We start from the raw sequence: 72,089 nt of genomic DNA, 5'->3' as shown, positions 1-72,089 counted from the left end.
TTACAACACAGATGAGCCATGAAGTATGAGACCAAATAAGACACGAAGGACAAATAATGTACAATCACAATGATATGAGATAACCCAGAGAATAGGCAAATTCATAGTGACAGAAAATAGAGTGGTGGTTACCAGGGGCTGGGGGCAGAGGAAATGAGGAGTTAGTGTTTAATGGACAGAGTTTCTGTTTGGGATGAGGATAAATTCTGGCAATGGATAGTGGTGATGGTTGAACAACAATGTGAATTTACTCAATACCACTGACCTATACTCTTAAAAACAGCTAAGATGGCAAATTCTGTGTTATATATGTTTTCCTCAACAAAATACAATGATAATTCTAAAAAGACATGAAGGAGTTTCGGAGGCAGTGACATCTGCCCAGCCTAACCAAGGATGGGTTTCTTAGAGGTGGTATCATTTCAGCCTGCTCTCCACTTAATGCCTACAGATCAGAGTCATCACTTACTGGTAAGAACCAAGCATTCGAAAAAATTTAAAAATAAAATAAAATTTAATTTAATTTAATTTTAAAACAACAACAACAACAACAACAGAAACATTACATTTCCCAGAATTATTTTTTTTAATTTTTTATTTGAGTATAGTTGACATACAATGTTCCATTAGTTTCAGGTACACCACATAGTGATTCAACTTCTCTATATGTTATGCTATGCTTACCACAAGTGTAGTAACCATCTGTCACTATACGATGCTATTAAAACACCACTGACTATTAAAAAAAAAAAAAAAAAAGAACCAAGCGTTCGTTTTCACAAGGTTCATGAGTTTTATAGGACTCCTTCCTGTACAAAAAACTGGTCAGAGTGGTTGCTTCTCAGCAGAGACACTGGAAGTCTGGAGAGTTAAGGATGTAATGGCCTGGGGTGAAATTATTTCCTTTTCACTATACATTTGTTCCTTTCTAAAAATTTTTGGAGGGGAGGGGAAAAGGGAGGGAGAAAGAGGAGAGAAAGAATCTCAAGCAGACTCCATGCCCAGCATGAAGCCTGATGCAGGGCTCAATCCCAGAACCCTGAGATTATGACCTGAGCCAAAACCAAAAGTTGGCCACTCAAATGACTGAGCCACCCAGGCACCCCTATGCTCTGGGTTTTAATCTTGGATCCTCTTCTGATATATTGCAATTTATTCATAGAGATATTTGTGGTGGCAATGCCCTGGATTAAAAGACAAGCTTCCTTAGACTCCTTTGTAATAGGTATGGCTAAGTGATTAAATTCAAGCCCATGAGAAGTATTATGTTATTTTCTAGAAGATTCCTTTTTCCCTCACTCTGCTTCCTTCCAGGAAGTGATTTTGAGGATAGAAGGCACGTGCTGAGGATGATGGAAGAGACTGGACACTTGGTTGCTGGTGGGATCCTGAAGCTTCCATCCAACACGTGGTTCCCTCCTGTGGATTTCTTTTATGTGACGAAATAAACCACTGTGTGGTTAAGACATGGTTATTAGGACTTTCTATTATATGCTGTTTACATAAGCTTTCTTTCCTTTTCCCCCACATATTCTTTCTTCTTTGGGCTCATTTTCTGGTCTATTTGTTTGTAATTCCTATACTTTCATATTTTGTAACTCACTCTCTGTTTCTGGAAGTTTTCACTTTTCTGCTTCCACTACGTTTGCAATCCACTCTGCCTTTTGCATAGGGCTGCTACTAGGTATTCTCCTCCACCTATGACTGCTGTGGCTACTTTATCAGTCCCATCATTCTGGCCTCTACACAAAATGCTGCACATTCTGCAGTTCTGCTATTTTGCAGTTGGTTCCCACTAGGAAGATCAGCTCCAAGAAGGCAGAGCTGTCCTTTCTACTTCCAGCTATACTCCTTGAACTTAGAGCAGCACTTGACTTTTAGTAACCACTCCATAAATATTTCATTGTGTTTATTTAGCAAATATTTATTGAGCACCTTTCTTTTTTTTTTTTTAAAGATTTTATTTATTTATTTGTCAGAGAGAGAGAGAGAGTGAGCACAGGCAGACAGAGTGGCAGAGGGAGAAGCAGGCTCCCTGCGGAGCAAGGAGCCCGATGTGGGACTCGATCCCAGGACACCGGGATCATGACCTGAGCCGAAGGCAGCCGCTTAACCAACTGAGCCACCCAGGCGTCCCTATTGAGCACCTTTCTAAGCAAATTTCTTCACTATGTTCTGGTATGGGAGAAAGAAAAATAAACATTCAATCAATCAATCAATGAAAAAACAAATGAAAAGCTAACCTAGTATTTTACCAGGGAAGAAGTGCTATGGAAAACCAGAGCAGGCAAAGGGGATTGGAGAACTCATGGTAGAAAAGGCAGGAGGGAAAGGAGATCACAGTTTCAAATAAAGAAAGGACTAAATTGGCCCTTAGAGAAGGCAACATTTAAGCAAAGACTTGAAGGAGGTGAGGAAGTGAGCCATTCAAATATTCCAGGGAAGAGCATTCCAGGCAACTAGTACAATGAGGGAATAGCTAGTACAAAGGCCCTGTGGCTTCAAGAAATAGTGTGGAGGACACTGAGCCTAGAAGAAAGTGAGCAGGAGGGAGAGATTTAAGAAGAGATCAAAGCGATCTCAAATTTTATAGGTCAATCTCAGTTTTTTGGCTGTTGCTCTGGGTGACACAGGGAACCACTGCAGGGCTTGGAGCAGAAGAGAGACATGATATAATTTTAATTTTAGAACACTCTGGCTACTGTGTTGAGAACAGACAATAAAGGAATAAGAATGGAAGTAAGAAGAACAGTAAGGAGACCTACAATAATTCAGATGACAGTTAAAAGCTTGGGCCAAGATTCCCCCCAAGAAGTAAGGGGGAAATGATCAGATTCTAGATATATTCTGAAGGTAGAGACAAAGGGATTTGTCAGTCAATTGGACTGAAAAAAGAAAATAATTGACAATATTTTTCTAAAAAAAGAAAAAAATTGACAATATTTTTCTAAAAAAAGAAAATACTCCCTTGAATGATTCCAAGTCTTTCGGCTTGGACAGCTGGAATAACAGTGTTGTCATTAACCACAACTGGGAAAACTACAAGCGGACCAAGCTTGGAGGAAGGATTTTAGTGTGGCTATGTGAAGTGGGAGAAGTCTATTAGACATTCTGGTGTTCCACCAGATAGCTGGATATACACACCTAGAGTTAAAAGAAAAGTTCTGCCATGGTCTGCAGATCCCAAATCAGAATAAAACCGTTTGTAACAAACATTCTTAGTGATTCTCACACATACTCAAATCCAAAAGCCACCTGCTCTGTGTGTATAACTCTGTGGCAGAGAGTGTCATCTGGAAGTTTCCACTTTCATATCCATAATGGCAACTAAGTGTGGGTTACACGTGATGGACAGAACCTAAAGACAGAGTCACTAGGAATCCCTGATAACCAATTCATTTTATAATAGCCATAGACTGGGGATGCCTGGGTGGCTCAGTTGGTTAAGCAGCTGCCTTCGGCTCAGGTCATGATCCTAGCGTCCTTGGATCGAGTCCCGCATCGGGCTCCTTGCTCGGCAGGGAGCCTGCTTCTCCCTCTGCCTTTGCCTGTGCTCACTCGCTCTCTCTCCCCCTCTCTCTCTGACAAATAAATAAATAATATTTTAAAAAAAATAGCCATAGACTGACACATGTTGCTGGGATTTATCAATATTCAAGGAAATATATTTCTGGGTAACACTCTGAATTAATTCCTGCATCATCTCCATAGCAACCTTGACCACTTGCCTTTAAGACAGATTTCTCTTGCTCTGAGTTATAATAACTTTGGTTCAGATGAGCATGTTTCAAGAAAGATGCTGCTGTTTCTCAGCCAAATCTGATTTTCTGGTGTCAACATTTAGAAAATTATATTCTCATGAGTTTTTCAATCCTCGTCATCTTTATTTTTTTTCTTTTACTAGTTTTTTGCTTGCTGATAAAGCTTAAGAGCACATGAGACTAAACTATAGACTCATAAATTGTAAAGTCCTTTCAAAGTAATTGGTTACTCAAAGAAACAAGCACAGCAGACACTTGGAAGCCCTATCCTTTAGGAGAAATGCTAATTCCAAGAGACTGTGCAAACACATTTAACAGGTTTCTTGGGTAATCATTTTCAGGCCCAGATTAACCTTTAATAGCTAAGTAATATTTTCAAATTTTCTGGACCAGGAAAGCCATAAACCAAAGATCTCTTCAAATAGTTTGTCAGGATGTGTGGCAGCTACAGGTTGCACTCAGGTACATTTCCTGCCTTGCCCTTTTGGGTACTAGAGTTATCATTCCTAACCGACATCAATTGTTCTCATGGGTTCAAGAACCTGGAGCTATATTTTCAATCCCCTATATCAAAAAGAAAACAACAACAACACTTGGCTCAGTATGTTATTGAGAATCTGATATTAGAGAAACTTTAGAAAGTACTTAAGTCATTTTTAAATTATAAAACCCAAATTTGTGATAGCTCTAGGTTTTATTTTCCAAAATTCTGTGTATCTCTGACTTCAGTTCTGCTGGACAAATAGTTTACATGTTAAATTACAGCTGTCACTTTCATTTATCTCAATTCTAAAGTAAAATCATTTTAAATTTTATAATTTCATTGTATAAAACATTAATAAGTTTGATAGTTTGCATATAAGTTCAGCAAGAGTATAGAAGGACTAAAAGTCTAGAACAGAAATTAGAAATCCTAAGGATCCATGATCATGTAGTACAAGAGTCCCAGGCTGCAGGTCCATAGCATCTCTCAAATAGGCTCTGACCTCACCTCTGTACCCAAAGTGAACAGGACCTAGGAGGGGAGAAGGCTAATGTTACAGAGTCAGAAAGTGCTGTCTTTGATGACTCCCTGGCACCATCTTAAGCACCTGATCCTACCTGGGATCTGGTGCTGGCGAGAGGAGAACAGAGTGGAGGCCCCAGGCCAAAGAGAGTAGTAGAAGACAGGGTTCCCTGGGGAAGTCACTCCTCTTCTCTGAACATAAACCCGAAGGGGCAGCAGCATCAAATAAGAAAATATTGACTTTTCCTAATTAAACTTATGAGCTTATGACTCTTGGCAGACAGTAAGTTTCTAAGTTATATCATTTTTTTACTTCCTACTGGCTACTACTAAACAGATCTGAAAGGGCTTCATAAATATTAAGATAACTAACCTTTCAAACTTTTATCGTCCACTTTTTTTTAGATGGTACTTCATTCAGATCTTGTTTCTTCCTGGAAGGCACTGGATCTTATTCCCAAAATATTGAGGTACATGACTTCCCTTTCCACACATGGTAAGTAGTAAGTACCTGGCCATGAAGGACACTGGGACCAGTAAGAGGGTGTGAAAGGGAGGGAGCAAATACATGTACATTACAATATCTGGGAAGTACTGCCCCTTTGTATATGCCTTCCATAATAGCATTTTGTCTTTCCCAGTTGGATTAACAATCCCTGCAATACAGGCATCTTGTCTTTCTGTTGCACTTGGTAATCTGTTGCAATGGACATTCACTAAGAATTTGTTGATTCACAAGTGATGCAAACTAGAACGTGTAAAAAATAAAGCTATCCTACCTACGATGTGTCCATTTTTAAGGCTGCAAATAACATAAGACGCTGTCATGAATGCTTAATAGAAAAGCTGCAGTGTGCAGCTTATATATACAGCTAATCTGGGAGCTATAAACTGGGAGAAAAATATAATGTAACAGAATGTTCTCAACACTTGCCTGCTTACAAGAAATTGAGAAATTACAATTTGGAAGGTATCAATAGTGTCTGCTAAATCATCTGTTATTAAATATATTATCAAGGGAATAAATCTTTTTGTTGCATATTATAAGAAAACAGATTTATCAAAATGTCAAAGAAAAGAAAGAGAGGGGAAAGGATATGTTGTAAAATATCCTTTGTTAAAATAGCAGTCGCCATTTCCCCTTTATTTTTATAGCTGTTAAATGACAACAGAGACAACAAAAACTAGTAGTCATTAAAAATTTCCAACTATATACATTTATACATTCAATTATACAATATTGCCTTACTTAGCAATTCTTTTTTACAACAACCACATAAGATAATTCACAGAATTACCTCAAAGGGATCTCTAGCTGCTCTAGTAAAAACTTAGGAAATATCACAGACCTGTACCCCTGGGGATAAAAATACATTATATGTTTATTAAAATAAAAAAAAAAAAAATTTCCAAAAAAAAAAAAAAAAAAAAAAAAAAAAAAAAAAAAACTTAGGAAATAATTTAGTTTCTCCGCAGGACCATTTTCAGTAAGTCAATTATGACAAACTAGTTGACGGTGAACTCTAACCTAGCTAACAACATCCAGTGTTTACTGATACAATGCTTCAAGCAATGGGCGGGGGCATTTGTCTCTTTGGAGACAAAGAGAGTCCATAAGAAGCAGAAACAAGAGCTGAGGTGCAGCAACATCACCACTATCTTCAGACAAGGCAAGGAAGGATAGAGACTACTAGCATGCTAGAGGCTAGGCTAGCATGCTAGGCTAGAGACTACTGGCATGCCTCCCTCTCTGGGTCCTGCCCCCTTGACCTTCTCCCTACCCCATGCATATCCCCCTATTACATCTGCTCTGACAACTGCCATCACCCTCCATAGTCCATGCATGTATGATTTCTCTCTTGAACTAAGACAGTGGTCGCTTACCTTCCTGGACTCTGTTTCCAGTCTCTTTTCCCTTGACTGCCACTTGAGTGAAATTTCCATCAACGGACAGGCTTAAATCACTTCATTCCACCAACTCCCTAAGGCCTATAGCTCCTGGAGAACAGAAACACTGTCTTTCTCACTCTCATATCCCCAGTGCTAGCATGGCTCCTGGCACACAGTAAGTTTTCAGTAAATGTTGGTTGAATAAATATAGAATGAAGTGTGACATGCAAACCCCTTTACAATCTGGCCACATCTGACTTTCATAGCCTCACTTTCAGCTATCCCTTCAAATGTTTCAGCAGTTCAGAATTGCTCTATTTTCCCAAACACACAATGCATTTTCAAATTTCTGATCTCTAATGGAGCAACTCTGTTTAAAATATTTCTTGCCCATTTCAATTGTTACCTCCTAATTCATGTGGTGAAGTTCTGACTGACACACATTAAATGAATGAATGAGCTAACAACTCACGGAATACCCTTGCCTCTATTTCTACATCTCACTGGCAGGACTACTCTGTCAACACTGCTTCCCCAATTTCCTTCCTGTCCTGATTCATATTCTACCACTTAATAATATTAACTAAAACTAGCTATGTCAGTCTGAACCAGACTCAGTTTCCTTATTTGTTTTTTAAAATGTGGTTGGGAAACATTCTGGGATGATGTCAGCCTGGGTCTTTGTTTCTACTCTCATTCTTATTTCTCCCACTTTTTTTTTTTTTTAAGATTTTATTTATTTATTTGACAGAGAGAGAGAGAGACTACAAGTAGGCAGAGAGACAAGCAGAGAGAGACTGGGGGAAGCAGGCTCCCCGCCAAGCAGAGAGCCCAACATGGGGCTCGACCCCAGGACCCTGAGATCATGACCTGAGCCAAAGGCAGAGAGGCTCAACCCACTGAGCCACCCAGGCATCCCTCTCCCACTTTTTGATAAAAGATCTGGAAATAAAATATTTTACCATGTGCTCAGGAAACAGAAGGGTAAGTAAGCACTTATGAACCACTTGGTGTATGGAGGGGGAACAGAAAAAGAGATCAGAAAAGTAGGTTTGGGGTGGATTTGAATATATTCATTGAATATCATTTAACGAGCAAAATAAATAGCTAATGGGGGAAAAGTTGTGTGTGTGTGTGTGTGTGTGTGTGTTTGGGGTGGCTCACTGTTAATGACAGAGGCAATCCCACCCTCATTTGACATTTAGTTCCCAAGGAAATTCAGCAGGGCAGCCAGTGGAGGACACATTTTGTTTGTAACTCCAGGAGGACCAAGCTACTGCAGAGGAAACTGGCTTCTCTGAACAACCATGGGACAATGCTAAGATTGCCTAAGGGAGAACCAGAGCTGGAGACCACTGATCCTCCCCAGTATTGAGAACCACACTGCTTAAAGAGACCTCAAATTCTGCTCATATGGAATTCAACCCCATCCCCCTATAGCTGATAAGAGCAGTAAAGAGTTTGTGGACCATACCTGAATAGGTGGCTCCTATTAAGGCAAATTTAATGGCAGAAGAAACCTAAAGAGAACTTTAATTAAAACATAATGATAACTCTTCCACACTGTTTTTCCAGAGTGGCTGCACCAGTTTGCATTCCCACCAATGATGTAAGGAGGGTTCCCCTTTCTCCTCATCCCTGCCATCATATGTTCTTTCTTGTGTTGTTAATTTTAGCCCTTCTAACTGGTTTGAGGCAGTATCTCACTGTAGTTTTGATCTTTAGTTCCCTGATGATAAGTGATATGGAGCATCTTTTCATGTGTCTGTTGGCCATCTGGATGTCTTCTTTGGTAGAACATATGCCCATTTTTAAACAGGATTATTTGGTTTTGGTATGGAGTTTTATAAGTTCTTTATATATTTTGGATACTAATCCTTTATTGGATATGTCATTTACAAATATCTTCTCCCATTCCATAGGTTGCATTTTAGTTTTGGTGATTGTTTCCTTCACTGTGGAGAAGGTTTTTATTTTTTATTCTTTTTATTTATTTTTTTTTTGAGAAGGTTTTTATTTTGATGAAGACAACTCCTGGGTAGATTTTCTTTTTTCAGATTACATTTCTTTATTCACTTTTTTAAAGACTGGTTTTATGGATAGATTTATTTGAAAGAAAGAAATATGTCTGGCACCTTAAAAAATAAACATTACTTCAGAATTTAAAACCTACAAAAAGAATCCAAAAAATACTACTGCTGAAATACCAAGTAGTCATCAGGATTAGTAAGATTAAAAATATGACAGAGGCTGGCTGCCGCATAGCACGGCCCGCTGTGGTGGCGAAGTCGGTTCCCGGCCTGGAGAGGGTCTGGATGCCAAATCTGTGGCCCCAGGGTGGTGGCTGCAGGAAAGATGAAGAAAGAAATTGCTGCTGTTGTCTTCTTTTTCACAAGGCTAGTTCGAAAACATGACAAGTTGGAAAAAAAGGCAGTTGAGAGGTTTGCTGAGAAATTGACACTTATACATCAAGAAAAATATAAACATCACTGGTATCCAGAAAAAAACATCAAAAGGAGAGCCTTACAGATGCATTTGTGTCAATAAGTTTCAGAGAGTTGATCCTGATGTCCTGAAAGCCTGTGAGAAGCTGCATCTTGTACAGTGATCTAGCCTTACCAAAGGAACTCACTCTTTGGGTGGATCCATGTGAGGTATGCTGTTGGCGTGGAGAGAAAAACAATGCATTCATTGTTGCCAGCTTTGAAAATGAGGATGAGAACAAGCATGAAATCTCCAGGAAAGTTACCAGGGCCCTTGATAAGTTACTTCTGATTATCATTCAGGATCCTCTTCTTCAGATGAAGAAACAAGTAAGGAAGTAGAAGTGAAACCCACTTCCGTGAGTGCGACCCCAAGCCCTGTGTACCAGATTTCAGAATTGATGTTCCCACCTCTTCCAATGTGGCACCCTTTGCCCAGAAAAAAGCCAGGAATGTACCAAGGGAATGGTCATCAGAATCACTATCCTCCTTCTATTCCATTTGGTTATCCAAATCAGGGAAGAAAGAATAAACCATTTTGCCTAATTCCAGTACCATGGGTACCCTCTCCTGGAATGCATTGTGACTGGAATCACTGGATTAATCCTCACATGTTAGCACCTCACTAGCTGCTTTTGATTCTGTTGGTGTCAATGCTGAGAGAAGATAGAATAAGCCTGACCACATTAAAAGTTAAAAGTTCATACTCATAGTAGTAAAGTTAGATGGGCCAAACTATCAAACTTACTTTTATAGAAAAGTTATTGATAATAATCTTTCTTTAAAAATGTATATGTACTTTAGATATATTGATATAGTTTGAGAAACTTTATTAAAGTTAGTCAAGTGCCTGAGTTTTTAATATTGGACTTGAGTATTTACATATTATACATCAACTCTGTTGGATACAAGAATACTGTAGCAGCAGACGATCTGTTCTAGCACCTTTGAGCATTTACTTTATGGAGAGTATGTAAGTTATTTATACACAGGAAATCTATTTTATGTCATTGTTTAAAAGGACTGCATGAAATCATATAGTTGCAAAAAAAAAAAGTAGTTTGAGGCATGACAAAAAAAAAAATATGACAGAGAGAAAAATACAAATAAATGGAAATCATTCATGAAAAGAAACATGGAAGACAGTTTCAAGAAGTCAGATATGCAAATGAAAATAAAGGCATTCCAGAAGGAAGAAAAGAAATAGAAGACAAGCCACAATCAAATAAAAGGAAAAATGAAAAAAGTTTTCCTGAGCTGAAAAAAACCTGACATTTCAAACAGCAGGGGCAACCAAGTGCCACGCAGGATTAACGGAAAATGATATACATTTAGGCATATTCTCGTGTCACTTCTGACCTCCAAAGATTAAGAAAAATTCACATACACTTCCAAAGAGAAATCATATTACTTAAAAAGAAAAGAGAGTCAGAATAACTATCACATTCCTCCCTGATAGTACTAGAGTCCAGGAGAAAAAAAAGAAAAGGAATACTGTTTAGAGACATTTGAAAGAAGTGAATATAATCCAAGAATTCTACTCCTGGCCAGAATATCATTTATATGGAAGTTGGAGAACCTTCTCATTGGTGGGACCCCTCCATCTGGGGCCTCCCTCAACTTGCCTATGCCTGAGTGAGTAATAAACCTTTGAATTACTTGGGGTCATGTCTCTGGTGTGTTATGTCTTGACATGAATACCTTTAAAGGAGGGAAGAGAGAGCCCTGCAATAGGCAGGGCTAAATCATAAGCGGTAGAAGAAGGGCATTTTCAAACATAAAAGAACTCAGAATTTATACCACATATGTAAATTTTTTGAGGAAATCAAGAGAGAATACCTCAATTGAAAGAAAATTAAAACTAAATAATAAATTCATTGTAGGGGTCTACAGTATAAGAAACAACTGTGATCCATGAATCTAGCAAAATATATAGTTATGTCAAAATACATGGTGGTATTATGTTTATATAAGAAAAACAGCACACTTCTCAAGAGCAGGAATGGAAACCAAAAGATGAAGTGAATAATATCTTTGAAGTGCTGAGAGAAAGTAACTCTATTGAGACCTACATCCTCAAATAAACTATCTTTTATTAACTGGAGTAAAGACATTTTCTGATAAAAAATCCAAGAGTTTGCCATAAGGAAACTTAATGAAAGAATTTTATAAGAATGTACTTCAGGAAGAAAGAAAATGAACTCAAAGTTTTAAGAGATAAAAAGAAAAAATGAGCAAAGATATTGATATATATACAAATTGATAAATTTAAACATATCACCTATAACTATAAAGATGTCTAATTTGAGATTAAAAAAATAAAACTAACCTGTACCCCTGGGGCTAATAATACATTATATGTTATTAAAAAATTTAAAAATACATATTTTTTTAAAAAACTGATATTGGCCAGCAATAGTAAATAATCTGATAGAGGATGATCAAAGTTTAGTACCTTCTACTATTTAGTCAGGAGTGTTAAGACATTAACTTCACAACTCATTAAGTTAAATATAAATAATTATTAAGAGAAGAAATACGTGTCCATCAAAAGCTGTCATGTGTTAGGTGTCCAAACAGAAACCCCATTTTTTAAATCTATTTCACTCTCCTATTTTTATATACATGGTTTGCTTTAATATATTTTGATTCTGAATTCCAAAGGACCAATGTCATCCTCAAAGTGAACAAATTATATCTAATCTGTTCTACTTTTTCATAGAAGTTTTTAAAAAAAGGATGTATATGGAAAAAGTCCAAATCCAAAGTATATATATGGAAAAAATCCTTTTCCTGGAAAAGGAAAGCAGTGCCTAACTTCCAAATAATTAGAGAAAAAATGGAAGATTAAGAACAAATATGGTATCACTCAAAATAGAGAGGGATAAAAAAGGAAAATAGGACAAATTTTTTAAAGACAGGTTAAAACAAACCCAAATATATATCCTAAATTCCACTGAAAGTTAATGGATTTAACTTCCCAGTTAAAAGATGGAGACTGTCAGGTGGATTTTAAAATTCTAGCTATATGCTACACACCAGAAACATACCTAAATCAAAAAGATGTAGAAAAGGTGAATATAAAAGGAAGAAAAAATATATTCTGGAAAAATACAGAGAACTAAGTGAAATTCAAAGTATCATAAATCAAAATGTTGTAGGAAGCAGTAAAAGCATCACTTGAAGGGAAAGATATAGCTTTAAATACTTACATCTTAAGAAATAAAGTGTGAAAACTAATGAACTTAAGTCAAACTATAGAAGTTTAAAAAAGGAATAACAAAATAAAATCTAAGTTGAAGATTAATAAAAGTTGAAATTACCATGTTAAAGATATAATGGAGAGTATCAATTAAACTGAAAAATGGATCTTTGTAAAATAGAAAATCTCTAGTAAGACTGATCAAGAAAAAATGAGAAGAGACAAAATAATATTAAGAGTTATATGATGGATATAACCCTAGATAAAGAGGAGAATTTTTTAAAGAGACTATTATAAAAATTTTATGCCAGGAAATTTGAGCTGTTAGAATAGACAAATTTCAGTGAGAACTGTAGAACTCCAGAGCTAGGGGAAAACAACACATAGAATTCATGGCTTTGTTTCTGCATGATCCGTTAGTCTTTCAAAGTTAAATTTTTTAATTTTATTTTTTTCTTATTCTATTTTTTAACTTTTCCTCTTCCCCAGTTTAACGTTTATTAACTATTTATCTTATCAACGCCTTTTTTTAAAAAATCTTTTAAAATTTTCATTGTTATAGTCATATTTTATTCCTTCACTGTATTTAAACTTATTTTTTGTAAACCTATAGTTTTTTTTTCTTTAAAATCTTGGGATACAATTTCTTCTAAGAGATCAAAATATACTCTAAATCTAGTGCATGGCTTTGTTCTAGTCTCCAGCCTGATCACATTCTCTCCTCTTTTTTTTTTTTCTTTTTCCAACCAACTTCTTATCTTATCAATTCCTTCTTTAGAATCTTTTTTAATTTTCATCTTCACAGTCATATTCCATCCCTTCATCATGTTTACCCTTATTTTTGTATATATGTAAGTTTTTCCTTCTTTAAAATTTTGGGAGGTAGTTTCTTCTAAGAGACCTGAATACCCCCAAAAATCAAGTGGGTAGCTCTGTTCTATTCACTAGTCTATATCTAGATATCTATATATATACATATATATCTAGGTATATATGTGTGTATATATATATGCATATATATATATTTCCCCCCCCTGTTTCTTCTCCCCCCGGTTTTGGGTCTCTTCCAATTTGGTTAGCATATATTTTTCTGGGGTGTTTGCCACCCTTTTAGTATTCTGTTCTCTCATTCATCTATTCTTATCTAGATAAAATGACAAGGCAGAAAAACTCACCACAAGAAAAAATAAAAAAACCAAGAGGCAGTACTGATGGCTAGGGACCTAATCAATATGGACATTAGTAATATGTCAGAACTAGAGTTCAGAATGACGATTATCAAGGCACTAGTTGAGCTCAAAAGAGCACGTAAAATATTAGAGAATTCCTTTCTGGAGAAATAAAAGAACTAAAACCTAACCAAGTAGAAATCAAAAAAGCTATTAATGAGGTGCAATCAAAAATGGAGGCTCTTACTACTAGGATAAATGAGGCAGAAGAGAGAATTAGTGATATAGAAGACCAAATGACAGAGAATAAAGAAGCTAAGCAAAAAAGAGACAAACAACTACTGGACCATGAGGGGAGAATTCAAGAGACAAGTGATACCATAAAACAAAAGAATATTAGAATAATTGGGATCCCAGAGGAAGAAGAAAGAGAGAGGGAAAGAACATATATTGGAGAGAATTATTGTAGAGAATTTCCCTAATATGGCAAAGGGAACAAGCATCAAAATCCAGAAGGCACAGAGAATCCCCCTCAAAATCAATAAAAATAGGTCCACACCCCATCATCTAATAGTAAAACTTACAAGTCTCAATGACAAAGAGAAAATCCTGAAATCAGCTTGGGACAAGAGGTCTGTAACATACAATGAAAGAAATATTAGATTGGAGCAGACCTATCCACAGAGACCTGGAAGGCCAGAAAGGACTGGCATGATGTATTCAGAGCACTAAAGAGAAAAATATGCAGCTAAGAATACTATATCCAGCTAGGCTGTCATTGAAAATAGAAGGAGAGGGGGCACCTGGGTGGCTCAGTGGGTTAAGCCTCTGCCTTCGGCTCAGGTCATGATCTCATGGTCCTGGGATTGAGCCCCGCATTTGGCTCTCTGCTCAGCAGGGAGCCTGCTTCCCCCTCTAGCTCTGCCTGCTGCTCTGCCTGCTTGTGATTTCTCTCTCTCTCTCTGTCCAATAAATAATTTAAAAAAAAAATGGAGAGATAAAAAGCTTCCAGGACAAAAAAAAAAAAAAAAAAACACAAAAACTAAAAGAATTTGCAAACACCAAACCAGTCCTACAGGAAATACTGAAAAGGGGTCCTCTAAACAAAGACAGCCTAAAAGTAACAAACCAGAACGGAACAGAGACAATATACAGTAACAGTCACCTTACAGGCAATACAATGGCACTAAATTCATATCTTTCAATAGTTACCCTGAATGTAAATGGGCTAAATCCCCCAATCAAAAGACACAGGGTATCAGAATGGATAAAAAAACAAGACCCATCGATATGGTGTCTGCAAGAAATTCATTATACACCCAAAGACACCTCCAGATTTAAAGTGAGGGAGTGGAAAACAACTTACTATGCTAATAGACATCAAAAGAAAGCTGGGGTCGCAATCCTTTTATGAGGTAAATTAGATTCTTTAAATTATTTTTATTAACATATAATGTATTATTTGCCCCAGGGGTACAGGTCTGTTAATCATCAGGCTTACATATTTCACAGCACTCACCATAGCACATAACCTCCCCAGTGTCCATTACCCAGCCACCCTATGCCTCCCCCTCACCCCTCAGCAATCCTCAGTTTGTTTTGTGAGATTAAGAGTCTTTTATGGTTTATCTCCCTCCTGATCCCATGACAAATTAGATTTTAAGCCAAAGACTATAATGAGATGAGGAAGGACACTATATCATACTTAAAGGGTCTGTCTAACAAGATCTAACAATTTTTTTTTAAGATCTAACAATTTTAAATATCTATGCCCCTAACATGGGAGCAGCCAATTATATAAACCAATCAATAACAAAATCGAAGAAACACATCAACAATAACAGAATAACAGTAGGGGACTTTAACACCCCCCTCAATGAAATGGACAGATCATCTAAGCAAAAGATCAACAAGGAAATAAAGGCTTTAAAGGACACACTGGACCAGAGGGACATCACAGGTATATTTAGAATATTCCATCCCATACAAATTTTAGGATTATTTGCTCCAGCTCTTTGAAAAATACTGGTGGAATTTTGATCGGAATGGCATTAAAAGTATAGATTGCTCTAGGCAGTATAGACATTTCGACAATGTTTATTCTTCCGATCCAAGAGCATGGAATGGTCTTCCATCTTTTTGTGTCTTCTTCAGTTTCTTTCATGAGTGTTCTGTAGTTCCTCGAGTACAGATCCTTTACCTCTTTGGTTAGGTTTATTCCCAGGTATCTTATGGTTCTTGGTGCTATAGTAAATGGAATCAATTCCCTAATTTCCCTTTCTGTATTTTCATTGTTAGTGTATAAGAAAGCCACTGATTTCTGTACATTGATTTTGTATTCTGCCACGTTACTGAATTGCTGTATGAGTTCTAGTAGTTTGGGAGTGGAGTCTTTTGGGTTTTCCATATAAAGAATCATCTCATCTGCGAAGAGAGAGAGTTTGACTTCTTCATTGCCAATTTGGATATCTTTTATTTCTCTTTGTTGTCTGACCGCTGTTGCTAGGACTTCTAATACTATGTTGAACAAGAGTGGTGAGAGTGGGCATCCTTGTCATGTTCCTGATCTCAACGGGAAGGCTGCAAGCTTTTTCCCATTGAGGATGATATTTGCTGTGGGTCTTTCATAGATAGATTTTAAGAAGTTCAGGAATGTTCCCTCTATCCCAATACTTTGAAGCGTTTTAATCAGGAACGGATGCTGGATTTTGTCAAATGCTTTTTCTGCATCAATTGAGAGGACCATGTGGTTCTTCTCTCTTCTCTTATTGATTTGTTCTATCACATTGATTGATTTGCGAATGTTAAACCATCCTTGTAACCCAGGGATGAATCCCACCTGGTCATGGTGGATAATCTTTTTAATGTGCTGTTGGATCCTGTTTGCTAGGATCTTGTTGAGAATATTAGCATCCATATTCATCAGGGATATTGGTCTGAAATTCTCCTTTTTGGTAGGGTCTTTGCCTGGTTTGGGGATCAGGGCAATGCTGGCTTCATAAAAAGAGTCTGGATGTTTTCCTTCTGCTTCAATTTTTTGAAACAGCTTCAGGAGAATAGGTGTTATTTCTTCTTTGAAAGTTTGGTAGAATCAGAAGAGACCCGGAATTGCTAAGGAAATGTTGAAAAACAAAAATAAAACTGGCGGCATCACATTACCTGATTTCAAGCTTTACTACAAAGCTATGATCACCAAGACAGCATGGTACTGGCATAAAAACAGACACATAGACCAGTGGAACAGAGTAGAGAGCCCAGATATGGACCCTCAACTCTACGGTCAAATAATCTTCAACAAAACAGGAAAAAATATCCAGTGGAAAAAAGACAGTCTCTTCAATAAATGGTGCTGGGAAAACTGGACAGCTATACGTAGAAGAATGAAACTCAACCATTCTCTTACACCGTACACAAAGATAAACTCGAAATGGATAAAAGACCTCAACGTGAGACAGGAAGCCATCAGAATCCTCGAGGAGAACATGGGCAGTAACCTCTTCGATATCAGCCACAGCAACTTCCTTCAAGATATGTCTCCAAAGGCAAAGGAAACAAAAGCGAAAATGAACTTTTGGGATTTCATCAAGATCAAAAGCTTCTGCACAGCAAAGGAAACAGTCAACAAAACAAAGAGGCAACCCACGGAATGGGAGAAGGTATTTGCAAATGACAGTACAGACAAAAGGTTGATATCCAGGATCTATAAAGAACTCCTCAAACTCAACACACACAAAACAGATAATCATATCAAAAAATGGGCAGAAGATATGAACAGACACTTCTCCAATGAAGACATACAAATGGCTACCAGACACATGAAAAAATGTTCATCATCACTAGCCATCAGGGAGATTCAAATTAAAACCACATTGAGATACCACCTTACGCCAGTTAGAATGGCCAAAATTAGCAAGACAGGAAACAACGTGTGTTGGAGAGGATGTGAAGAAAGGGAACCCTTTTACACTGTTGGTGGGAATGCAAGTTGGTGCAGCCACTTTGGAGAACAGTGTGGAGATTCCTCAAGAAATTAAAAATAGAGCTTCCCTATGACCCTGCAATTGCATTACTGGGTATTTACCCCAAAGATACAGATGTAGGAGTGCCTGGGTGGCTCAGTGGGTTAAAGCCTCTACCTTCAGGTCATGATCCCAGGGTCCTGGGATCGAACCTCACATCAGACTCTCTGCTCAGTGGGGAGCCTGATTTGCTTCCTCTCTCTCTGCCTACTTGTGATCTCTGTCTGTCAAATAAATAAATTAAAAATATATATATAGTTGTAGTGAAAAGAAGGGCCATCTGTACCTCAATGTTTATAGCAGCAATGGCCACAGTCGCCAAACTGTGGAAAGAACCAAGATGCCCTTCAATGGACAAATGGATAAGGAAGATGTGGTCCATATACACCTTGGAGTATTATGCCTCCATCAGAAAGGATGAATACCCAACTTTTGTAGCAACATGGACGGGACTGGAAGAGATTATGCTGAGTGAAATAAGTCAAGCAGAGAGAGTCAATTATCATATGGTTTCACTTATTTGTGGAGCATAACAATGTCCATGTCTCCATGGAGGACATGGGGAGATGGAGAGGAGAAGGGAGTTGAGGGAAATTGGAAGGGAAGGTGAACCATGAGAGAGTATGGACTCTGAAAAACAACCTGAGGGTTTTGAAGGGGCGGGGTGTGGGAGGTTGGGGAGACCAGGTGGTGGGTATTAGGGAGGGCACGTATTGCATGGAGCACTGGGTGTGGTGCAAAAACAATGAATACTGTTACACTGAAAATAAATAAATAAATATATATATATATATATAAAAGAATAAAAATGATTTTAAAAAAGAGAATATTCCATCCCAAAGCAACAGAATATATATTCTTCTCTAGTGCACATGGAACATTCTCCAGAATAGATCACATCCTGGGTCACAAACCAGGTCTCAACTAGTACCAAAAGATTGGGATCATTCCCTGCATATTTTCAGACCACAATGCTCTGAAACTAGAACTCAATCACAAGAAGAAAGTTGGAAAGAACTCAAATGCATGGAGGCTAAAGAGCATCCTACTAAAGAATGAATGTGTCAACAAGGAAATTAAAGAAGAATTAAAAAGGATTTATAGAAACAAACGGAAATGTAAACACAACTATTCAAACTCTTTGGACACAGCAAAGGCGGTCCTGAGAGGAAAGTATATAGCAATATAAGCCTTTCTCAAGAAATAAGAAAGGTCTCAAGCACACAACCTAACCCTACACCTAAAGGAGCTGGAGAAAGAACAGCAAAGAAAGCCTAAACCCAGCAGAAGAAGAGAAATAATAAAGATCAGAGCAGAATTCAATGAAATAGAAACCAAAAGAATAGTAGAATAAATCAATGAAACTAGGAGCTGGTTCTTGAAAGAATTAATAAGATTGATAAACCCCTGGCCAGACTTATCAAAAAGAAAAGAGAAAGGACCCAAATAAATAAAATCATGAATGAAAGAAGAGAGATCACAACCAACACCAAAGAAATACAAACAATTATAAAAACATATTATGAGCAACTATACTCCAGCAAATTTGACAATCTGAAAGAAATGGATGCATTCCTAGAGACATATAAACTACCAAAACTGAACCAGGAAGAAATGGAAAACCTGAACCAGGAAGAAATAGAAAACCTGAACCCAGAAGAAATAGTAAGGAGACTGAAACAGTAATCAAAAATCTCCCAACAAACAAGGGACCAGGGCCAGGTGGCTTCCCAGGGGAATTCTACCAAACATTTAAAGAAGAATTAATACCTATTCTCCTGAAACTGTTCCAAAAAATAGAAATGGAAGGAAAACTTCCAAACTCATTTTATGAAGCCAGCATTACCTTGATCCCAAAACCAAAGACCCCATCAAAAAGGAGAATTATAGACCAATAGCCTTGATGAACATGGATGCAAAAATTCTCACCAAAATACTAGCCAATAGGACCCAACAGTACATTAAAAGGATTATTCGCCATGGCCAAGTGGGATTTATTCCTGGGCTGCAAGTTGGTTCAACATCCACAAATCAATCAATGTGATATAATACATTAACAAAAGAAAGAACAAGAACCATATGATACTCTCAGTAGATGCTGAAAAAGCATCCTTTCTTCATCAAAACTCTTTAGAGTGTAGGGATAGAGGGTACATTCCTCAATATCATCAAACCCATCTATGAAAAACCCACAGTGAATATCATTCTCAATGGGGAGAAACTGAGAGCTTTTCCCCTAAGTTCAGGAACACGGCAGGAATGTCCACTATCACCACTGCTATTCAGCATAGTAGTAGAAGTCCTAGCCTCGGCAATCAGACAACAAAAAGAAATTAAATGCATCTGAATCGGCAAAGAAGACAAACTCTCACTCTTTGCAGATGATATGATACTTTATGTGGAAAAACCCAAAAGACTCCACTCCAAAACTGCTAGAACTTATACAGGAATTCAGTAAAATGTAAGGAAATAAAATCAATGCACAGAAATCAGTTGCATTTCTATACACCATCAACAAGACAGAAGAAAAAGAAATTAAGGAGTTGATCCTATTTACAATTGCAACCAACACCACTAGATACCTAGGAATAAACCTTACCAAAGAGGCAAAGAATCTGTACTCAGAAAACTATGAAGTACTCATGAAATTAATTGAGGAAGACACAAATAAATGGAAAAACATTCAATGCTCATGGATTAGAAGAACAGATATTGTGAAAATGTCTATGCTACCTAAAGCAATCTATTCATTTAGCATAATCCCTATCAAAATACCATCAATTTTTTTTTCAAATAAATGTAACAAATAATCCTAAAATTTTTATGGAACCAGAAAAGACCCCAAATAGCCAGAGAAATGTTGAAAAAGAAAGCCAAAGTTGGTGGCATCACAATTCCAGACTTTAAGCTCTATTATAAAGCTATAATCATGAAAATAGTATGGTACTGACACAAAAACAGACACATAAATCAATGGAAGAGAATAGAGAGCCCAGAAATGGACCCTCAACTCTATGGTCAACTAATCTTTGACAAGGCGGGAAAGGATGTCCAATGGAAAAAAGACAGTCTCTTCAACAAATGGTGTTGGGAAAACTGGACAGTCACATCCAAAAGAATGAAACTGGACCATTTCCTTACACCACACAAAAATATACTCCAAATGGATGAAAGACCTCAATGTGAGACAGGAATCCATCAAAATCCTTGAGGAGGACACAGGCAGCAACCTCTTTGACCTCAGCCACAGCAACTTCTTCCTAGAAATATCACCAAAGGCAAGGGGAACAAGGGCAAAAATGAACTACTGAGACTTCATCAAAATACAAAGCTTTTGCACAGCAAAGGAAACAGTCAACAAAACCAAAAGACAACTGACGGAATGGGAGAAGATATTTGCAAACGACATATCAGATAAAGGGCTAGTATCCAAAATTTATAAAGAACTTATCAAACTCAACACCCAATGAATAAATAATCCAATGAAGAAATGGGCAGAAGACATGAACAGACATTTCTGCAAAGAAGTCATCCAGATGGCCAACAGACACATGAAAAAGTGCTCACCATCACTCAGCATCAGGGAAATACAAATCAAAACCACAGTGAGATTCCACCCCACACCAGTCAGAATAGCTAAAATTAAGAAGTCAGGAAATGACAGGTGTTGGCGAGGATGCAGAGAAAGGGGAACCCTCCTACACTGTTGGTGGGAATGCAAGCTGGTGCAGCCACTCTGGAAAACAGTATGGAGATTCCTCAAAAAGTTGAAAACAGAGCTACCCTACGACCCAGAAATCACACTACTGGGTATTTACCCTAAAGATACAAATGTAGTGATCTGAAGGGGCACGTGCACCCCAATGTTTACAGCAGCAATGTCCACAATAGCCAAACTATGGAAAGAACCTAGATGTCCATCAACAGATGAATGGATAAAGAAGATGTGGTATATATATACAAAGGAATACTATGCAGCCATCAAAATAAATGAAATCTTCCCATTTGCAACAACATTGATGGACCTAAAGGGTATTATGCTGAACCAAATAAGTCAATCAGAGAAAGACAATTATCTTATGATCTCTCTGATACGAGGAATTTGAAAGGCAGGGCGGGGGGGTTTTGGTGGGTAGGGAAGGATAAAATGAAACAAGATGGGACTGGGGAGGGAGACAAACCATAAGAGACTCTTAATTTCATGAAACAAACTGAGGGTTGCTGGGGGGTGATGGGGGAGGGATAGGGTGGCTGGGTGATGGACACTGGGGAAGATATGTGCTATGGTGAGTGCTGTGAATTGTGTAAGCCTGATGATTCACAGACCTGTACCTCTAGGGCAAATAATGCATTATATGTTAATAAAAACAAACAAACAAACAAAAAACACTTCTCCATCAGAAACATGGACACAAGAGGGTATAAGCTCCCTGAAAGCAGCTTCCAGCGGCCTTATACTCTGTACCCCCCTGAATTCAGAATAGTGCCTGGCCCAAATTCCCCTTAACAACAACAACAACAATAACAACAACAACAATAAAAAACAAAAGAACAGACAAATTTCTAGAAATATATATCCTACTACAACTGTTTTGAGAAGTCAAATGGTGTCATCTTTTAAAATGGAATCAGAACCTTAAAATCTCTTCACCAAGGTAATACCAAACCTAGATAATTTTATAGGTGAATTCTACCATACTTTCAAATAATCAGATGTTCCAATCTTACTGAAATTCCACCAGTGACCAGAAAAAGGAATACTCCCCAAGTTAGCCAGTGAAGTTACTATATAATATTGATATCCAAACAAGACAAAGATAGTACAAAGAAGAAAAATTACAGACCCACCTCACCCATGAACGTAGATGTAGAAATGTAAACAAAACATTAGCAAACCAAAATTAGCAGGTAAAAACGATAATACATCATGATCAGACTGGGTTTATACAGGATGCAAAACCTATGAAATATATAAATATAATTTACCACATTAACAGATTAAAAGAGAAAAAAACTATATGATAATTGTTGGGATTAGACTAAAAAGGTTCATATCCTGGTTTACCGTTTACTAACTGCGAGACCTTGGGTAAGCTACTTAATGCTGATGATCATCAATTTTCTCATCAATAAAATGAAGGAACCATTAATATCTACCTCTTAGTCCTATTTTGAGAATTTGTAAAGATGATCTGTGTCAAATGCACTGTATCTGCTCCATAAACACTGGCTACGTGTCTTTATTTCCCTTGTTACCATCTACAAGAACATCCACCCGTCTTCTTCCTCCCCTCTATTCAAACCAGACCCAGGCTCAAAGGCCAACTCCAGTCTCTCTTCTTTCATAAAGCCTTTACCATTACTCCCTTTAGCCTTCATTTATCTACCTCTTCTACACAGTACAATAGTTCTTAAACTTCTGAAGGAGGGGTAGAGAGTCACAGATGTCTTAGAGAATCTAATAGAGGATAAAAAGGATCTATTCATAAAACTGCACATGCACACACATTTGCATAAAACATAAGGGGATTCCTGTCCCTCTGAAGCCGATTAACGGAACCGCAATTAAGAACTACTGTCTTGGGGACACCTGGGTCCTTGGGGACACAGTGGGTTAAGCATCTGCCTTTGGCTTAGGCCCTGATCGCAGGTTCCAGGGAGAGAGTCCCAAGTCAGGGTCCTTGCTCAGCAGGGAGCCTGCTTCTCCCTCTCCCTGCCATTCTTCCTGCTTGCGCTCATTCACATGCTCTCTCTCACTCTCTGACAAATAAATAAAACCTTTGGGGGGAAAAAAAAAAAGGAAAAGGAACCTTGGTCTTCAAGTGTATGCTTCACCATCACCCATTCTTTCTACCTGAGACCATCTTAACAAAAAGCATAGGATGCTGCATGGAGCTAGAAGCAGCAGAGAGAAGCTAGTGAAGCTCAATTCACAGATAAGGAAACAGAACACAAAAAGGTGACGTGACTTACCAAAGCCATCCATAAGTACAGAGTAGCAGAGATGGAGCCAGAACCTGTCTCCTGACTCTCTCAAAGTTTCTCTGCAAAAGTGTGTTTGAATAATTTATCTCCAACTCACAGAACTCTGAAATTTAGAAATAATGTTAGCCCATTTTTGAGATGGAGCAATGATCCCTTGGGGAATCCATCCCCAGGTAATCAGGCCAGAAATTACTAAGACTTATTCTCAGAATGATAGTTACTAAACATACTAGCAACATAATTATATCTTATTCTACTTTACCTTCCTTGTATTGAAACGCTCTCACTAGCCTTATCTGAAGCAACACCAAACCAGGAAACTCAAAACTGCCCCAATTTTATTATGTGAGGGGAATTTACTTTGAAGCTTTTAAAAAAACTCTTCTACAACTGTAACAACCAAAGAACATCATAAGGCCTAGATCTTGGGCCCAGATAGACACAAATAAAGTCAATCCACGATCTTTCATTCTCATAAATATATCTTCTATCTTCTTTCCTAGGAGACATTTTTCCAGAACAGCTAACAAATAGTAAAATGTATTATACCTTTGCTCTACCCAACCTTTCAATTCTCAAAGAAGTTTAATGGTAAGAGGAAAAAAACAGAAAGAAAAAAAGAAAGAAAAGTATCATGAGTAACTTACAGAACACAATAATCCACCTCCACATTATTAAACACTGATTAGCACTTGTGTAGTCAGTCTCCCTATGCATGCAAGGAGCTGTTTCACTCTGTGGAGTCATACAACCAACCTGGAAATGAGACAATGACTCAGGAAGAGGGGGAGGTTTGTAAAATGGGATATATTGGAAATTATAGGAAAAACAATATTGGAGCATCTGAATAGCACAGGTTTTTAACAAACGTATCTTAGAGATGAATGGTAAAGGCCACCTAGTCAAAACCTTTAATTTTTCAGGTGAGTAAACTGAAGCCTGAAGCCTGAAACCTAAAAGGCCTCACCTCTAAAATCTATAGGCTTTCCAGAGAAGGGAACCTGGGACCCACAATAAGAAGTCAGCTTGCCCAGCTGAAAATTCATACTATCTTGGATAATGAGACAAGTACTATAAATACTGGAAAATTCCAGGAACATTATTTATACGTTCTAAATTCTAAGTAATAAGTCTGTCTTAGGTTTTGGGGAAAAGTATACCACAGGCACTGGATCTTCTGCATTACCACGTGGCTCACAGGGTCCTAGATGAGGCTGTGGTGCACTTCTGGATGCTGTCAAGGACAGTGTCACACTACTTGCCACAAAACAAGTTTTTTTTCCTTTGCTGTCTTTCTTTAACAAGGAAAAACACCTAGAAAAATTGTAGGCTACGGCATTTTCCCTATATGTGGTTATATTTTTAATGTTTCTATCCATTGTTTTTATTTTTCATAGATCATAGTCTAAAAACAATGGGGTTAACAATGTTTAGAAATAATTCTAAGTTAAGAGGGACCAAGAGGGACCCAAAAGGGGTTCAGTCAGTTAAGCATCTGGGATCCAGCCCCACATCAAGCCCCACATCAGGCTCCTCTCCTGCTTCTCTCCCTCTCCCTCTGCCTGCTGCTTCCCCTGCTTGTGTTCTCTTTCCCTTTCTTTTTCAAATAAATCAATAAAATCTTAAAAAAAAAAGAAAAGGAAGGACCAAGAATTAATGTTTATTTGGCATAATAATAACTTCATTATGTACTCTTGATATTGCTTATGTGGGAAATTAAGCAGAAAAATTTTATTGGCAGATTAATATATGTTCATACATGGGTTATAATTGCAAAGACAAATTGAAATCTGCATGACAATGAAGTTACTTTCCTTAGGGGAAAGGAACTCAGGACTCAACTGCCTAATCTAGAGTAAATCTCTCTAAAAGTTTTATGAAAACTGTTCAGACTCTATTAATTAAGAAAAACACAAAAAGATTTCTTACTCATTGCAATTTTACTTTCATAAGTTAAAATATAATTTAAAAATATTTTTTAAAATAAATAGATCTAAATTCAGTTGTTAGATTCTTCGAGTGCAAATATCCCTAAATTTCTGGAACTTCAGTTTTCTCTTTTAAATCAATCTTTCATTCTTATGTCGCACCTCTTATACAGGTAAAGTCTAGAGCCAAACACAAATCTCATTCCCTTGGGATTTAGTGAAGTCTTATGAAGGAAAACCATCAGCCAGTGGTGCTTACATATCTTACAGGTAGTCAAAAGATTTTGGGAAATGTAGCTTTCTTGGCAAACTGCATTTGCCAATTTTTGAGAAACAGAAACTGTTGTATATTTCATAGATAGCAAATCAACTTAATTTTAAAATGCTACCATCATTTTTACTATCCTCAAATCCAAAGTTCCCACTAGACAAATGTACAATGTTTAGTTATTATTCTATCTGCTTTTATACTATCTATATTATACAAAATCTTGATGCTGTATCTTCTCTTCATTTGTAAAACAAAACAATGGATTTTTTGTTGTTGTTTCAAACAGTGATATATTGTCATTCTTAAGGTAAACAACAAAAACAAATTCTAAAATTTTAACTTCAAATTAAGTGTTTCAAATTTCAGATGACAGAGCCAATAACTGGTAACAGCTTCTTCAATTTCATATTAATAGTCTAATTAAAAACTTACTAAGATTACCTGGCAATAGATTTGAAAGAATTGGGTTTCTGTTTAAGGCAAACAAACAAAAAAACATGCAAAATACCTGCTAAAACACATGATCTTCTTTCTGATTTTATATCTTTATTTTATATCTTTTTTTATATCTTTTTTATATCTTTATTTTATCTTTCTGATTTTATATCTAAACTTGTAAAATGTTTATAAATACATGATCATTCTACACAATACAGAGCTTCTAGAGCATTGCTAAAGGAAATTACAGTTTTTGGTCTTAAGGAATAAGACTAAGATGGAAAGGGGGATGAAAACGGTGAAATCTGGGGGTGCAGTACACTCTTCCTACGCACAAGCATGCGGCTGCTCATCCGGTCAGGTCAGTGGTTACCATTCAGTACATGATTCCCAGCAACTAAGAAATCAGAACACAGCTATTTCCTCATCCTAGAGTTAACAATTCTTTTAAAAGCTCTATCCAGAAAGGACTGTTGGGTTGTTTTGTTTTGTTTTGTTTTAAAAGGAAACAAAGAATAAATAGGGAAAAAAATTTCCATCCCCAAATTCATATACACAGGTTCAGTGAGCTGTGAGCTACAGTCAGACTGACCAGTGAAACAAAACTGTTAGTACCATGAGACAGGTGCTACCCTAGACAGTTCAAAACATGATCCACTAAAACAAATACATGTTTTTATGCCTCAAACAACTAGAAAGCATGTCATTACTGTTTAATTAGAGTTCTAGGATGCTGTACCTTCACGGTATACCTGAATCATTACTAGCAACAGAATGCCAACTTCAAAACTGCTATGAAAGTAAAATCATCATCAGAAAAATTCAGCCTTATTATAAATGAGGGAGAACTTGGTGCTAAATACTAATACCAAATGTATGATGGCAAAATTTTTGTTTGTGGAAGACAGACTGAGGAGTTAAATGCACCCAATCAAGACCAACTGGAAGACAGAACAGAGAATTAAAAATGTTTCAGAAAAAAATAAAATAATAAGAGGGAGAAGAAGGAAAGTGGAGGTGATCCAGGCAGCAAAGAATGGATAGAATGAAAATAAAAGAAAATGAGGCACGTGCATATGGCTCTCTTTTTTCTGACCTCTGTGTTCCTAATACTTCACAATGTAAGTGGCATATAGGTCACACTAGCAGGCAAGGATGAGCTTTCTGATGGATAGTGATGAAGGATTTGGGGCTAATGAATTTGTTTTCTTGTTTTTGTTTTTGCTTTTAATTCATACCTGAAAGCCTTGAATCCTTGCTAAATATTCCAGTTGTTTTGAAGGTTGTACTGGAGAACAAGGAGGAGTAGGAGAACTTCCTTTTAAACCTATGGCTTCAGTTGTAGGAGATGTTCCATTCATTAGGAGTTCCCTGGCAATTGTAGCTGAACTATTCGATGTGGGAGATATACAGAAGAAAGAGCTTGAGGGCTGGTTCATATCTTTGGGTGACAAATAGCCTAGAGTAGTGCCAGAGATTACTTTGTGGCGGCTGGCTTCCATCTCTTGATAAACATCAGGAGACAAATGAAGAATTCCTTTTGGAGTGTTATTTGTTGGTTCAGGAAACCCAGCCTTTGGACCACTCCATCCTTTGTTTTCCCCTGTCTTGTCAAGTTGATCTTGAAGTCTTGAAGTCTTGAAGACTAGTGGATGCTCTATAACCAAGCTGTAACAGCACTGCTTCTGCAGCTTTTTTTTTTTTTTTTTTTTTTTTTTTTTGCTATCTTTTTGTTAGGTCCTGTTCCAGTAGCAACTTCATTGCCTACTTTGACCTGCATCACAAACTCCCAACTTCAAGGCATTCCTCTTTCTGAAAGCAGAACATAATCTGGCTCCTTTTCCTTTTTGGCCTGTTGAATTTGAGCCAGGAGGCTAATGGGGTTCATTCCTTGACTGTATTCTGGTCCAGCCTTTACTATTGTTTTAGGGCGTTTTTTAAAAAATAATTTTGGCTTTTCAACCACAGGAAGAGGCGGAAGTTTCTTAAGCTCCTGGAGGACGGTGGTGGCAGCACGCTTCTTGGAAAGTTTTTTGCTATTTCCCTCTCCTTCTGCAGAGAACTCTCCCACTGACACCCGAGTAACAAAGCTTTTCATATGCGGTGGTCCACTTTCTTTAATAACCTCAAAACTGACAGGCATATTTCGCTTCAGAGCAATTTCAAACACTAAGCTGATCTCAGATTTATTCGCATCTTTGTCATCATCCATTTCTTTTCCTGATTCGCCATTCTGAGGTGACTTTTCCGGAATAGGTTCATTCTGCAGTGCTTGAAGGGCTTTCATTGCAGCATTGTGTCTAGCAGCTTGTCGAGTTTTTCCTTCCCCCCAAAATTCATTATTTCCTACAGTCAGCTGAACATAAAAGATCTCGGGCATTGGGCAATGAGACCCCTGATTGTACATGCCCCGAAAGTTGTAATTAGCTCTATAATTTGGGAAAGGCTTTGGATCTAATGGCCTGTAGATGGCAGGCTCTCCCCTTTTCATAGCAAGCCCATTCAGTTCCACTGTTGGAGTTACACTACCTGGGTTATTATTAACATTACTTTTGGGTGGTTTCTGAACTGGTTTGGGAAGTGTTGATTCAGTCAAAGCTTTGTTAGCAACGGCTTGTTGGGCCTTCTTTATACTGCTCCCTTCGGCTTCCCATGTCTGCTCACCAAGACTCAGTTGCACTGAGAACATCTGATTTATTTGAAGCATGTTAAAACAATATTGACCAAACTGCTGTATCCCTCACAGCTCCAAAAACTTCTTGCCAGGGACACTTTGCAGACGGCTCCAACATTGGCAAGCACTACAGAGAACTGACCTCGCTCAGCCGCCGCCAAACAATGGATTTTTATATAGGTTTATGACTAAAATTGAAGCATATGAATATACAGATTTTGTCTATGATTAAGAAATTTTCAAAATTAAATTTTCCCTTCAAGTACTTCCAAATTAAAATTATAAATCAGTAAAAATGAACCATGTGGAAATAATGTAAGCATTTGAAGGGCCCCTTTCTGCTATTTTATCAAATTACTGGCACATCGAACTTCCTAGACAAAAATACTCAAAATAACTATGTTCACAGCAGGATTAAAGATTGAATCATCCCTAACAATTTCCGCTACCAAAAAGGGGCAACTGAGAATCATTTAGAAAGTAAATCTAAGTTAATGCACTATCAAAAAAATGCTTACAAAAATGTTTTGCTGAACAAAGTAGTTATGTTTTGGGGGAACATAAAAGTATCATTTTGTGCCTTTAACCTACTAGCCCCTGACTGTACAGAAAAAAAAACTCTGTATAAGTTCACTTTTGTTACTGAAATACTTCTCAGTAGGTACTAAAAAAAAACATAATTATTGATTGTTCTGTCTTGTGCCTTATTTTTGCCTTTCTTAAGTAATGTTCTCAGCTACCTCTAGAAAGGTAGTTAAGATAGAAGGATAGGAGTGGGGAAGAAATATTTAGAAATCAAGCATAAGGAGCACTATCATGCCAAGGAGTAAAGAGCTCTTTGGGGCCAGATCATGACCATCCAAGACCAAGAATAATCATTGTTTTTGTTAAGTAGAGAAGAGAGTTTATGACAAGAGTGATTTTGCCAGATCAGGGGAAGCAAATCCTCTGGACTGACTTGAAGAGAGAATGCAGGGAAGGAACCATGAGGATGCTTCTAGAATAGTTCCCAGGGTCCTGGCTGGAAATAGATAGCAGTCAAGCAGGGTAATTTAAGAAAGATCAAAAAAGGAACTATTACAAAGATGTGAGCGCGGTTTAAGGACCTCTGAAAAGGAAAGAGTAGTAACACAACAGCAAGAGCCATACCAACCTCCGGGCCTGCAGGTACCAAGGGAGCAATTAGAGGAACTAAGAGCTGCCTGATTGGAGCTACAGCCTTTTAGAGGAACCAGCCAACCCATGGCAATCTACAGAGGGCTAGGGGCATACATGCCCTCACCTTAAACTCTTAATTCTTTACCCTCTGATCTCTATCATTGCTTCCTGCTAACCACATCCAGCTGGGAGCCAAATAGAGTAGAGAGAGGAGCTGGAGAAATAGATGGAAAAGACCCAGTCTAGGGAAAAGGTAGTGGCAGGGGGAATGAAAAGATACAATACAAGAACAAATTTAACAGGGCACCTGGGTGGCTCAGAGGGTTAAAGCCTCTGTTTTCGGCTCAGGTCATGGTCTCAGGGTCCTGGGATTGAGCCCCGCATCAGGCTCTCTGCTCAGCAGAGAGCCTGCTTCCCCCTCTCTCTCTGTCTGCCTCTCTGCCTACTTGTGATCTCTCTCTGTCAAATAAATGAATAAAATCTTTAAAAAAAAAAAAAGAACAAATTTAACAGAACTTTTAGACTGATTGGATTTGGAGTTAAGAAAAGCTGGGGCACCTGGGTGGCTCAGTGGGTTAAGCCTCTGCCTTCAGTTCAGGTTATGATCTCAGGGTCCTGGGATCAAGCCTCGGGCTTGATCTGCTCAGTGGGGAGCCTGCTTCCCCCTCTCTCTCTGCCTGCCTCTCTGCCTACTTCTGATCTCTCTCTCCCTGTCAAATGGGTAAATAAAATCTTAAAAAAAAAAAAAAAAAGCCAAGGATGACATCATAGTTTCAGGCCTGAGTAGCTAGACTAGAATGATGATAACATCAACTGAGACTGTTTTTACTAACCATTGTACTCCCAATGTCCAGCACAGTACCTTGAGCATGAAAGGTTTTCCATAAACTTTTGTTGGGGAAAAAAATGTGAATGGATGGATGATGGAAGAAAGCAAGCAAATTTTCAGGAAGAGTACGTGTAATGTAGTCTTATATATACTGACTTTAGAGTATTGTGAAAGAGCCCACCAAGTGGTTGGAGATTTCAGTCTGGACCTCTGAAAAGGAAAGGAATAAAGATGTACCTCTAAGAACCATCTGCACAAAAGTGGCAGCTAATAACAATAAGCATGGATGAAATGGCATAGAACTGGGTGTAAAGACAAAAGCAGAGTCTCATGACCAAACTTGGGATCTAACTGCCTTATGGGACAAAAGAAGGTAGGGAAACCAACAAAGAGAAAAGACAAAGGGAAAAAAAAATAAAAGAAAATGTACAATCATTTCCTGTACTGTTAAAATATATTTACATATATTTGCATATCTTTGGTAGGCTTTCTTTTTCTTGACACTCCAAAATCCTGCCTCACATAAAGATAATACAAATGGAAGCTGGAGACCACCGCTCACCTACTTCCCTAAGAGTTTTTTTAAGCCACAAGTCCCAATCTTACTAATCTCATTCACCTTGAATCTAACAGCCAACATCAATCCTTTTTTGAACTTAGAAAAGTCTATTTAATAGGTTTATTAGTTCAAACAATTATGTATTGAATACCAACTATATATCCAGAATTATCATAGCCAAAGTGGAAGTAAAAATCAGTCTTCTATCATAAGGAAATTAAAATTGACTTGGACTGTAGAAAACTATTCAGCCAGCATTAAACAATTAGAGTTCAATTAAGAACTGACATATGATTCAAACCAAATAGCATTTCACAGTGAGGATTCATTGTTTACCGTTTAACACCTGTTGACATTTACTTTCCCCCTCCCCCTAACTCTGAAGACTGAAAGAGGAGCGAAAACCTACAAATGTGTCCTTCCTGTCAAAAGCCCAATCATGCCATATTGTAAATTTCTCTTAACCTTTCCTTCTTCCTTACTGTTCCACATAGTCTCAATAATCTTTGTTTCTAATGTCTGGAATATGTCAATCATTCAAATGTTGTTGAATGAATGAGATGCTAAGCCAAGCCCAGAATAACCATGTTAATGTCTGTAACCCTCTCCTAAGGCAAATCACAAAACCTTTTAGTGGTCAAGGCGAGGTTCAAGACAGTTACCTAATATGGCCTTTGACCTAGCCTTGACCCCACAATATGAGTAGTATTAAAGATTTGGTGCTGAGTACATAGAGAGAAAACCCCTGCAAATCCTAAAATGTTTTTTGTTTGTTTATGCAGCTCTATTCATAACTGCCACCTAAAATGCTTTTGGAAAAGAGGATAAAAGGAGATTGTAGTATACTGTCTGAACACATAAAGTGTGTTCACTAAATGTGAGATAAGCAAATGAACAAAGGGAAGCTGAGGAAAGATAGTGAGCTCCAGAAACCAAACTCAGGGGGTAGGTACAGTAGATGGGACTGTGCCTAATGCCCTCTCTAGATGAAACTCAAAAGAATCTATTTCCTAAGGGCTATTATGCCCATTCCCATGGGTAATTTTCCAGCATAACCCCCTCTTCACTATTGCCAACTTCCCATTAAAAAACAAAACCAAACCTGTAAGCCACACAATCAGCCATGTGCCTTCCAAACTTGACATACATACTCATCGCCCAAGATCTTGTTAAAATGAAGGTTCTGAATCATGACATCTGGGTTGAGGCCAGAGACTCTGCAATTCTAACTTCTCAGGTGATGCTATGCTGCTGGTCAACAGACCACATGCTTTTGTGTATAAAGGGCCTGAAAGACATTGCAGAGAATATGCCTGTCATCTTAAAGCAAGAGTTAAGATCATTCCTGCTCCCACATTTCCTTGTTGTATAACCCTAGACCCTTAGACAAGTCATTTTACTTCACTGAGCCTCCTTTTGTGGAATATGGTGATTAACAATTGCTAACACTTACTAAGTGTTTACTGTATACTAGGAAATAATGTTTCATACTTTCAACTTATGAACTGGACTTAGGTTAAACAATCTGTCCAAAGTAGGTACTGTAAACCTAGATGTGATTCTTGGTAGTTTGATGCAAGAACCTGGTGCATAATCACTGTATAAGACTGGGTCTTTAGCTTACTCCCAAGGTGATTAGAAAGGTAAATAATTGGTATTTAGCTAACATTTGTTGGGTGCTCATGTGTTGCAGACCAAGCTCCCTCAGAGGCATATTAACTCATTTAATCCTTACAACAGCCCTAACAGGTAGGTACTATTACCACCCCATCTTACAAGTTTTAAAATAGGCCCAAATACCCGAAGGTCCAAAGTAGTCAGGACTGGAACTCAGGCAGTTTACTGCAAAACCCAGCTATCCTTTTGCCACAAGCCTGGAGAGGATGTGATCCCGGGGCTCTAGGCTACCAGACCTCGGTTCGGCGGGATGGACGCACCCCCGTGCCCACTTAGGGCAGTCTACGTTCGCTCGCAAAGCAAAAAAACCTTCCACAACTAGCTTTATGTGCATCTCTGGTAAAAATAAAATTTATGTAGTCCCAGAAAGCTAAGAAGCGAAACATCTAGTGAACTGATTTACCCTGAAATTGATAACAGTCGCCCCTGGACCCCCCTCAAATCGCGACGCCCCAAATTTGCACCACCCCCCTCCGCCGCCGCATCCTGGAAGAGAGTCCCAATTGGGCCCTGGAATTTGCAGTCTACGCTCCTTGCACCAGCACCGCCTACCTCCGGGCTCACGTCAAAGGGCCTCCGGTCCTCCCATCTGCTCTCCAACACCGCTCTCTGCCGGCCTTTTCTCGGTTTGCCGCGACAGCGAACCTGTTCCGGCTGCTCCGGAAGTGAAGCTTTCTCTTCCGGAACTAGCTTCTAGGCGATCGCACGTGGTGGCGCTGCCCGGGCTTGAGCCGGCGTTAGCAGAGTGGTGGTTTGAACTGTCTTCCCGGAGCGAATGAGCCCAGGGGGAGCCATGGAGGGCCAGAGCGTGGAGGACCTGCTGGCAAAGGCGGAGCGGGACGAGGCAGAGAAGCTGCAGCGCATCACGGTGCACAAGGAGCTAGAGCTGGAGTTCGACCTGGGTAACCTGCTGGCATCAGACCGGAACCCCCCGACGGGCCTGCGGCGCGCGGGAGCCACGCCGGAGGCTGAGCTGCAGGCCCTGGCGCGGGACAACACGCAGCTGCTCATCAATCAGCTATGGCAGCTGCCCACGGAGCGCGTGGAGGAGGCGCTGGTGGCGCGGCTGCCGGAGCCTACCACTCGCCTGCCGCGCGAGAAACCGGTGCCCCGGCCGCGGCCGCTTACACGCTGGCAGCAGTTCGCGCGCCTCAAGGGCATCCGTCCCAAGAAGAAGACCAATCTGGTGTGGGACGAGGTGAGTGGCCAGTGGCGACGCCGCTGGGGCTATCAGCGCGCCCGTGATGACACCAAGGAATGGTTGATCGAGGTGCCCGGTGGTGCCGACCCCCTAGAGGACCAGTTCGCCAAGCGGATCCAGGCTAAGAAGGAACGGGTGGCCAAGAATGAGTTGAACCGCCTGCGTAACCTGGCTCGCGCGCACAAGATGCAGGTGCCTAGCGCGGCTGGCATGCACCCTACGGGACACCAGAGTAAGGAAGAATTGGGCCGCGCCATGCAGGTGGCCAAGGTCTCCACCGCCTCTGTGGGGCGTTTCCAGGAGCGCTTGCCCAAAGAGAAGACCCCCCGGGGCTCCGGCAAGAAGAGGAAGTTTCAGCCCCTTTTCGGGGACTTTGCAGCCGAGAAGAAGAGCCAGTTGGAGCTGCTTAGGGTGATGAACAGCAAAAAGCCTCAGCTGGACGTGACAAGGGCCACCAATAAACAGATGAGGGAGGAGGACCAGGAGGAGGCTGCCAAGAGAAGGAAAATGAACCAGAAGAGCAAGAGAAAGGGGGGCCGGCAGGGTCTTGGGGGCAAAAGGAAAGGTGCCCCGCCCAGCCAGGGAGGGAAGAGGAACCGGGCCTTGGGAGGCAGGATGAATTCTGGGCCGCCTCCCTTGGGCGGCAAGAGGAAAGGAGGACAACACCAAGGAGGAAAGAGAAGGAAATAATTTTCACCCTCGGACCCGTCTGTAAACCCTAGAGCTATACTAAATGTTAAGGTCTAGTTACGGGGGGGTTGGTCGGGCAGGGGGGTTATTGAAGAAGGTGGCCGCTGCCTTCACTGAGGTTTAAGGGATAGACTGCTCTCCCCGCTAAATAGTATGTAAATGTTGGACTCTACAGATTAATGTTTTCCCACAACCAGGAATTTGGCTGGAGATTAAAGGATGTATTTGAGGACACAAGAATCCAGGAAAAGTTGGTGGAAACTGGGAACGAGTTGTATATTTAAACAGACATCTTTTTTTCTTTTTAACTTTGGACATATTGTGGGGGAGAGTTGGTCATCTTTCAGACTTAAAATTGATTTCTGCATTATTTTTATAACAAGGGAATGTATCCAATGGAACAGAAAGATTATTTTCAAAACTGGACTTAAAAATAATTCTTATGAAGGTTTTTTAATAAAATGTGTCTGTCTAGTGTGACTTGACATTTAGGCCATTGCTAGAAATTCTAAGTAAAGCCAGGGGATACCTGGTTTCAGATTATTTTTATTTATTTTCTAAAAAAAACATAAAGCAGGCAATTTATGATTTCAGTGACACCAAAAGAAGTATGGGTTTTTCTAATAAGTATCAGATACAATATAGAAAGTGTAGTACAACTGGTATCTCTTTGAAAAAAGATTTGGTGCTTTTAATACTGCAAAAACATTGATTGGCTGTAAATTATAAATTTGGGTTTCACTACATAATGGTAATTATCCTCATTAATCCAGAAAATACTTAAATCTTTTTCAGCATTTATGTCCCCAGTTTTTTTTAAAACTTCAGGTAGGGTCTGTTTTAAGAGATAAACCCACCAAATCTTTACTGTAACAGTTATCTTTGATTCATTTGTCAAACTGACCTTAACTGGTTTGATTAGTTCAAATGTTCATAGCTTTTATGGATCTCTTTCCCTAATTGATCTCCGAAACTTGTCTTTGTAAAAATGAGTATCTCCTGAGGAGGATTCATAGTAGATCTAGAATCCAGGAGAGCCTTTTTGTTGCTGTTACAGCCCCATGAGTTACTCTGCTCAGGTTTTTGGTCTGACCTTTGATAGTATTAAAGTTAGGAGTTAATCTTTTCTTTTTTCAGTGTTGCCTCATTTTTATGTTATCTTTAGAAATTGCTGTGGAAGAAAAGATTAATTCAAATTTCATGGTATGTTACTAAAAATACAGATGTTCAATTGTTACTGTCTTAGGATACTTTCTGATTAAGTTAAAGTTGAATTTTTGCCACCTTTGATCAACTCTCCCCCCTGGGAAGTGGAGCCCTTGTCCCTGCTAAGCCCTAGAGTATAGTGTAATCATGGAAGGTTTCTAACTACTGATGAAACCATTTAATGGTACCTTAACTTCATCAAAGGCTATTCTAGAGCACTTAACACCTTTTAACACTTAACACCTGTCCAGGATGTTTTGTTGTTACTGTTTTGTTTTGTTTTTCTGGGTTTTTTTGTTTGTTTGTTTTTAGACTTCAGATTTAGCAGTTGGGCACAACACTGGCCCTGTTTAAAAAAAAAAAAAAACGGACTTTTTGCAAGGTCCTTATTTACTATTAAAACAGTTTCAATGCAGTGTCTTAATAATTTATTTGGAAAACAGGAAGGCAAAGTAGCATTTTAAAGCCATTAGTGGAAAAAGAATGCCCTTTTTTCCCTTTCCTCATATCCTCAGTATGTGAAATAAAGGGTTTTAAGTAGGGACACTTAAGGAAGCACCCACGATCCTACAAAGCAGTTACCTTTACAGCAATTTCAGAGGTGGTTGGTGGGACTGCTCGTAGGGCACTTGAGATTTTGACTCCTGGGAAAAAGGTACTGATCCAAAGAGGGCTAATGCTGGGGCAGGAAAATTAGCATGGGGTAGGGGAGGGCAGTCTCCGCCGAGAGGGCGGGAGCAGGAGGCCGATGGTCGGGATTGGCTGGCGGAGGGGCGGAGGGGGCGGAGGAGGGGCTACTGGAAGGAAGACTGCTTGGCCATGGCTGCAGCCACCCGCGCCCGTGTCGCGCACTTGCTGAGGCAACTGCAGCGAGCAGCGTGAGTGCAGGGCCGACGGGCGGGCGGGGGGACCAGAGGATGCCGCCGTGTCCACGCAGTCCTGCGTGCGACCTGCCGGGCCCCGCGTGGTCTTACTCAGGTTACTTTCGAAAACTCGGAGAAGGAGATCCCACTGCGCCTGCCCTCTCCACGTCAGAGCCGTGCGCCAGGTGGGACCGCATTGTAGCGGGGTGCCATGCAACCATGCACGGGGCAGCGAGGCGGGTTGCACCCTGCTTGTTCTACCATTAAGGAAATAGGCGCAGAGAGGACAGTGCCTGGTCCCATGTCATGGCAGACATTGGAGGGCTTGGCACAGTGACCAAGACAAATGCATATATCCAATCAGCACATCTGTATTGGGTGTATGTTATGTGCCAAAAACTATTCTAGGTGCTGGAGATACAAAGATGGAAGACTCTGGAGCAGTTTAAACTCCAGTGGGTAATTGGATGAGGGGACAGGGTTTGTGAAACGGGCCTGTGAGGAACAGAAGGGACAGGGAGTGCAGAAGAGAAAAACGGATGAGCTTCACTCCCTGGTATGTACAGGACGTTGGGGTATTAAATGTTATGACATGGCTGACCCTGCCCCCATCCAGAAATGGAAGGTATGTAGTAGCCCCCTGATAATATTTGTGGGATGTACAAATGCACAAGTCAGCCTGGGAAAACATGTAAAATTTTGAGCTAATAGAGATAAGAGGAAAGGAGGGGGACTAGAGAGGACTTTGAGGTAACTGGGAGGAGCAATGCTGTTGGCAAGAGATGTAGTTCCAGGATCTATAGCACTTATGAGGCACTTACTATGTGCCAGGCACTGTCCTACATGCTTTACATATGCTGTTAATAGTAACTGTAATCCTTACAACAACCCTATGCCATACTATATTATTATCCTCATATTACAGATAACAAGAAAACAGCATGAAGAAAAGGAGTCTGTCCAGTGTCACACAGCTAAGCAAATGGCACAGCCATAATCTGAACCCAGATATTCTAGCTTCACAGTCCTTGTTCTCAGTCCTATGCTAAAGAATTTGAATTATGTCCTGCAGATAATAGGGAATTATGGAAGCAATAGTTCTAATACTTTGAAATGCCCAATGCGGGGCAGGGAATTCCATGGCTAAATAAATAGGAAACTACCAACTGTTGCATAGTGCTTTTAGGGTCAGGATAATTAGCATACAAAAGGCTCTGAGAAGTCCTACAGAGATGGAGGGGGAAAAAAAAGGTTAGCTGTATTTAAACTCTTTGTTCTAAATCTGTGTTACCACAAAACTTTTTATCAAGCAAAACTATTCATATCCCTTGGAACCAGTGTCATGAGAACATGTTTTTGGAATGGTTGTATGACAAAGGAAGGTGGCATGATTAGAATACGTCCGAGCTTTCTGGTGGCAGTGTACAGTGGAAAGGAAAGGCTAGAAGTAATTGTAATGCTCCAGCTAAAAGGTGATGGCTCTGGGTACCAAGGAGAGCCAGCTGGTACATGGGGTAGATGTGAGAAATACTGAGTCTGTCAAAATCAGCAGGATATTGTATCTGATAAGTGAGACAGGAGGAGAAGTTGAAGTTTCTAGTTGGGGTATTAGGTAAACATTGGGGTCATTTACCAAGATAAGACTATATGCACATTAGCTGTAGGAGGAAGATGATAACTTACCTTAGGAACTTCAAATTGGACATACCTCAGGTGAAAAAGACCGTCAGCAGGTAATTGGTTACATTGTTCTGGGGCTCAGAAGTGAGTTAGAACTCACCCACGTGTATAGAGGACAGTTGAAACTGTGGGTGTGGAAGCAAAGGCCTTAGCAAACTGTAAACCTAGAAGGGTTGAGAATGAGGTCCCCAGGAGCAGCAATGTGTTAAAGCAGGGGTGGCAAAATGGGGCTTATTTTTAAAATAGGATATGCATTTAGAAAGTTGGAGATTTCAGATAAAATTTTTGGAAAATTGGAAATGGCATCGTTGGGCCCACATTTCATCTGGAAGGTCTGCCAGAGCTGACGTGAAGTGGTGGCCACCTCCTCTGAACAGGGCAAGCGTTCCAGCTTCCCGAGAGACCCTAGCACATAGCCTGCCACTCATTCTGCACACCGGCTACACAGCCAGCCAGGAGCTCTGACCTCCCATTTACATTATCTACCAGCCGTCTTACGCACTTGCATTTGCAAATGATTTGCACTTTGAATGAAGGAAAAGGAGCGAGTATTAAAGGACAGGAACATGGCCAGAGAGGCAGGAGAAAGCCCAGGAGGGAAGGACTGCACAAGCTACAGATTTGCAGTGTCCTCATCCCTGGGAGTATAACAAGAAACAAAACAACCTGATATCCTTGATGCCTAACTGTGTAGGTGGGGCAGGTGGGGTAGACAATAAACCAGTAAAATTTAGGGTATATTACATGTTGATAGGTATTAAAGAGAAAGTAAAGGAGGATGGGTCGTTGCAGGAGGGGATGCAATTTTAGAAGAAGACCTAACTATTAGTATCTTATTGCTGCTATAATAAATTACCATGAACTTGGTGGCATAAAACAACACACATTTATTCTCTTACAGTTCTTAAGTCCAAAATCAGTTTTACTGTGCCAAAATCAAGGTCTAAGAAGGCCACACTCCCTTCAGAGGTTCAAGAGGAGAATCCATTATCTTGCTCTCTCCAGCTTCTATTGCACTTCTCTCAATGGTAGATCGTAGCTCCTTCCTCCGTCGTCACAACCACCAATGTAGCCACTTGCTTCAGTGGTCACATTGCCATTATGTCAGATCTCCTTCTGCCTCCCTCGTATAAGGATGCTTCTGATTACATTTAGGGCCCACCCAGATAATCCAGGATATCTTTCCATCTCAAAATCTTTAATTTAATCACATCTGTAGAGTCCCTTTTGCTTTATAATGTTCACAGGTTCCAGGTTATTAGGACCTGGATATCTTCAAGGTCTCAGCCAACCATGCTTGCTGAGAAGGTAATGGTTACAGGAAGACCTGTGGAAGGTGGAAGGAAGAAGCAAGCCATGTGGCTCTCTGGGAAGGTACTCGGAGGTGGAGAATACCAGCATGGTTTCAGAACATGGTGACTGGAGCAGAGTGAGTGAGGGGAAGATGAGATCAGAGATGTTGGGGGCCAGAGGGGGGCGGCCAAGGATGAGCCCAAGGTGTTTTGCCCTAACAAGTGGAAGGATGAAGTTGCCATTAAACTGGGATGGGGAAGAGGCTTTAAGGGAAGACCAGGAGCTGAGTCTTAGGCAGGAGCTGAAATGCCTAACAGACATTCAAGTGGAGGTGTCAGAGGAGGCAGCTAAATCTGGAGTTTAAGCAAGACATCTAAACCAGAAGGATAAGAGCACAGAAGTCACTTAAGACCATGAGACAAGGTGAGGTCACTCAGGGAGTGAGAGTGGAAAGAAAAGAGAGGGATTCACAGGACGAACCCTGGGACCCTCCAGCATTCAGAGTCAATGGCATGAAAAGAAACTAGGTGAGGAGCAACCTGGAAGCCAAGGGAAGAAAGTTTTCCAGGGAGAAGGGAGTAGATAGAAGGATGCTGCTGACAGGTTGTACAAGATGAGGACTGAACTCAGAACTGAGTGGTATATTAGCAAGGTGAAGGGCATTTGTGACTTGGCAAACTGTTGGTGGAGACACAGGGCAAAGGTCAGTTGGAGGGGGTCCCAGAGAGAATGGGAGAAATTGGAGAGCCTTTACAGGACTATAGACAAGGAGAACGGTGGGGGCAGCATCAGGAGAGGGAAGAAGGTTGTTGTTAATATAATAAAGGGAAACACATGGGACGTCTGGGTGGCTCAGTCAGTTAAGCATCTGCCTTCGGCTCGGGTCATGATCCCGGGGTCCTGGGATGGATCAAGTCCCACATCGGGCTCCTTGCTCCCCTGAGATTTAGTGCACAGGAGAGGTGCTGACCTTTACTAAAAACTTGGCCAGTTTATCCTAGCCAGTGATACAGGGAGGAAAGCCAGAATAATCAGGCCAGAACCAGAGGGTGGGTAAATGAGAGCCTTGCTCTACCCATGGTTTCCTCAGCTTCTCAAGAGTAGAGAAGCCCATCAGTGGTTTCAGGCTGTCCTAAAACGGTGGGGGAACCCACAGTCTATTCTTCTTACCCAAGCTCAGGTTCTCTGTCTTGGTACACCAGGAGACGAGAGAAAAAGCTCAGAGAATTTTAAACATCTGCATTTACTTACTCATTTACTCATTTCTTCAGTCAGTATTCCTTCAGGTGTTATTAGTTTGGCCTGTTGCAATGCTAGCCATTATAGATGAAGTTGTGATAAATGGCAGATCTTGTCTTGCCACCACAAAATTTACAATCTAGAAGCAGATGCAAACAGAAGAATGGTACCAAGTCACAGGGCGATAATGGTTCTAATGGGGAGGGAAGCATGGTACAGAACACAGAGGGAGAGTGCCTACCTGGTCCTCCAGCCTTAGGGAGGACTGCCCAGGGGAAGTGACATTAAAGCTGACACTAGAAAGGATACTAATTACCTGGAAGAAGAGGGGGAAACATGTTCCAGGCAGAGGAAATAACAAGGACAAAGTTCTGGAGGTAAAAAAGAGAATGTGTGGCCCTCCCATTCACAGAAGAGAACGAACTTTCCAAGAACTCCGGAGATGGACAGAGATGAGGTTTCCAGGCTAGAAAGATTAGCTGGGCCCGTGAGGCAGGGCCAGGTCTGAACTTTATCCAAAGGGGGTGAGGGGAGAGGGCATCATTGGAAATAAGCCCCTGACCCCTGTGTGGCAAAGGTGGAGCCAAGAGAAGCCTGTCTGGAGCTCTGTAGTTATTCAGATGAGAGATGACACTGAAACCAGAGATTGGTGGAGGACCCACGAGAGGTGGAAGGATTTGGCTAGAGAAATACTGGGGGCCTTGATGAGTGTTTGCTATAAAGGGTGAAGGGTGAGCCCAGGATAGAACCCACTATTTAAGGAATGAGCAGAGTGGTAAAGGAGCTGGAACAAGAATAATTAGGGGAAGCCCAGGTCAGTAGGTGGTCCTGTAAGCCACGGAAAGTATTTCACCCACCCAAGGAGGGGGCTGCTAGGAGAGCAAGGTGCTGGGAGGCGGGGAGGTCCTGAGAAGTAGGAATACAGCAGGAAAGCTGGGACTTGTTGAGACAGCAGACAGATTTCAGGGAGCCAGGCAATGTGTGGAAGGCAAGAAAATGGAGCCAGCAGACCTAGGCCAGGAGGGGAGACCCAGAGAGGATGAGCAAGCCAGAGGGGACAAGAGGTTGAGACTTCGAAGCGTGAAACTCTTAAATACAATGACAAAGATCAAGTGAGGGGGAAGACTAGGAAACACAGGACAGATGGAGGCCCCAAGAAGGCAAGAGAGGATGGGACTCAAAGCACAAGTAAAAAGTAAAAATGATTCATCAAGGCAGCCTCAGAACCTAAAAAATATAAAATAAAAAGGGGGAGGAGTGTCGGAAAGCATGTGCTCCCACATTCCTGGGCATTGGAAAGTTTAGAGTCTGGAGATTTTCTTTCCTTCGCCTCCACTTTCTTGTCCTTGGAGGGTGTAAAGCAGGGAAAGTTCTCCAAGGAAAGCCCACCGGTGAAGGACAACACCTTGGCGCTGCCCACTGTGTTTTCCCTGTGGCAGCCTGCGAATGGCTCACGCCGGCTGGGATGGTCCCGGGACTCTCAACACTTGGCATTTTCAGCCGTGTCCAGGAGGTGGCAGCCTTGACTCGTGGTGGCGCTCACACCGGTTTCCTGGCGGCTTTGACTTCCATCTGTTTTTGAGGTCTTGACCACCACTGAGTTGAACACTCTTCATTCCTTCTCCACCTTCCCCCTCAGATGTTTTCGCTCCAAATTTAAAGGGGGGATGGAGTGGTTCCACTCACGTATCTACTGGGACCCCACTAGGACAAGGTCCTCTGGCAAAAAATAGAAACATACAACCCTTTGGTGCTGCTCAAATACACAGTGAACAGGAGGAGAAAGGGACTGTGCAGGAAATAGGAGGCTACCAATACTGAGAAGGGAAACAGAGCCAAGGGCAGAGAAGCAGAGTGGGAACTGAGAAGAGGTGAGGGATTCGAGGAGGACAGAGTGACGGGCATGAGCGCACTTTAGGCCACAGGGGAGCAGGGAGAGGGGGACACAGCCACTGGCCCTGGGGAGGGAACCAGCACATGGAGGCATCCAAGGGGCTGCAGGTCCCTGGAGTTGGGCTGAGAAAAGATGGAGGCGTGAGGTGGTGACCAGTGAGGACTGCAGGCCCACTGAGGGCTTCTCAGAGGCCCAGAGTCTGTTTCAAGAATATAAACACGTTGAAGACAATGAGAAAATACAAATTCCCCTGGGTGGGGGGAATGGGAGGGGAAGTGCATTGAGTAGTTAACCTTGGGTCAATTTGGTAGAAGTTCCTAACCTGGTAAAAGAGCTGGGACCTCATAGACACTAAGACTCCATCTCAAACTTCCTTGTATCCCCAGAGGACTTATCTCAGCTTTCCGTACACATGTATTGAGCACCAACTGAATAATTCCTGAAAGAATGATCCTGCAACACTGAAAAGACTCTGAGTGGACTTCTTGTCCATGATGATTTCTGGGTTTTCCTATGGAGCATTTGCCAATAGCTACTACTTTGATAGCATCTCAAGAGTAGAATGCAATATGAGTCACATTAAAGCATCCTATCTTCTGGTTTTCTAGTTTCACATTTTTTTTTCTTTTCCCTAGATGCCAGTGCCCAACTCATTCTCATACTTACTCTCAAGGTAATAATACATTTTGTGTTTTTGAAGTGGCCAAAATTTCCAAGCCCTCCATTGGCACTCATAATACATTTGGGAAAATGATAAATCAAGGAAATCAAGGGATGTGAAAGTTGGAATGGTTGCAACTGGTAATATGTAGTTCTAATTCTATGACAGTAGCTGAATGTGTGCTGATTGACTATGTTTGGCTCAAGTATATATTTAATGCTATTTATGATCATTTTCTATTTCAAAGAGCATTATTTGCCAAAGCTAAAAATGGGGGCACAGATGAGATTTTAAGATCATCTGAGTTAATCAAATTAATCAAGATGAAATCTTTGGACAGTCTTAATACATCTCAGGAAAGTAAGAGGCTAAAGAACAAAGGCGGTTCCTAGAAGGAAAAAGCTTGTATCAATTAAAAAAAATTATATTTCTTAGTAATTAAAAATAATGACAAAAGTTTTCAGTTCTCACAAACATCTTAATCCTTCCCAACTCCATTGTCCAGAGAGCAGCAGGAAGCTCATTGTAGCTTCAGCGTGTCCTCAGAATGTCACATGAATTACTGACACAAAAACTGATTTCACCTCTTAGAAGGAAAGGTCAAATCTAAACAGCACAGTGAGGATGGAAACAAGGGGGGCTGCCCATACAGGAAACTAAGCAGAACCCACAGAGAAGCCTGTTGGGGAGTAGAACAGGGAGAGTGACTTGACTGAGGGCTTTTCCTGCCACTGGTGTGGTTCACCATTCAGACAAGCCAAGGGACCTCCCAGTCATTAATGACCATCTGCTAGGTGAAAACACGGCCAGCCTTTAAGGTCCTCGTGAACATATGCAGAATTTCGTCTTTAGCTGGTTCTTTCCAATTCTTAGTTGATTTCAACAAAGAATTAGTAGTCTCCTGTTTGGGAGCATAAAATTAGTAAATTAAAGAGAGATAATCTCACTGTTTTCTAGATTCAATTTATGTCTTTTCCTAAACTTCAGTAGCAAGATTAATAGATTATTTCTTTACAGTAGATAAGGATCAAAGAAATTTGAATTTTGATTAAGGATACCCTTGCCCTCAAGAATCCAAAGGTAGATTATTGTCTAGTTGTGGTCTCTTGTTCTTTAAAAAAAGAAAAAAGAAGTAGTGGAAATTGTTGCAGACTTTTTTTTCAATCTTAGGACTGACGAGGAGTGATGAAAACAAGAATAAAACTCATTAAGTGGGGCTGTCTTGTTCTGATACGACAGGAAATCATTTCTGCCATAACTAAAACCTAATGACATTATAAAGAAATATCAGTTTATAAAAATTTTTATTAAATCTTACAAATAGAACTAAATTTTTATATACTTTAACTTGAAAAATATAAATATCTTACTGTGATAATTTTTTCTCTATGGAAAAATATTTTAATTCAAACTGATCACAGTTGTTATAAGAAATGTAAGCAGGACTCTAATTAATTAATTTACTAATAATTGTTCTCTAACAGTAATCTAACTCCAGACTCTAGAGGGTATTTTTTCTAGAGGATTTTTAGACATTGTTTCAAAAGTATATTTTACTTTCAATGAAGAAAATATTTTAAATAACTATTTTCACACAATCAGCATCAAGTTAGCATTACATTCTCTTAAAATGCAGATTTTAATTTCAATTTGATAGGCAACAATGAAACTTGAAAATACATTTTAGCTAAGGCTTTTAATTTTCTTTTAAAGGTAAGTCTTTTTAAGGGAGATGCTTATATTCACTGCTGAAATACCAATTTACTATCAAAAACCATTATTTTTGCTTTGTTTTTGAGGCCTACTCTAACGCTAATTTTTACATTTCTAGCTCCTGGATTTGCACCTTCTGGGAAAACAACAGATTATGCCTTTGAGGTAGATATAATCAATCCACTCTTTCTTTTATGAATGACTTGAAAAAAAATTAGTATTTTTTATTAGTATTTTGCTAATATTTTTGTGTTTTTTTTTTTTTTTTTAATTCATGAGGGACAGAGAGAGAGAGAGAGGCAGAGGCAGAGAGAGAAGCAGGCGGGACTCGATCCCAGGACCCTGGGAACATGACCTGAACCGAAAGGCAGATGCTTAACCAACTGAGCCACTGAGGCGCCCACTAATGCATTATTATCTCATTTGAGATCTACTCTTAATTGGTGTTCCGTAATCTCATTATTTGATCAGACCCCATTTAGCAAAGTACCTTGTTGGGGTAATGAAATACAAATTTTCAGATAACATGAGTAATGTTTAGATACTGTCTGTCTTTTGTTCAGCCATCAAAACAGGACAAATTCCCAGTTCTACAAACTCTCCAACTTACATATGTTGTAGGTTACAGCTTAGTTTTGTAATTATAACAATTCTAAAAGAGGTCCAAGTAATGTTTTGAAGCAAGAACAAAGGAGCAATGAATTCTGATGAATTTTTATCACACTATAATTATATAATTATTTGTTTAAATCTCTGTCTCCTCCTAGTTCAGGAGTCATAAATTAAAATGAAGGACATGCTAAGGAATATATACTTTATTCTCTACACAATAAGGAACGATTCATTTCATTTATAGGTTTTTAGAAATGAAACACACCTATATCTAAGTCTTTTTTCTTTTTTTCCGCAGATGGCCATTTCAAATATTAGATATGGAGCAGGAGTTACAAAGGAAGTGGGAATGGCAAGTATTTAATATTCCTACAGTCTTTTTGTTAGAAATGTTACCTGTCTTTTAAAACAAATGCAAACTGACAAGAGTTGAGTCCTTTGTTTTTAAAAATGTGCAGTGTTAAGTTGGCCAGAGAGAGAGAGTCTATTGCAGTTCTCGGGCAATGAAACCTAACTTATAAATTATTTTTGTTGTTTTAGGACCTACAAAACATGGGTGCTAAAAATGTTTGTTTGATGACAGACAAGAACCTCTCCCAGCTCCCTCCCGTACAAATGGTTATGGACTCCCTAGTAAAGAATGGCATAAGTTTTAAGGTTTATGATAATGTGAGGGTGGAACCGACAGATAGAAGGTATTATTTTATTGCTGCTATTTACTTTATGTAGAAGCCAACACATCTCACTGTTACTTAGAACTTGCTCCAGGCCTTTAATGGTGTGGCAGTTTATTTCTGAAAACAATAATGACATGATGGCTTTTCTTTTCCCTTCTCTGAGCTTCATGGAAGCAATTGAGTTTGTCAAAAGGGGAGCTTTTGATGCCTTCGTTGCTGTCGGTGGAGGCTCCACCATGGACACCTGCAAAGCCGCTAATCTGTATGCATCCAGCCCTCACTCTGATTTCCTAGACTATGTCAATGCCCCCATTGGGAAGGGAAAGCCTGTGTCTGTGCCTCTTAAGCCTCTGATTGCAGGTAAAGAATGTTTGTACGTTTTATTTTGCAATTGGCAAAAGGTCTTAGGAAAGGTGCAAGCCAGAAATTTTAGGGTATGTTTCCAAAGCTTTCTGATTTCTTCATTTCAGTGTAGTACAGTGTTTGGAGAGCAGAACAGATAGCAGTTCATTTATGTTTTAAAATTCTGATCATTATTGCACAGACAGACGATTTGGGTCAGTAGTGGGAAAGTTTGCAGATTTATGCTAGGGAGTCATTGTGTGAAGGAGGAGGGAAGGTTATCATTTCCATATTATTAGATCCCTCTGTTGGCAGGTTTGCCTTCTAAACCCCTCTCTGCTTTGTCCCATTCTGCCAGCCACCGTGGAGTTTAAGGGGAACATTCGCTATTATTTTTCTGGTGTTGATTCAACCCTTTCTTCCACACAATGGCTCTTCAGCTGACCTGGGGCTTTGTCTCTTCTCTAGGACATGTGGCCAGCATGGCCACATCTCTCTGGGCAACATCTGCTCTGTGGCTGCCCTGGGGACAGACACGCAAATCCAAGTCAGAATAGCTTGTCTGACCCCTTGGGATCTTTGGGTCTTTTCTTCCCTCCCTCCTATTTTATGGCTGTTAGCGTATTACTGCTTAAAGTTTTATAGTGAAAATGCACTAACTGGTAACTGGATAATATCTGTCTGAAGTTTTGTCCTCTCTTTTCTCCCCCTCGACTGCCCCCACCGTGAATGGGCCCCGTGATGGTATAGGAGTAAGTTGAAGGCAGATGAACTGCTTTGATGTGAATGAGCAATCAGCAGGGAGCAACATAATTGATGTCTGGCAAACGGAACCCTCTGGTGAAACTGTGTCAGCATCACACAGAGGGGTGATTAGTAAAGTTTAGAAACTTGACAGAACTACAAAACCACGGAGCCTAGCAAAGGCAGAACGTTACTGTGCTTGCTGCCAGGAGGGAATAAAGATGTCTTTCAGAGAAGGCATATATGAGTTTTCTAACCGAGATGCCGAGCAGCCTGCCTCTGAATGCCCGGCTGCAGCTGCTTAAGCTCGGGTGCTAGAGTTCCTGGGGTTCCTAGCTGTTTATGCAGAAACAGGGCACGTAATACATGGTAAACATCCACACATGTTAGTACAGGCATGGACACCATACATACATGTCAGGCCTGTATACATGCTGGCACAGGCACTGACATCATACATATGTGTTAATACAGGTAAAGCTATCACACATACTCATCAAAGTGCACGTAGACGTTAGACATGCCTACACATTATGCAGACATGAACACCGTGCACGTGAAATGTGTGCATATTAATGCAGACACTGCCATCACATATGGATAGGAAACGTGTTAATGCTTACAGGCACGCTATTACGCATGCATGTAAATGCAGACACGGACAGACATATGAAGCATACATGCGGATTAACATAGATACGGACCTCACATGAGCAACAGGGGGATCAGCGCTTCCTTCTCTAACTTTGTTCCTTGCTTCCTAAGGCTGAATTAAGTATCTCCACTGACCTTTACTTAGATGCATTATGTAAATTAATGTTATTTTATTCAAGTCCCAACTACCTCAGGAACTGGGAGTGAAACTACAGGAGTTGCCATCTTTGACTATGAACACTTGAAAGTAAAAACTGGTAAGAACTGTGCCCATAAAAATCATGTTTAATTCTCTCTCTTACCTTTCAACCCCGCGGTCTTTTCTTTAATCCTAATATTTAAAAATCAAGGAGTTATAGAGCTAAGGGCATGTATATACACACATTTTCTTTCTCTTTCCAAGTACATGTAAAAATATGAAACAGTCTAATAAACTTCTCTGAGAATTACCTACAAAACATAGTGAAATGCCATAATCTTGATTGGCCATTTCTCTGCTCAAGTTAGTAACTGTACGTCAGTGCTGAATGATTATTCCCTTTCTTGGACATCTTTTTAACACGTTTTTCATTTCAACATTTTAAATCAATTTCATTGAGATATAATTTTTATATAATAAAATGCATACATTTTAAGAGTCAGTCTGGTGAATTTTGGCAAATAGGTATACCCATGTAACCACTATCCCAATCAAAGTATAAAACATTCCCATCACTCCAGAAAGAGTGAAGGTCCCAGGCCTTTGTAGTAGAATAAATTGATATTTGACTGCACATTTATAGTAACTTCTCTTTTTAAAATTAAATGACATTATCCTTTGATGTTATTGAAGATAACAGTAGCCAATACTTGAATTCAATCTTACAGTTTTTCAAAGACTTTTACATAATACTTTCTGATATGAGCCTTACATTATCTATGTGGGATAGAAGCCCTATATGGTTATGATCTAATGGAGAACTCAGAGAGACTAAGTGACTTGGCCAAAGACACATAGCAAGCTGCAGAACCAGCACCGAAACCACCAGTGTGCTAGTAAACCAGCTCTCTGACATTTAATCAGTAAATAAGCCCCAGTTTCTAGTACTGGCCAATTTCTTTGGTGTAAATACTCCCACCATTGCCAGTGACATCATTCAAACCAGAGTTGGGAGGAGATGTGCACACTTGGCTCCTTCAAACACAAGCCTCAGATCCACTGAAAAACCCAGGTTTCTGACTCCAGATCTCTTTCCACTGTTCTTGCTGCCTCCCTTCATGAGAATGAATCTCATATTTTTAATTTTTTAAGAATAAATTGTTATCCTAAAGTAACTTAATTTCTTAAAATGGTGTCCATAACTTTTGCCTCTGTTGAAAATCCCTGTTTAAGGCATTGCTTCCCGAGCCATCAAACCCACACTGGGACTGATCGATCCCCTGCACACCCTGCACATGCCTGACCGGGTGGTTGCCAACAGTGGCTTCGATGTGCTTTGGTAGGTACCAGTGCCAACTGGAGGGGCTTTTCCAGGCCCTGCATCTCTGGACTGTATTTTCTTGCTGAAAGCACTTGCTAAGCATACTTCAGTTAGTGTTCCACAACCACCCCAGCTTTAGCTGTCATTATCCCCTTTCCTAGATGAAAATGTGGAACCTCCAAAGGATGGTGACCAGGTGAGCTCCTGGATGAGCCTCAGGCCACTGTTCTAGATCAACTGTGCCAGCCACAGCTACTGCCACAGGGACACAGGGAAAGGAGTGGGTGGAGCTGGGGTGCATCATCTCAGACCCACAGCACCTGCGTCTAGGGCTACAGGAAACAGGAAACGGTCAGGGCTGCCATGGCATGGAAGAGGGCAGGAAAGAGAGCTGACATCCACTGAGCGGGATTGTGCTCACATGTCAGGACTTCGCACACATCACCTCACTACAGCTCTGCACCACACGAGAAAGAAACCTGCCGTGGAGATGTTCAGTAACTTGCCAGAGTCATGCTGCATGCTCCCTGGGCTTCAGCTGCCATGTGCTGATGGCTCCCTGATCCATGTTCCTTCCAGGGGCCTCAGGGAGACCCACGGACGCCTTTCGCGTTCAGCATGTCCCAAACTACCTATTTCATCTACTTGCACATGCACATTTTTTCACATTCTAACATCTCTGAACTCAGAACACATCTTAAGATCTGCGGCGCAACAGTACGGTTTTCTTCCTCAGTGGTATTTTTAATGATGCGTCTTATAATGCATGGCATCTTAAATTCGATGAAATCCCAATTTATTCTCCACCTCCTCCCACCACCTCACAGCTTGTCCTGAGTCCCTTAAGTTAGTGAGCAGCAGGGCTTGCTATGAACTTCTTTCTTATGTGCACACATAGCCCAGTACTTCCTACCACTTGTCTTGCTGGGCTCTCTCCTGTCTGCTCCCTCCTCTTGAGCCTCATTGTTCCCATCTTGGTTCAGACCTGCCCAACTCTTGCTTGGATAACTGCAGTGGTCTGCTCGTCAGTATCTCTGCTTCCAACCCGTAGTCCTTCTGTCTGTCCTCCATACTGGCCTCGGCAAGTTTTCAGAATGCAATATAATCATCACACATACACATGCACTCATACACATATACACACACCTTTACCTGACAAGTCTTTTAGTGCCTTTCCATGCCTACTGCCAGATGGCCAAATTTCTTTGCCCTGGCATGTCCCCAATGCTCAGCTCTCTATCTCTTTGGAGAATTCATATTCCAGTTCCACTGGAGCACCCTCCCCTTGATGGAGCCTTTGCTGACAGCCTCCCCACCTTTCTTCTCCTCAGGTACAACTGACCACTCCATCCTTTGCTCTTCCGCATTGGGTGGACTTCCCTTTCACATGCCCATCTTCACTGCACTGTGAGCTGGATGAGGACAAGACCATCTTACTCCCTTTCCATCCCTGCCCCTTGGCACAGTGACTGTCACGTCATAGGTATTTGGTTAATATCTCCCCACATGGATGCTCCATTCTTGCACTGCCCACAGATTGGACAGATTAAGAACCATAAAGCCATAGTATCCATCCACCAACTATTTAAAAGAATTTCCAATGGTTTGTTCGAAAGATGTTATCTGCTTCTCAGGCATAGAAGAAATTCTCCATTCTAAGACCAAAAACCATAATTCATGCCTGAAACAGTTCATCTTACATTGTGTTCCCAATGCATCACTGATCTAGATGGCTATGTTTTGTTTTTTTTGTTTTTTCTCTCTTCTGCCTTTGATTCATTAGAATTGATGGCAGGCCATCAGGTGGAGGAAATTCTGAAGCTTGGTCCTTGAAATAGCCAACCTTTAGTTTAGGGCATATCGGAAAAAGTAACTGAATTTTATTTTTTAGGCCAAAATTTAATAATAATGGTGAACTGTAAGTTTTACAATGTGCTGGTCATTATTCTAAGTACTTTACATGTACCCCCTCATTTAATTTTTACAGCAACACCAGGAAGGCATACTATTATTTGTCCTTGCCTTAGAGTCACAGGTTAGATAGTGAGTTACCCCAAGCCTGCTACAGGAAGGTCTGGTGCCGGGATTTACAGCTCACCCCGGCGTCTGTGCTCTCACCCACTGCACTGTACTCTTAATAGAAGGCTCATGTAACTATGACCCTCCTTAGGTAACAGGTATTTAATGGTAAATATATTTTACATGGAAATCATTTTTTAGATTCAGGGATTTTCTTCATAACCCAAATAATGTAAAAATTCAACATCATAAAGATTTATTTGCACTAGAAAGGGGCCATACGTAATCCAGCAACATATACTGGTCAAAAAATAATGTTGTTAATATAAAATTCAGTGTTAATTTCTGTAATAAGCAATGACTGCTGTAGGCAAGAGTCTGACCTGGTGGAACGCACTGTGATTATCACTGCCACGGAGCTTATCTGCAGTGGAGTGAGTACTGAACATGTCCAAGAGAGTCTGTAATCTGAATGGAGGGAAAAAAGAAGGTGCTTTCAATCTGTGTGTTTTAAATATATCTTGTTAGCCATGCCCTGGAGTCCTACACTGCCCTCCCCTACCACATGCGGAGCCCCTGCCCTTCAAATCCTATCACCCGGCCAGCATACCAGGGCAGCAACCCAATCAGCGACATCTGGGCCGTCCACGCACTACGGATCGTCGCTAAGTATCTGAAAAGGTATGTGGCCCAGAGGAGATAGAAACAGAACAGAAGGGGTACCTTGCTGGCTCAGTCAGTCAGGCATGCAAATCTTGATCTTGGGGTTGTAAGTTCAAGCCCCACATTGGATGTCAAAATTATTTAAAAATAAAATCTTTAAAAAAAAAAAAAAGAAAAGAAAAGAAAGAAAGAAACAGAACAGGAAAACCACATTCCACCCTCACATAAAATGTAGCATGCCAGATCCTGAAATAGCCTGAACACGCCTGTTCACCAAAAGATTAGTCAGTGGATGTAGAGGAGCACCAGAGACCAGCAAGCTCTGGAAGGATGAAAAGATGGGGAGGGATGCATGTGAGGACAGATGAAACCTGAGTCCTTCAGTCTGAAAAGGCAAAGGCAAGGGAACAAAATATGAGCCCCTGATTTCTGAAGGACGCATCTAGAAGGATTATTCATCAAAGCCTTGAAACCAGAGCTCAGGTGAGGGCAGATGTCCTCTGAGATTTGGCTACACCGAGAGCTGAAATGAGACCCAGAGAGGCAGATGTTGGCCAAGCCCACGCAGGCCCTGTCTGAAGGCAGAGTCAACCCAGTAAGCAAACTCACATGAACTGAATTTAAGAAACCAGTGTCTAGAGTTGTCTGTCCCAGGAGATATAAAAAGCTTTCTATGGGGTGGCTGGGTGATGGACATTAGGAGGGTGCTATGGTGAACACTGTGAATTGCGTAAGACTGGTGAATCACAGACCTGAACCCCTGAAACAAATAATACATTATATGTTAATAAAAAATAAAATAAAAAATGTGGCTTTCCTGAACTGAGACATGTTATAAGTACAAAATACACATCAGATTTTAAAGATAGTATGCAGAAAAAAAGAATGTAAAAATCTCAATAATTTTTATATTGATCATATCTGAAAAATGTTATAGTTAAATAAAATATTATTATAGTTTTAAAAAGTAAAAATAAAAAGCTTTCTAAAAGATTTCAAAGGATTTATAAATGCTATAGCCATGATTGGCTCCTAAGAGAGCAAAGATATACTTAGAGATGAAAGCTGATCCCTGAGACATTAAGACCTACGCACGGCAGGTTGGACCTTGATGTGAACATGGTGCTTCCTCTGGCCCCAAGCTGGTAGCTGTACAAGAGAAGGAGCTCAGACTGCATTTTGTCATAAAGCAAAGGGAAGGGACACAGAGCTATTTCAGGAGACCATCAGGGAGCAGGGAAGCACTTGCCTGGGTAGTCGCAGATACAGATAGTGGTCAGCCAGCATGAGACGGGGACAGAAGGCTTGGCAGAGCACAGTGGAAGGTGAGGGGGTGTAAAGGACAGAAGGAAAGCTAAAGCCCCATCATCTGCTCTTTCGTCTTGGCATTCAGGGAATAAGAAACGAACTCTGGGTTTGGAAAGGAGCCACAGATGCCTAACCATTCCAAGTGAAAGGAGATAAAAGGCTGTAGCACACTTACTGCATAACAGGAGCCCTTACTCCAGGCAAAATCATGAAAAGCAAGCAAGGGGTGGTTTGTCATTCTTGGCAGTCTTCGGCTTCCTCCCTGGGGCAGGGTTTCTAAGCCAGCATGTGCTGGATGGCTGAGCTGCATGTGCAAGGGGCCTTTGAGAATTTGCTTTTACAGACTGGCGTCGGGACATCTAGAGCAAGCAAAGGCTCATCCTGCAATAACATCCCATTTCCATAAGGAAAAATATTAAAATAGTACGTGTGGTTTCAACAGATACTAAAAGAGGCCTCCAAAGGGTTCTATTTGGGGCAGTGTCACAGAAAGAAAGATGGCGGGGCAGGCTGCTTTTAGCCTGCAGGTAGCCCCAGGCAACAGGGACTCATTTCAGAGAACCAGTCTGGGTCCTGTCCATTCGGAGTGCGTGTTTACTCGCAGTTCATTCACAGCTGCAGTCAAGCTCACTGACAAATGAAGAAGAAGAATGAGTCTTGGGGCACTTTTCTAGAGCAGCTCACAGTCCAAGGGTCAGTGCCTTGCTTCCCCCAGCACTTTCATCACATGAGCAGCCTGACAGCACATTTATTATGCCTTTGCCCAAAACCAGTGATAAGAAAATATGTTTACCTTCGGTTTTCATTGAGAAGACAAGGTGTCGTTTGAATAAGTTGCCTAATTTTTCTTCCTGCCGAGTAGAATTTCTTTCCTCCCAGGTCTTTCCCTAAGGCAGTTCTTGATTCGATAGGAAATGCCAATGTTGACGTAGGTATTTATATCATCCACAGGGCTGTCAGAAATCCCGACGATCTTGAAGCAAGGTCTAATATGCACTTGGCAAGTGCTTTTGCTGGCATTGGCTTTGGAAATGCTGGTGTTCATCTGTGGTGAGCAAACGTGAGATTTTATTTCTTCACCTAAGCTATTGCTTTTAATTTAAAAAAATGTTTATAATTTAGGACAAAGGGTAAGACCTAAATATGCTATAGAAAAAAGAAATTTAACTGAGGGTCCTGGAATGTTTTCTTAATTCAAATGTAATTTACTGGGTCATAGATTTTTGTTTAAGTTTTATTATATTTTTTTAAACATACTCTAACCCTAATGTGAGGCTCCAACTCATGACCCTGAGATCAAGAGTCACATGCTTCACTGAGCCAGCCAGGTGCCCTTATAGATTTTTTTTTTTTTAACAGCCTTGAGATATACACTATAAAATTTCCTGATTCAAAATGTATAATTCAGTGAGATTTAGCATATTCATGGAGTTGTACAGCCATTACCACAATCGATTTTAGAACATTTTACTGCCCTGAGAAGAAATTCCATACCCCTTGGCTGTCATCCATCAATCCTCCTACACCCCTCAGTCTTCAGCAACTAGTAATCCACTTTCTGTCTTTATAGATTTGCCTGCTCTGGATATTTTATATTAATGGAATTATTTAATATGTGGTCATTTGTGCCTTTAACTTAGCAAAAAGTTTTCATGGTTCATCCATACATGCATCACTATGTCATTCCTTTTTATTGCCAAGTAACATTCCACTGTATGGATATGCCACATTTTATTTTTCCATTCATCAGAAGATGGACACTGGGCTGTTGCCACCTTTTGGCCATTATGAATAATGCTGCTATGAACATTTGTGTGCAAGTTTTTTGTGTTGATATATGTTTTCATTTCTACTGAGTATATACCTAGGAGTGGAACTGTTAGGTCATATGGTAACTCTGTGTTTAAATTTTGAGAACTACTACTGTTATCCACAGCAGCTCTACCATTTTACATTTCCATAAGCAGTGGATAAGGGTTTTGATTTCTCCGCATCCTCACCATGTGTTGGGGATTTTTAGAACCTCAAATGCAAGATTTTTTTTCCCCTACTAATCTCTCACAAAAAGAAAAGGATGAGAATCATTGTCTGTAGCCCAGAATTGATTTGTTTGATCAGAACTTTTTGGTATGATGCTTTAACATTGAATACCTATGATCACTGAGAATTAAGAATAGGCCTTTCCTATGGAGGGTATAGTGGAGTCACCCCAAAACTTGGCTGCTGAGAGCACAGATTGATAACACCTTTCTAAAAAGCAGGTGAGTGGGGTGCCTGTGTGGCACCAATCACCTGCTTTGTGGTTGGCACAAAACCAACTCTTGGTTTTGAGTCTGGTCATGATCTCAGAGTCGTGGTATCAAGCCCTGTATTGGGCTCCACACTCAGTGCAGAGTCTGCTTAGGATTCTCTCCCCTTCTCCCTCTGTCCCTCCTGCTAGTTCTCTCTCTCTCTCAAGTAAATAAATAAATCTTAAGAAATAAATAAATAAATAATAAAATAAAATAAAAAGCAAGGGAGCAAAATCTCCCAAGAGCCTGAAAAATGTTTATATCCTTGGGCCCACTAATTTTAGTTCTATGAATGTAGACAAAAGAAATCATCATCATATGATCAAAGAATTTCTTTATAAGGATAGTCACCTAAGTGGTACGTATAATTGAAAATTTTAGAAACAATCTAATTTCCAACAGTTTGGGAATGGTTAACTGAAGTGCAGTACACAAAGAATAAAGTAAGGCTATTAAAATTAATGTTTTAGGGGCACCTGGGTGGCTCAGTGGGTTAAGCCTCTGTCTTTGGCTCAGGTCATGATCTTAGGGTCCTGGGATCAAGCCCCACATGGGGCTCTCTGATCAGCAGGGAGACTGCTTCCCCTTCTTTCTCTCTGCCTGCCTCTCTGCCTACTTGTGATCTCTCTCTCTCTGTCAAATAAATAAACAAAATCTTTTTAAAAATAAATAAATAAAAATAAAAAATAATGTTTTAGAATAATAGAAAATTATATGGGAAAATGTTTGTAAAGAATATTAAGTGGGGCGCCTGGGTGGCTCAGTGGGTTAGCTTCTGCCTTTGGCTTAGGTCACAATCTCAGGGTCCTGGGATCGAGCCCCTCATCAGGCTATCTGCTCAGCGGGGAGACTGCTCCCCCCCCCGCCACCACCGCCTGCCTCTCCACCTACTTGTGATCTCTCTCTATCAAATAAATAAATAAATAATCTTTTTTAAAAAAGAATATTAAGTAATTAAAGCAATGTTTGCAACTGTATGCACATATGATCATAAATTGAAGATATGCATAATAAGACTAGAAGAAACATTATATAATGGTTCTCTTGAAGAAAAAGGATTGTGGACTGTTCTAATTTTTACAAAGAACATATACAACTCTTAAAAGAAATCAAACTAACATGTTGGATATCGTTAGAAAGTTACTTTTGAAAGCTACATGAACCCTTTCACATCATGAAAGCACACTAAGCAATCATTTTCCACATACTGTGAAGCCCAAGAAAGGTCAAGCATATTCCCAAACAGCAATTCAGAGAACCAATAGCTTCTGATCCATCTCACGAAAGGGATAGGCAAGGGATACCTTTTTGGTATCCCTCATACCATTCACCAAAATACTTGGTCTTCCTCTGAAATGTTAAGTCTTTTGCTGAATAAGCCCAAAGTCATCCAGTAACCCACAGAAAAAGACTTATGGACCATTTTACTATTGTAAAGCGTTTCATTTATAACATATTAATTATAAATACATAAGCTTCTCACAAAATATATCTCCCGGGTCATCTAGTAAACTAAATTAGTCCTGTTTGTTCACCAAGAATTCAAGAGTATATAAAAAGTGTTTTTTCATCAAAACAAATCAAACCCCATAAATAAAAACCATGATGCCTTTTCTTGATAGCCTTTCAAACTACAATAATCATTTATGAGTCAACTCTTTTAGCATGTAACATTTGAAAACACGTATCAATTATCAATGGGACAGATCACTGGAGAGTCAAGCTTGCATGTCTAACACAGCACATCTTGGCTCTTAAGACTCCCACCCATTGTCAGCTGTGCAGGGGCACACTGCCAAGCCAGTGCAGAACAAAACACAAAATGCATGCCCTGAAGCTTATTAAAGAAACTTCAAAGTACATTCTCGATTTCTTCAAGATCATCAAGTTAATCAATGTGTTTGGGAAGCAATTTCTGCATTTGACCTACAGTTCTAGGAGCATTTAAATTTGAACATTTCAGAGGTTTTGTTAGCGAATATACAAAATGTCCAATGCAAGAATATATTGTTGTATCAAAGAAAACAGAATGTATCACTTTGTGAGATAACTCTTTTGTCGAGAGACCGTGAAGGGCTCTCCCATAAAAGTATATTTGTTTTTTACTTTGAATGTCTGATAGCTATATGTCAACATAAGAACTTTCTTTCTTTTCTAGCCATGGAATGTCTTACCCAATTTCAGGCTTAGTGAAGACATATAAAGCAAAGGATTATAATGTGGATCATCCACTGGTGGTAAAATCATAACAAATTCTTTATTTAAATTTCATGTTCTTTGCAGTTGCCATAAATGTATTTGTTATGTGGATTTGTCAATTCTTGATTGCTTGGAGTGTTGGAGTGTAGGGTAAAGTAATTCAGTATCTAGAATAATGCAGGCTGAAGATCCAACTTTGCCCCAGTGGTCACCACATTTTGTTTCTCTTCAGCCTCATGGCCTTTCTGTGGTACTCACCTCCCCAGCGGTATTCACTTTCACAGCACAGATGTCTCCTGAACGGCACCTGGAAACGGCAGAAATATTGGGTACGAACCATTACTCATGAATCTGTGACCTGCATATGTGGAGCATTTTGTAGGGCTGCTTCTGCGGATAAACTATAGAGGATAATAATACCCATAAAGTTTCTCTGAAAGAGTTTAATAATAAAATGTGAGTGACCTGCCTAAAGTCCTATCTAGCACTAAAATTCTGTAATTTTGCTTCTAATAGTCTATTAACAATGAAATGGAACCAAATATTGCTTATATTAAGGTTGTAGTAATGCTATTTATCTTGTTTCCATCCCTAAGAAACATGAAACTCTTTACTTAATATTAATATTGCAAGTGCCTTTTGCTACATTTAATAGGTAATAAAAAGAATCTTGTTTCAGGAAGTAACAGTACATTCCCAATTATAGAAAGTCTAAACCACCAGAAACTTTATAAAAAGATCCCAAAAGAAGAATTTGTTTTGCTGCTCTGTAGAATAAATAATGTCTATAACAAGACACCCACAGTGCTTTCTGAATCTCACAAGCAATAAAATTATATGCAGCCTAGCTTCAATGTTAAGTAAAAATTTGGGGTATTTCTCTAAGATGAGAACTCTTACAAGTTGACTTTGAGAATTTGATTAACTTTCCAAACATTTTATTCCCATACTTATGTTCAGGGTAGGACGGGAAAAGCTAAAAAGAAACTTCATTATGCTCTTCTAGCACCAGCCGTTGGAGAGGTTATTTCCAAGAAGATAGGCGTGACCACAGACTCCTTCCATGTGCCCTGCTTCACCTCCACATCTCACACTCATGGGTGTGCTTCCGTAGAGTTCCAGGTGCTGGGCTGTGCAGGGAATGCTAATGAGAGAAGTCCAGGGTAGAGAAGCAGTGCAGCGGCTCGATTTCCCAGCATGGGCTGCTGGAAATATGGTGCCCACCTTACCAAGGATTTTCTGTCCCTTTCCCTTTTGGATCGGGGGTATTTTTTAGCCATTCTGGGCACTCGGATAGATGCCTGGTAAATATGCAGTGGCAAGTAGGAAGGAGCCCAAATAGTAGGCTTGATGTATGGTAAATGAGAAAGTCTTAGAGAACTCAAAGCTAAAATTCCAGGCAACCAACGATGTTACTGAGAAAGCAATTCCTCCAGTAGACAAAACTCAGGGTAGAAGAACCCACCACCTCTTCCCCCTTGCATAGGAAGATTTGTTTACTGTGATTCCACACTTAGCCATTAAATATTTTAACTCCCAACGTAATTTTCGGTTTTCTCAGCTTTATACCAACTTATTCTCTTTCCTACCCTCTCTTTTTTCTAAAACACTTCACAGGAAAACCCAGAGGCTTTGATGGTGTGTTTTATGGCAGCAATCCCAGGAACATAAAAACCTCGCAAACCTTGTATCGTGTGTCACCTTTCCACCTAATCCGTATTTCAGCTGCCACTGTGTAATACAGACTGGTCTTGTCAGGCAAGGTTTACCTTCCATCCAGCCACTCTGTCAACTAGTCTCATATCGGGTTCTATTTATACCTTTTCCTGGATTACTAAAACAGCTTTCGCTGTCATAGAAGAAAAAAGTTAAAACCAATTGAATAGTGTGCTTCAGTAGGGACATAAACTATACATTCTAGTCTCTTTTTGAACAATACAGAGAAAGGCAGCTTAGACTCAACATGACGCATTTGGGATAATGACTTACGCCACATCTGTTTGTCAAGGGCTTCACTTCCTGGCAGTGAATGTGTTCGACCAGAACGGCTGAGGGGCTGGAGAGCTACGGGTCTGGGGACTCTCACTGCTACCCTGCCTGAGGCCAGCACCCCTAGCTCTTCCACACTGATGTCTCTTAAGGTTTCATGTATCGATTACTAATCGTGTCCAGATTTCCACCCCTTGGCAACCTCCTTTCCCCTTCACCAACAACATTATTACCTACAGGGTAAATACTGTTTTCTGAGAGTCTTTATGTTCTTGGTTCTGTCTGACTAGTTCTGCAATATTTACTTAGAGGAACCTGCCCTGCCCTTTGGCAATGCGCCCCAAAATAAGAAGTTTTATAGCTATAGAAAGGAAATACTTCCTTCCCTAGCCGCACATAATCCATTTTTGTAATTTTCCTCCTTTGGGGCAATGTTGGAGCTTTTCTACCTCTATGTCCTTGCCTTATAAGGTGTTTGCAAGGGGTTGGTCTTCTCCTAAGATGTTGCTGTGAGAAAAGACACTGAACACATATACCTCTAGATGTCAGCAAATTCCAGGCCTTGAAAGTTACATAAGCTGTGCTTTCTCCTACAAGCGCTCCTTCCTCCTCATCCAAACACCAGCCTTCTTTTTCGGTCTCCTCCCTGTGCTTCTTTGCTTGGCTGAGTTCCTCTTCTTCCCACCACACCAGGGGCGAGCAGCCCATTGCAAATGCGAAAGCCAGCTCAGCCTCAGCCAACTTCTCTACAGAGGACCTCGGGGTTCTGCAGGCTGGCCTGGCCCATCTGTGTTCTGTGGGGTTGGTCGCTGGGCTGGCCTCCATGTGGAGGCACAGCGGTGCTCTTGTCCTTGGTGGTAGGGAAGCAGCAGGTTATATATTCAGCTATCTTATGACTGAATGACACCCTCTCTCTCTCTACAGTCAGCACTTTGTGTCTTCTAGGAGCTGACACCCGCACTGCCAGGATCCCAGATGCTGGGCCTATTTTGGCAGACACACTCCGGAAATTCTTATTCGATCTGGATGTTGATGATGGCCTAGCTGCCATTGGTTACTCCAAGGCCGATATCCCTGCATTAGTGAAAGGAACACTGCCCCAGGTAAGAGATGCAGTGTGTCCTCACTCCCTTCCGAGAAGCACAAAGCTGCTGGGAAAACATGGTCCATTGGGGCTGTCTTGGGGGAAAGGAAAACCCAGGGGTCCTCCAGCAGCTTTCAGGTCCCCTCCACACCAGACAGCAGCTCTTCTCTTCCCCTGTGGGAAGAGGCCAGTCCCCCCCACCTTTATATTCTTCCATAAAACTGGCTTTTTTTTTTTGAGCTTTTATGATATAACTGTAAGGATCTTTTATAAAAACGCAAGGCAAAAGCAATCACATTTGTCTTGAGGTATGGCAAAATTTCCCTTTTTACCAGTTCTGCTCTTTTAAGAGTCTTCTATAAAACCACCTGAAGCCGTTCCAAAAGGACCACTAATATTATTTTGTATTATAAACATTATAAATTCCTACTATTTTGTGGAAAAATAGGCATAGCCTTTAAATCACTGTTATTACAAAATCACTTTTTAATGTATCTGGGAGAGTATATTTTATACATATATATACCCATCTGTGTCACTTTGGGTCTTGTTTAAATGATGCTTAAGAATTTAAACTGAGCTGCCAACCTTGATTAGGTAGAATCTAATAGATGTAGAGATTCCCCTCTAAGTTTCTTATGAAGAGAATTTACCTTCCCCTTGCACCTCTCTCACATTTTGATCAGATACCCTTGTGCTGTATCAGAATCTAATAGGCTAAGACCCCGTTCACTGTAACTCACCATAAAATAGAGCCAGAGCCACAAGCTCTCAGGTTTTGGACCACACCATGCTCACCGTGCCCAGAGTGTTCATTTAGTTCCCCTGTCTAAAATGGGAAAGACTTGGGGCACCTGGGTGGCTCAGTGGGTTAAAGCCTCTGCCTTCGGCTCAGGTCATGATCTCAGGGTCCTGGGATCTAGTCCTGCATCGGGCTCTCTGCTCAGCAGGGCGCCTGTTTCCTTCTCTCTCTCTCTGCCTGCCTCTCTGCCTACTTGTGATCTCCGTCTCTGCCAAATAAATAAAAATCTTTAAAAAATAATAATAAAAAAAATAAATAAAATGGGAAAGACATGGATCACTTAAACACTGTAAGGATACGAGGGCAAGGCACTTCTACCCAAAGTTAAGGCAAACATGGACCTATTGCTGACTCTGAAACAGAGTTAACAACTAGACTATCCACCCTGCACAGATTCCTGCTTACTGTGAGTGCTTTTCCCTCACCCCACTCTAGTTAAACAAAGGCCTCACACTAGCTTCTTCTCCACTCGGCAACTGCTTAGAATGCTGAAGACCTCACCACTCACATAAGTTGATACTAGTACAGATTGGGTCAACGGACTCACATGTCCTAGGAGGTAGGTAGGTAATAGCAATGAACAAAGTAATTTAAAGCAGCAGGGAGTGATGGGACTTTGGTGAACTGGCAAGTTCCCAATCCATCTTATTGTGTGAGTGCCTTTTCAGCTACAATGCATTATCCCCCCACAGAAATTCTGGTCCCCACGTAGAGTTTGCAATTTCCAAAAAAAAAAAAAAAAAAATCCAATTGGTAGAATTTCCAATTTCCAACAAAAATCAACAGTCTGGATGTTTGTATTGTATTCCCTGATTACTCACTGTACAAACCAAACATGGCCCATGGGCCAGCAGGTTCCCTGATTTCGACTACAACCCAGTAGCCTCAGCTGCATCTAAAAATATAAATGAGGGGCACCTGGGCGGCTCAGTTGTTAAGAGTCTGCCTTCAGCTCAGGTCATGATCCCAGGCTCCTGGGATCGAGCCCAGCACTGGGCTCCCTGCTCAGTGGGAAGCCTGCTTTTCTCTCTCCCACTCCCCCTGCTGGTGTTCCCTCTCACATGGTGTCCCTCCCTGTCAAATAAATAAATAAAATCTTTAAAAATAAATAAAGTAAAATAAAATATAAATAAATGAGAAAAAGAAACATCTCTAAGTGTAGCTGAGCACTTAGGCTAGCTCACAAATGCTTAGTTCTAAGCAACAGTCCAAGGGACTAAAGAGCCAAAAGATACGACCAACACAGTTATTTTATCCAAACCTACTAGGCTGTAAATTCCATGAGTACAGGGACATGTTTTGCTCACCCATCCTCAACTGCACCAAGCACAAGCTAGGAAATGTGTCTAATGGACACATACCTGCAGCCCTCTGTGCAGATGAACATAATAGCTGAATGGTGGTAACTTTTTCAGAAGTTTCCTTACACTTAATAGGACCCACCTAATGACAAAAAGCCATGAAAGCCTGAGACCAATTGATGACCACAGTTTTGACATGGCCTTTGGCTCTGACAGCACAGTTCCAGTGATAGTGTCCGTTCTGCAGGAGGGGTTCTGGAAAGTTCTTCTGGCTCAGGAATGTGTGTTTGTCAACCTGCAGGGAGGGTAGCCATGATTTTCGGCTAAAACTGTGTGATATTCTTGGCTATTTCATTGCTAGTGGCAACGCATCTTCCAGCCATTGGCTCATGTTGGCAAGTGTTTGCTGTTTAAATTCTACTGCATTCAGTCTTTTACTTTCAGAAACTGTTCCAGAAAGCAACAGATCCAGACTAACATTTGAGACCATCCGCTAACACAGAAGCTAATTAGGTATCATATTAAATACCTCAGGGCATGTATCATACTGGGGAAATCACAGAGAGCAAACCCTTAATTAGACAAAACTAGTTTCTTAGTTTCACAAAAGGTAAACTGGATCTTTTGAATACAAGTCCTGTCTGTAGAGGAGGAGGCCAGGATCTCCTCATGCCGTATTCAAGAGGCAGCCCCAACACGAATGCTGCTTTTTCCGTCACGTGTCTGCGATGGGGAGAGGCGTAATTTTAATAGACTAGCACTAGTTCCATTTTGGAGTCCATGGAGTTGAAACCGTGTTTCCATATACGGAGAGGGCAGGGGATTCACAGGACTTCCGGAGGGATCTCCACCATAAGCCCGTTTTGCAGATGAAGAATGATTATGGGTTTTTTGTTTGGTGTTTTTGGCAGCGGTGAACATTTTACAGGAACGCTATGGCAACTTCAGAGTTTTACACATGCAGCAGGCTAATCTTCACTTATTAGTATCTACAGGATTTAAGGTCATGAGAGGAATAGACTGGCTGCTGCGAAGAATATTGCCAGAAAGATTATTTACATAGTCAACATTTGATAAAGCTTCTTTTATGTTCAGCAAGGAGGGATCGGTTTTCTCTGGAAGGAACAAGCAGGCCAGTATTCTTGACCAAACACCACATCCCATACCGGTGGCAGCAAACAGCAGCCCTGTGTACGGAGGCTTCCAACCGCCATAGCCAGGCTGCAAGGGGAGCAGGCAAGAATAAATTAATCTTCCAAGAGGGATTTCTGAAACCTCTGGAAAAAAACATTTACATTTCAAATCAAAACATTTCATTTCTGAGGAGAGCTGTCTACCAAAATGAGCACTTCCACTCCCTGGCTGACAGGCTAGCCGAAATGTTATTTTATGAATGTGCTAAAAGCAGTAGTGAGGATTTATTTCAGTGCCCATGTTAATCAGTTGTCCTTCGGTCTTACACGTCTATAAATAATAGCGCATTGCTGAACACATCTTAATTTCAGAGAGTTTAGCTTTTATATGGCATAGAGGGTATGAGTGGGGAGAGATCGCAAACTTTATGTCCTCATCTAACCTATCGCGGGGTATTAGATATGTGAGGGAGAAACTCAGATCAGCTTGGCCTCAAGTACTTCTGAAACTCCTCAACTACTTCACCAAAGATGGACAGGATCGTTTTAAGGGCCTCTGAGCTCATCAGAGAAGATTCTCGTTAGAAACAGAACAGTGTGGCAGGAATTGTCGGCCATAGCCAATGCTGAACTTCAGTCCTTGACCCTGCCGCCAACACAGATGTATGCCACCATGAACAAGTCTCTGCCTTGCTATGGATTTTCAAAATTCTTTAGAGTCTCTGAAGATCTGCTGCAGTGTAAATACTTACTTTGGTTTTACCCATACTCATCAGCATGTCCCACCATCCTTCTCCCATCTGTCCATCCATCCCTCCTAATGATTTTTTTAATCATGGTAAAATATATTTAACATAAAATTTACTATTCTAACCATTTTTAAGTGTACAATTCAGTGCCACTGAGTACAGTGTTGAGCAACCATCACTACTATGCATTTTCATAACTTTTTAATCATTTTGAATAGAAGCTCTGCTTTATTGCTTAATGGTGAAATAATAACTCTCCTTTCCAAGCTCCTGATAAACTCTATTCTATCCTTTGTCTCTATGAATTTACCTATTGCAGTTACCTCATATAAGAGGAATCAAACATTTGCCCTTTTGTGTCTGCATAATGTCTTCACTTAGCATCAATCTTTGATGTGTCTGAATTTTATTCCTTATTATGGCTGAGTAATATTCCACTGCACGGATATGCCACCTGTTGCTTATCCCTTCATCTGCAGGACACTCGAGTTGTTTCCACCCTCTGGCTATTGTAAATAGGGATACAATGAACACTGGTGTACAAATATGTCTTAGTCCCTGCTTTCAGTTCAGTTGATTATATACCTAAATAAAATTATAGGATCATAGGGTAATTCTCTGTTTATCTTTTTGAGGAACAGCCAAACTGTTTTCCATAGAGGCTGCATCATTTTACATTCCCATCAACAATGCAGGAGGGTTCCAATTTCTCCACATCTTCACCAAGATTTCTTATTTTCCATTTTTTGCATAGCTGTCCTGATGATGGGAAGTGAGAACTCATTGTGGTTTTGAATTGCATTTTGCTAATGACTAAAGATGTTGAGCATCTTTTCATTTGCTTACTGGCTATATATCTTCATTCAAGAAATATCTAGTCAAGTCTTTTGCCTATTTTTTAGTTGGTTTGTTTGGGGATTTCTGCTGTTGAGTTGTAGTAATTATTTATATATTCTAGCTATTAACCCCTTATCAGATCTATAATTTGCTAATACTTTGCTCATTGAGTTGTCTTTTCAACCCCCAAGAGTGTCCTTTGATGCATAAAAGTTTTAAATTTTGATGTAGTCCAATTTACCTATTTTTTTAATTGCCTGTGCTTTCGGTGTCCTATCCAAGAAATTATTGCCAAATCTAACATGAAATTTCCTGTTTTAGTTTTAGTTTTTAGAGTTTTAGTTTTTAGTTAGAGTTTTAGTTTTAGCTCTTAGATTTAAGTCTTTACATTTAGGCCTATTTTGAGTTAATTTTTTAATACATCCTTCTTATTTTCATTCTTCCTTTTACCTTACAAATACTTATTGAGGTCCTACTGTATACCATGCATTGAATGGGATACAGGAAGGAGGAAAATGAAATCTCTTCATTCCCTCAAGGAGCTTACATTCTAGTGAGAGAAGACAGACAATGGGCATCTAATCAAATATACAAATAAGATACAAATGAAATCATTTCAGATAATGATTACTGGTATGAAAGGAAACCTGGGTAATGGGATAGTGATTTCACCTGGGACAGTGTGGCAGGAACTCCGGCAAGGGTGGTCACAGAGTTTTCTGACTAGAGGTGAAGGCAGCCATGTTAAGATCTAGGAGAAGAGATGTGGGAGAAGCGCTCCAGGCAAAGGGAAGAGGACCTGAGACAGGGTGAAGATGAGCATTTTTGTGGGACTGAGAGGGGATGGTGGGGTTAACTGAGATGAACTGATGGGAGAATAGTCAGCGCTGAGGTGAGCAGCAAGGCAGGAACAGAGTGGCATTGGAGGCCATGGTCTTGTCATTGCAATGGCAAGCCCCAAGAGAGCATTTAAGCAAGTAATGTTATGAACAAATTTATACTGGAGGGAAGTTATCACTCTGGGCTGTATGGAAATGGCCTCCAAGGGGAGAGAGTAGAGCAAAAGTGGAAACAGACTTTTGGAGGCGGGAGTCAGGATGACTTAGACTTGGGTTGTGGTGGAACAGAAAGTGATAAGTGGTCATATTGGGAATTGACTTTGGAGGTAGATCTGACAAATTTGCTGGTGGATTAGAGAAGGGAAAGAGGAATCAAGAGGACTCCTAGGCTTCTCCCTGAGTGACTGGGTGTCACTGCTGAGATGAGAAAAATGGGAGGCAGGTGGAGTCAGTTCTGTCTTGATGATGTGAATTTTGAGATACCAATATCCCCCCTCCCACCATTTTCACTAATTCAAGAAAGAACTGTCGAGCACCCTAGCAGGCACTGGGCACGAAGAGTGGGCACAGCCCTGCCCTCATGGAGCTGCCTCATCTACCAGCTATGCTCCCACACAAGTACTTATCCTAAGAAAACAAATCAAGAGACCCAAGAGAATGGAACCCAAACTCTGGCATATACCTTAATTTCATTTGGGCCCAGAAATTTGGACACAGGGTAGTCATTATGGTATCTTTTAATCTCCTGTCCCGTTGGGATTAAGGAGACCCTGCTGGGGGTATACATTGCAAGAGGGTGTGCCATCTTCGCTGACTTCACTCACTAACAGGAGAAATTGAGCAAGTCACTGAATTCATTTAGGAAGGTAGAAATAAAACCTTAGTTCATATTAAAAAGGAGTCACTTATTGTCCACAGCCTGAAAGATGATGTCCTAATGAAGTCTTTTTTTTTTTAAAGAGTTTATTTATTTATTTGACAGACAGAGATCACAAGTAGGCAGAGAGGCAGGCAGAGAGAGAGAGGGGGAAGCAGGCTCCCCACTGAGCAGAGAGCCGGATGTGGGGCTCGATCCCAGGACCCTGGGATCATGACCTGAGCCGAAGGCAGAGGCTTAACCCACTGAGCCACCCAGGTGCCCCCCTAATGAAGTCTTTTTGAATATACCTTAAGTCCAAGTTGCAAAATACTTTGTCTTTGAAGTGAAGGACAACCCAGTTCTATTTCCTTGGCAGCTCCTGCCGTGCCTGGGACAGTGGTTTCTGCACAGAGACCCTCCCCTCGCCGAGGCTGCTGTCTAATGGAGTTTGGTCAGTATTGCTTTGTACCCGAGGTTCATTAGGTTTTGTACTTTGGGCAGAAGGCTACTGGCTTCCTGAACTTTTGAAAGCTTTGTGGGAAAGAGGAGTCACTTGATAAACTTCTGAGTTGGGGGATCAGCTAGCATGAAGCAAACAAGAAATAGGATTTTTAAAGATAGGACCATTCTCAAGTTTCTTACTGCCAAGTTAACTTACATAACCTAGTAGCTTTAGCAAACTATCTTTTCAAAACCCTGGGTAAATCCTTTATTGCTTCCTGTTTCAGGAAAGGGTCACCAAACTTGCGCCACGCCCTCAGTCAGAAGAGGATCTGTCTGCTCTGTTTGAAGCTTCAATGAAACTGTATTAATTTTCATTCTCACTGAAAGAATTACCACTGGCCATCACAGTCCTAACCACTGAAGCCAAGCTAGCCAGAACTGACTTTTCATCTCCACATAAAACATACCTGTTACCAGTTTGAATGTGATACAAACTTATCCTCCAAAAGATTCCCTGTGCTCAAAGTCAAGCTACTTCCATAAAACCGTGGGAAAATGACCACTATGTCGGACGTTGGGCTAGACTTTAAGGATCCATGTTCCTGTCCCAAACCCCACAGATTGCCACTGCTCTATTTACCAAATGGGCAAAAACTCAGTATCTATCAAAAACATAAATGCACATATCCTATGCCCAGTAACCCCAGTCTAGAAATTTATCCTATAGAAATACTAGCACAAGCATGTTAAGAAGTATGTCAAGGATGTTTCTGGCAGCACATTTCCTAATAAAAAGTATGAAAGAACCTAAATAGTCACTAATAGTATAGCGATAAATCACAGTATATTAAATAATGGAATGCTATAGTGCTATCAGTAAGAATGAGATAAATCTATTGGAAATATGCCTGTGATATACCACTAAACTGCAAAAAAGCAGAACAATTATATCTTTGCATGGTCTGACTTTTACTTACTAAATTATATATAAATATATGTCTAGAGAGAAAAGGAGACATGTCAAAATATTAAAAGTTATCACGGGAGAAATGGAATTTGGGGTACAGAGAATTGAGAAAATAGTCACTTTATGTTTTATACTTCCTGTTTTTATTTCATCAACATCTATATTGTTTGGCTTTGTTACAACAAGCACATTTTCTGGCTTTAAAAGGGCCAAAAAAATAAAGGGGCAGCAGAACAGAAAAATTCCACTTCATTGTTTTAGGTCAGATTCATCTTAATTTATAAAAGTACTAGTAACCTAATATTTAAGGATTAAAACAGACCCAAAGAGGAAAAATATTAGAGACTGATCCTCAGATAAATAAATTGTTCCTTTGAGAAAAACACTAACATCCTACACGGTAATTCCCTCTTTGGAAAGATATGTTTGGTGCTCAGAATAAATTAATTCAAAAGCAAGCCGTGTTGCAGTTTATAGACTTCAGCCTTGCAAGTAGAATCTAAGGATGGTCGTCTGCCTGCTATCCCCAGCCTCCAGAAACTTCTACAGCTCATTTCTCCTCATAAAGGTTCCCACACTGATGTTTTTTGCCTGCACCAGCTTTGGCAATCTAGATCTCGGTGTACTTGGGATTTAGTCATGTTTTAAACTGAATTAAAGTTTTAATCGAATAAGTTATGTATATATAATAACATCAGGACTTTTAAAAATGCAAGAGAAGTGTATTACTTACCTTCAGCCTGGCCAGGCCCACTTTATCTGTATAAAGTTCTTTATTTCCTTAAGATCTTTTAAATAACACTGAGATAATATTGATAGGTTTCTCTAACTACAAACATAAAATATGGTCAGTACCAAAAACTGGTAATACAGAGATAAACACAAAAGAAAGTTTGTTCATATTGTACCATCCAGAAGACAGCCACTATTAAAAATTTGGTTTATGTTTACTATATGCATGAATGTATTTTTGACTTAGAAATGATATCATTAGGATATAGTTTTAATTCCTACAGAACACTCAAATCATTTATACCAAGTGGCCAAAAGGCAAGCATAGGACAGTACCAACAGAATTTCAGTTATACCTTGCAGACCATAACTAGCTAAAATTCCCTCCAGCGTTTCATAAGTATCATGGGTTTTGAAGGCAAAAGCTGTGTGACTGAGAGTACAGCTAAACTCTCTGGCCATCTGAGATCCTTCAGGAAACTTGAGTAAAAGTTGTTAAGGTCTCAAAACAGCTTTGGCACAGCAAAAACATGTATGCATCTCTCCATCAACCCACCCTCCCAAAAAAGTCCAGTCAAGATCTAGAACCCTTATATTCTACAAGGTGATGTAGCATCACTAGAATGATATTAGGTTAGGGGTCAAGGGCTGTGGGCTCCACTCCAGTCCCTTGGTCTGTCTTGAGTTTTACTCAAGAGACCAAGGCCTCTTCCAGCTTGAAGATGCTATGCCTAGATTTTATGTATCCCATAGTCCTTACTGTGTGATTTTGAGTTTGGGAAATGTAAAATAATTTGAGACACAAAAATGCATTCTCGATCTCTCTTAAATGTTCGATGCCTTTACTACCAGTAGCCAGATGTCTAAATGTGACTCACCAGGAGGAGTGTTTGGTATTCATACCGATGATGACTCTGTAGAGGAAGGATTTAAAGGTCAGTCATGAAGAAACAGATTTAGGAAGACTTCATGTTTTTTATCTTAATACCCATCATGTTGGTCCTTACAATTTCAGAATATGGAAAAGAGGTGTTTCTTGACTAACCAGCTATTAAAAGAGTGTGAGAGAAGAAATTCAGCCCATTTCTTTAAACCAAACACTTTGATATTTCTGAGACAACAAGTATATTTTTCTAAGTCAAATCCTAGTTCTTATTACCTTTAAAAGATGAAAAAGTTCTTAGGGGTTATGGCTCCATTTATATGGATTAATTTATTTGCTATGGCAAGAAAAATTAGAATAATATTCAAAAGTTTGTATAATATCACTTTCACAAAAATACCACATTTGGTGGAATTTTCACTTAAAATACATGTGTATCCCTAACTTGTTTTATGATATAGAATACTGATTTGTTTCAAGCACATCAAGTTTATGATTTTTGTCAAGTGCCACAATAAACAGTCTATTTGTTTTGTACTCCTCTCACTTCTCCATGCACCAGGATGGCTGTGCTGGGCTTGGCATTTCTGCATAGCTGTGGACACAGCTGTGGGGTGTTTTCCAGTGGTCAGTGAAGTCAGTCCACTTTTGTAAAATACAGACAAGTACAGTATCAAAATAGAGAGCAAAACTTGCTTTCCTGGCCTTTTAACCCTGAGAAAGATTAATGGTTGTTTGGATTAGAAACTGTACCCTAATGAGGGACTGTTGCCTCCAGGGAGTGGGTCTGAGAAAGGGGACTGTTCACCTCTGGGTCAACATTGCACATACTGCCCTGTCTCTGATGACCAGCAACCCCAAGCCGAGACAGCTGCCCAGGCCCTCCATCAAATGCTTGACCCTCAGGGAGCTGTAGCGGAGGCTGGCCCACATCCCCCCCATCACCATCACAATGGTCTGCCCAGGGTAGTCTCCAGGGATGAGCTGCAGTTTGAATGGGCAGAAATTGCTT

General features: G+C 40.3%; 2 protein-coding genes and 2 pseudogenes across 7 annotated transcripts; 3 read left to right on the top strand and 1 right to left on the bottom strand.

The window, feature by feature from the left end:
* Positions 1-9,012: 9,012 nt before the first annotated feature.
* Positions 9,013-9,769, top strand: LOC308340690 (protein BTG3-like; annotated as a pseudogene). Its single transcript has one exon. The product of its transcript is annotated as a protein BTG3-like (transcript).
* Positions 9,770-27,384: 17,615 nt separating this feature from the next.
* On the bottom strand, positions 27,385-28,859 carry LOC308342266 (double-stranded RNA-binding protein Staufen homolog 2-like; annotated as a pseudogene). Its single transcript has one exon. The product of its transcript is annotated as a double-stranded RNA-binding protein Staufen homolog 2-like (transcript).
* A 4,887-nt stretch (positions 28,860-33,746) lies between these two features.
* RRS1 (ribosome biogenesis regulator 1 homolog) lies at positions 33,747-35,425 on the top strand. Its single transcript, XM_080800042.1, has one exon. The coding sequence runs from the start codon at positions 33,825-33,827 to the stop codon at positions 34,938-34,940; it is 1,116 nt and encodes a 371-aa protein (XP_080656168.1). The 5' UTR covers positions 33,747-33,824; the 3' UTR covers positions 34,941-35,425.
* A 1,503-nt stretch (positions 35,426-36,928) lies between these two features.
* Positions 36,929-70,412, top strand: ADHFE1 (alcohol dehydrogenase iron containing 1). 4 transcript variants are annotated; one of them, XM_080800324.1, is made up of 15 exons: positions 36,929-37,024; positions 43,751-43,788; positions 45,608-45,654; positions 46,400-46,453; positions 46,642-46,796; positions 46,942-47,138; positions 48,698-48,775; positions 49,891-49,996; positions 52,526-52,678; positions 54,920-55,018; positions 58,418-58,496; positions 58,691-58,787; positions 61,393-61,550; positions 68,428-68,502; positions 68,780-69,912. In XM_080800324.1, the coding sequence occupies exons 1-14, from the start codon at positions 36,966-36,968 to the stop codon at positions 68,491-68,493; spliced, it is 1,386 nt and encodes a 461-aa protein (XP_080656450.1). In that variant the 5' UTR covers positions 36,929-36,965; the 3' UTR covers positions 68,494-68,502; positions 68,780-69,912. The 4 variants fall into 4 exon arrangements, 2 of the variants coding, with proteins under 2 accessions (XP_080656450.1, XP_080656449.1); XM_080800323.1 differs by lacking the exon at positions 68,428-68,502 and having other exon boundaries at positions 68,780-70,412; XR_013966639.1 differs by lacking the exon at positions 58,691-58,787 and having other exon boundaries at positions 36,932-37,024.
* The last annotated feature ends 1,677 nt before the right edge of the window (positions 70,413-72,089 follow it).

Source organism: Martes martes, assembly GCF_963455335.1.
Source record: "Martes martes genome assembly, chromosome: 4".
NCBI lineage: Eukaryota > Metazoa > Chordata > Mammalia > Carnivora > Mustelidae > Martes > Martes martes.
This window is presented reverse-complemented; position numbering and strand designations above follow the sequence as displayed.

Bases quoted from the DNA above. Each gene is read 5' to 3' on its own strand.
- RRS1 (XM_080800042.1), top strand. From the start codon at position 33,825: ATGAGCCCAGGGGGAGCCATGGAGGGCCAGAGCGTGGAGGACCTGCTG.
- ADHFE1 (XM_080800323.1), top strand. From the start codon at position 36,966: ATGGCTGCAGCCACCCGCGCCCGTGTCGCGCACTTGCTGAGGCAACTG. The intron at 49,997-52,525 runs GTAGGTACCAGT...ATATCTTGTTAG, and splicing joins AGTGGCTTCGATGTGCTTTG to CCATGCCCTGGAGTCCTACA. The intron at 61,551-68,779 runs GTAAGAGATGCA...TTCCTGTTTCAG, and splicing joins TGAAAGGAACACTGCCCCAG to GAAAGGGTCACCAAACTTGC.